The sequence below is a fragment of the Agelaius phoeniceus genome, chromosome 18 (genome assembly GCF_051311805.1).
Source record: "Agelaius phoeniceus isolate bAgePho1 chromosome 18, bAgePho1.hap1, whole genome shotgun sequence".
Taxonomy (NCBI): domain Eukaryota; kingdom Metazoa; phylum Chordata; class Aves; order Passeriformes; family Icteridae; genus Agelaius; species Agelaius phoeniceus.
In genome coordinates, this window is record NC_135282.1 from 10,303,735 (window position 1) to 10,367,439 (window position 63,705).

General features: G+C 40.9%; 2 protein-coding genes across 11 annotated transcripts in view; both read right to left on the reverse strand.

Annotated features, from left to right (window-relative positions):
* Positions 1 to 1,669: 1,669 nt before the first annotated feature.
* CIT (citron rho-interacting serine/threonine kinase) lies at positions 1,670 to 55,482 on the reverse strand. Of its 10 annotated transcripts, none has more exons than XM_077187622.1 (39): positions 55,166 to 55,481; positions 48,075 to 48,180; positions 47,057 to 47,200; positions 45,612 to 45,731; positions 41,934 to 42,104; positions 41,630 to 41,683; positions 41,029 to 41,082; positions 39,739 to 39,879; positions 39,253 to 39,378; positions 36,258 to 36,353; positions 34,425 to 34,541; positions 33,876 to 33,985; positions 31,171 to 31,345; positions 29,723 to 29,920; positions 27,505 to 27,558; positions 19,977 to 20,174; positions 19,329 to 19,522; positions 18,693 to 18,828; positions 18,188 to 18,292; positions 16,843 to 16,983; positions 16,553 to 16,660; positions 15,698 to 15,860; positions 15,289 to 15,453; positions 15,053 to 15,190; positions 14,011 to 14,191; positions 13,683 to 13,774; positions 13,287 to 13,391; positions 12,254 to 12,423; positions 11,209 to 11,289; positions 10,876 to 11,011; positions 9,549 to 9,688; positions 8,590 to 8,682; positions 7,231 to 7,339; positions 6,980 to 7,108; positions 6,239 to 6,319; positions 5,544 to 5,622; positions 5,234 to 5,428; positions 4,079 to 4,412; positions 1,670 to 3,625 (listed from the first exon to the last, which is right to left on the reverse strand). In XM_077187622.1, the coding sequence occupies exons 2-39, from the start codon at positions 48,135 to 48,137 to the stop codon at positions 3,602 to 3,604; spliced, it is 4,920 nt and encodes a 1,639-aa protein (XP_077043737.1). In that variant the 5' UTR covers positions 48,138 to 48,180; positions 55,166 to 55,481; the 3' UTR covers positions 1,670 to 3,601. The 10 variants fall into 10 exon arrangements, with proteins under 10 accessions (XP_077043737.1, XP_077043745.1, XP_077043740.1 ...); XM_077187630.1 differs by having other exon boundaries at positions 4,079 to 4,379; positions 12,209 to 12,423; XM_077187625.1 differs by having other exon boundaries at positions 15,698 to 15,815; positions 41,630 to 41,689.
* Positions 55,483 to 62,680: 7,198 nt separating this feature from the next.
* Positions 62,681 to 63,705, reverse strand: part of LOC143695466 (citron Rho-interacting kinase-like) — a 4,910-nt gene continuing 3,885 nt past the window's right edge. The window contains exons 5-6 of the mRNA XM_077187944.1: positions 63,377 to 63,580; positions 62,681 to 62,842 (exon numbers count right to left, since the gene is read on the reverse strand). Of these exons, the coding sequence (XP_077044059.1) occupies positions 62,681 to 62,842; positions 63,377 to 63,580 (366 nt within the window). The remainder of the gene's footprint in view (positions 62,843 to 63,376; positions 63,581 to 63,705) is intronic.

A 63,705-nucleotide genomic window follows, 5' to 3' on the forward strand; every position in this document is an offset into this window, starting at 1 on the left:
GGACCCTCTCTGCTCCACCCTTCCTGCCCCACTGCCAGCAGCAGCAGTGATGGAGGTGAGCTGGTCCCTGGGAGCCACAGATTTCCTCAGGTAAGGCACTGGCACCCTCAGCCCCCCCCCAAAGCCCTTTCTCTCCAGCAGCATGAAGAAGAGGAAAGCTGGTTGTTTTGGTTTTTGCCTGGGGGTGGGTTTTGGGGTGTTCCATTGGGTTTTTTGCTGGGTCATTTTCTGCTTGACAGGTGAATGAATTAATCACTCTGTGTTCTCTTATTGCAAGGGGATGAATCAAATCCCTCCAAAGGCAAAAGCTGGATCAAGAGTTGGATTTATTAGCTCACTTACATTCCCCACCCACAGCTCACAGTCTGTGCTGTTATGTTTATTCTTGGCTGTTGCTAGGAGAGCACATTTTTTTTAAAGGTAGATGCAGACGCTTTTGTTACAGTCACTTTTGGGGACCCTGGAGTAAACCAGTACAGGAATAACAAGAGCTCCCTGCCCTCCCCAACCCCCTGAATTTCAGCACAGCATGTGGGGGTCAAGCTGACATGGATTTGTGTAGGGTTCTTGGGAATCAGAAAGCTCAATAAATAATTAATTTTTTTTTTTTACTCCATCAGTTTCTGGATTAATTTAGTTTTGTTACAATTCGGATCATGCATCATAGGACTGCAACAATGAGCTTTAAATAAGTATTGTTTGTGCACAGTAAAAGAAAGAAAGGAACATTGAACAAGTCAGCATTTCATCATATACATCATAGTAGGCACAATAGATAAATCAAGCAGCTCAGGGTTGATGGAGAGCACTTTCATGGAGAATGTCATGTAGACCAAATTGTAAGAGGAGCCATTGGTTACCCATCCCCAGAGCCTCCAACAAGCCCTTTCTCAGGGCTGAGGGGGTGGGTATGTGCACAGAACCAAAAACACTGAACAGTAGGAGGACAAATTAAGTTACTGTAGGCAGCAGTGTGAATATTAAAAACCTCTTCCTGTGAAAGAATACTTCAGACCCTGTAAAAACTAGTTCAGTTAAAAATAGATGTATTTACATTTAAGTCTGATCTAGCAAGTTTTCCCAGCAGGTGTAAGTTGAGCTGTACAGTAACTGCAGGTTGTACTCAATCTGACTGGATTTGTGAATGGTCTTTTTTTAAAGTTGCAGCTATTAGGCCTTAAAGCACCAGCATTTTACAGCAGTGGGATGAGGAACTGCCTCCCTCCACTTTGCTCCCAGTACATTGCTGGGATAAGTCCCAAACCTGTCATTAGAGCACACTCTTGTAAATTAAGATGCCTTTTCTCCAGCTCAAGGTGTGTAGGGTCATTTACCAGGGCAAGACTGTTTTCCCAGACACTCACAGGTGCTTCACCTCTGCCCCTCTCACAGGTGAGGCAGGACTGAGCTGTGGGTGCTTGCAGTGACTGCTGCTCTAGTGAAGCACCTGGATAAATGCACCTGGGTTAGTGCACGTGAACATGCCTGGGGTTTGTGAAGCCACTTATGCTACTGTTCAGGGAATGAAAAGTATTAAATGCTGAATATTGCCAGGGTTTGCTCTGGGGTCAGCTGTGACACCAAGGATTCCCCAGCCCCAGAGCCAGGTAAGGGGCAGGAGGGGCAGGGGCACTCCAGAGAGAAGGAAGCCGTCATTTCACCATGCCAGTCAAGATAGTTATTTGTTTTATTTGGTTATTGTTCAACAACAAAGTTCAATACTTTCCCGGTGGAGCTTTGAACTGTCCCTCTGGTTCCCTCCCTTGTCAATAATAAAAAGGTAATGAAGAAAAATCCTGTACTTTTAGAGACCTAAAACCTCATTTATGCTAACAAGCTTCAATTGCAATTTAATGTTACAATATTTCTTCATGGGAGCGAGGAGGACTGAGGCGAGGCCCCTCCAGTGTCTGAGGATGGCTGTCCACAACCACCAGTAAAACAAAAAGCCAGTGTTGAAAAACGCACAGTTTACAATAAAAAAGTAGAAACCAATTCAATTCCCTTTTGTTACGAATATAAAGTTTCTTGTAAATATGTACAGTCCTTTGAGCTATTTCTATAGCAGGAAGCATTTCACGAACAAGACACAAGATATACACTTTCAGGACTCAACAAGCCCATTTCTGAGGTCTTGAAGATCTTCCATGAGATGCAAAGATTTAAAGACTGATCTCAGTGACCTTTCAAAATATTCAGACCAGGAGACAAAAACTTTCAGCAAATTTCCTGCCAAATCATCTGACTGAAAATAACCCAACAGACAAGAGAACAGAATACAATATTCATGAAACTCGCCAAAGGACACTGACAAGGCATTGGAATTTTGATGGGTTTCTAGAACAGGTTAGCACAGGCTTGCAAGGGACTAGCAGAAGTTTAAGTGTGGCGCCAAGGGAAGAAGATTGGATGCAGTTTTGCTCTTTCCAGTTGTAAAGAACATGGTTGTTCACTTAGAATGTTGCTATTGCAGAGTGAATGGTCAAAACCTGCTTTGAAAATCATTTGCTCTCTGCTTCATGTTCACAGCAAAAGAGAATAGGAAGCAATAAAAGGCTCGAGGTCAGACACGGGGAAGCGAAGGTGTGTCAGCAACTGCCAAAGCTGCTCCCTGGGGGTGTCCTGTGCCAAGACACCGGATCTGATTGCACCACGAGCTACAGCTCACGGGAGGAGCCAGCCCGGGCTGCTCCCCCTGGGGAGCTGAGGCTGGCAGGACTCATTGCTGAAGAGACCACGTCCAGTGCTGAGAGGAGAACACAAGTGTGACTGTGATTCTTGTCATAGAATAAGGCTTGGTAACGCTTCGGTGCCAAATTTCCAGAGTAATTAACGGCTATTTTGCAGCGTAATCTAAAGGTTTCAGTTAATTTACAAGTGAGGTACAATACACTACTCAGCAAAGCAACCTAAAAGGAGAGAGCCAGTGATGGTGCAGCAGCATGCAGTGAACTGTCATGCAGAAGACCTGGATAAAGTCTTACAACCCAGTAGCTTATAGGTAATGCACTTTGTCTCAGGGCCGGGCAGGGGGCTTGGTTAAAGCAGGGTTCTTCCCTCCCCATCAGAGCTGCTCTAAAGCGATTTTAGTGAGAACAAAATAACTTTCAGAAGTGGCAGGTGAACAGGCTAATCAGAAGAAATTTTTCATGTGTTCTGTGGAGAACATCCAACCACAGCTCCTATTGAAAGACTCACTCACCTTGGCCCTTCTGTTTCCAGGCCATCAGGGGCTCCCAGCACATCTCAGAACTTTGACCAACTCTCTGTTAAGGGGTGCTAACCACAGTGATGACCTGGGGTAGGACACGAGTCCCATTTCCTGGATGAACTACTAGGGACTAAAGTGGATACAAAAAGTTCATGAACTGCTTGAAAGAGTAACAGTAGTACAAAGTGCAAAAACAGGAGTGCAGGAAAGTGCAGAGAAATTAACTGAGCTGCGAACGGTCTTGGAAAGCGTCACGGCTCCCGCTGCGGAGCGAGCTTTGGCCCAGGAATGCTGTTTGGGAACTGGGCTGCAGACAGATGGAGTGCATATACTCAGTAGATTTCCTTTTTTTCCTGCAGGTCAAGACGAGTAACTTTGTCTAGCTGAGACTTACACTGAAGACTGGTCCCAGACCTGGCAGGGAAATAAAAGGACAAGTTAGAAGTCACAGGTGCTTCTCTTCCAGGCACGAGGTGGTGGGAGCAGTACATCCATCACCTGCTGCTGCCACAAAGCCAGGGCTCCTGTCATCCACAAACACTGACAAGGGCAGGCACTGCCAGCACCACTCTGAGCACAGCAGGCTCCCACGCTCCCTGCTCCAGACATTATTCCCCTTCAAGTCCTCCATCGCTTGCTACTAAATGCACCTTTGCTTTCAGCCCATTCTAGTGTCAAGCAGCTTCTATAGTGCCACAACCAGCCCAGGGCCAGTGCATGACACCACGTGGACTCTGCCCCAACAGACTTTGCGGAGCAGGGGGCTGAGCTTTGATCTGCTCTTGTGCTTTCCAGTGCCCCCAGCCCTTCTGCAGTACCTACAAGCCTTTCCCTGAGGACAGACATTCCTGCAGGCCCCTGCCTTACCTTATTGACTTGGGCAAGAGGAGTTCTGGCCCCGCTCACAGGCACCCTGCCTCGGCCGCTGTCCTCGAAGAGCCGTCCCGGGGAGCGCTCCCTGCGGGTGCTCAGCAGCCGCCCCGGGGACTTCTCCCTCTCCAGGGGCCTCCCTGGGGACTTGTCCCTGCGCAGCTCCGTGCGGCCCTCGCGGTACCGGTGCGGGGTGCTGGGCTCCCGGGGGTGGCTGGGCCCTTCGGGGGGCCCTGGGCTGGAGGCCACCCTCTTGGTGATGTGCTCGTTGTACGTGGGAGGGCCTCTCTTGTTGGGGCTGCTGTCATTCAAAAATAATTGATGCGAACCGCTGAGTGACAAAAACCTCCCGTTACATTTTCTTTTAGCAAAAATGTAACTTTTCCCCCAGCACCCTTCGGGTGAGGAGCATCAGCCCCTCCCTGAGGCAAGATGGAAAATGCAGAGGTATTTTGGCAGCTGGAGTATCCATCACGTGAGCCACACTGGCAAAGTGCCTTAATGAATTGCCAGTGTAAGTCATGTTCTCTGGCCTGTTCTGTACACAACACCTTCTCATACACTCCAGCCATATGCTTTTCCACATAAAAATACACTAAAATTTGATATATGTGTTTTCACACAATTTTCTGTAGCTCAGGGATGTTCAGGCCAGGCTGGGATGAACTACAAGCCTCAATTTCTGTTTCCTGTGCACACAGTGGCACCATCAGCCCGAGTATTTAATTACCTGTATATCACATCACAACTTCCCAGCACTAATCTCCCTTAGGCAGACCCATTATTTGATAGAAAGGGGCTCTTGCTTTACATCTTGTTACAGCCAAGCTGTGTTTAGTGTCATATCAACAGTATCTGAGCTCAAAAAGCTTTGAAGCCAGAGCTCTATCACAACATCAAAGCAAACCAGCACAAGGTCACAAAGCATTTGTGGAGATTATCCCCATCTAGAGCTGATGTTTGTTTCCTTGTGGATGTTAAGCCATTAGCAACTCTATGCCAGTATTACAGTAACTGTCACCAGGCTCTAAGAACAGAACAAGGGCACCCCACCACACCAGAGGGAAAGCATCAGGAGGGAAGTTTGCTCCTGAGGCACGCAGGGACTGTAACACCCCGACACCGTCACCGTGACACACGATGTCCCCGCACCTGCGCGTGGCAGAGGAGCCTCTGTGGTGCTGCGGCTGCTGCTGCTCATTGTTGGTCTCCTTCACCAGGTTGCCCTTACAGCAGATCACCCTTAGCTTGTCCTGGTAGGAGGAGGCCAAGTAGATCGCCCCCGAGGAGATGGCAGGCCCCAGGTACCGCGGGTTCGGGATCTCCAAGTGGGCTCGTGCCGGAGTTCTGGGGAAAATTGCAGGAAAAAGTTTTTACAGAGGCAGCACAGTACCTTTTCCTGGCAAGTCCATATATTCCTGCAAAACAGGCTGTTCAAAGAGATTAAAAGAGAGCCACTTACCCTATAGAAGCTCGTGCCTGAATCTCGATCACTTCAAGGGAATTGAAGTGGGTCACGAACAGATAGGGCTCCCTGTAGGCTGGAGGAGCAATGCAAAGGCAGGAAAAAACACAAAATACATTCTCTATTAAAAACTTCTAAAACACAACAGCAAGCACAAGAGAGGCTGACAGCCCTGTGGGAAAACTAAGGAATACATTTTATGTAATGACACAGACACCATCAGTATAGGGGGAGATGCAAGTTTAAAGAATTGTTGCTTTGAAACTGTATCTCAAGGACTTTACTAACCAAAGTATCATGAAAAAGGCATTAAAGTCAGGCTATTAACTGAACAAAATCCCATTAAGCAGTGCAAAAGGCCTGAGGGAGCCATGCTGCCCTCATATATTCTTCACTATTTCAGAAACTTAGAGCATTGTTAAAAATTCCACTAGCCAGTTCAACCAGTGTCAGACCAGGAACAAAAAGGAAATGGAACTTCGGTTTAGTTTTCCTTAAATTGCTTATATTTCAGAGGGTTTGCCATCTGGATTTAGAATAAGCTTAAATCGTAGGAAAAAGCTCCATAGTTTCTGGAAGAATTGGGAAGGGAAAAGGAGACAGAAGGGCTGAGTGCAGAGCAGCCATTCCACAGGGATGTTTCCTGGTTTCAGTAATCTCCACAATGCAAGGGGTTGTCTCTCAACACCTACCAAAAGCTAAGGGCAAGCGGTTCCATTTCAGGTCGTCTGTCCTACTGCGTCTTCCATAGGAATCCACAAAGACACCAAACTCTGCCAAGAGAAGCCACATCAGGTCATGAGCATCTGCCTGAGTTTTATTCATTTATTTCTGAAGGGACAAAGGCAGTTGTTCCCATGCTTTTTATCAGAGACATCTTACAAATCCCAGATTGCCATGAGTTACTCTAAATGCCATGGAACTGGTTGGATGTAGGAATACTGCCAGGCCAAAAGGTGCTGTGATTCCATGTCTCTTTGTTCCAGCTAAACTAAGGTCATTATTTAATCTACAGTTGGGCAGGTGATGACCATTACTCACCCAAAATTACTGCTAGAGGGCTTCAGAAGGTTTGTGCATTCCCATGACAGTATACAAGAGGGCAACAGAAACAGCTGTACAAAAAAATAACACCCTCTCTTATTTAATCACCAGAAGGTTAAAAAGTCTTATCTGTCAGCACAGAAACCAGACAAAACCCAAGTCTGAGAGCCCCTGAACATCTTATCAGGGTAATCAAGAACCTGTTTGCACTTAGCACACTGCCTGCAGTCCTTCCCTCAGGCACAGAAATCTTGTGCAAAAACTGATCCTCCAGGCATGGAGAATTTTACAGCCAAAGCAGGTTGTCCAAAATTCAACAGCATTTGGGTACCTACTGCAGCTCAGAGAACAGAATAAGTGCAACACCTGCACAAGCATCCACCACTTACCATGGAAACAGAGCAGATACTCCTCCCTCTGCCCTGCTGGGTTCACTTGGATGATACTGACTGGGAAACTGTTGGTGGAAGCAGCAAACACAGCAGAGGCCAAAGTGTGGTCATTTTTATCCAAAAACTCTGCAAAGGGAATGGAGAAAGACACTTTGATTTGCACCAACCTTTTTCAAAACTGCTTTTGAAAAGCCCTACAAAAGAACCTGTGGAGCCACTTGGAGCATTTCTCAGGAATTATCTCCTACCCTCCAGTGTGTACTGCTTCATCTCAATTTCATAGAACTTGTTGGTTCCAATGATGATGCTGTAAGTGGTCAAATGGATGCAGCTGCAAGGCTCAGAGGTTTCAATCTCCTGGAAAAAAGGAGAGCACGGACAGATATTAGTCCCCTGTACCAGCTTACAGATAACACTGAGTCTGGAAAGTTGGATATTGCTACATTTATCTTTACAAAGGGAGAGGTGGCAACCTCAAAGACCCTAGCAGTCTCTCAAAAGCATGTGAACAAAAACTCTTGCTAGAAGAAAGTTTTGTTTTGTTGGAAGTGATGCTTGAATGTAGACTCACATACCAAATCTCCTCTGGAGAGATTCTCTTCCTTTTGGAAGAATACACTGTTCTGGAAGGTATTCTTCTGCTCTGCAGCTCAGATTTCTGGAGCAGCAATGAGCAGCTGCCTTGTAGGTTCACAGCCAATTTTCCTTCCTTCCTTCTTTTTACATGACAGAGAAATGTTGTCCACCAGGACCTGCCTTGTGGCTGAAGAGCTGGGATACTCTGCAGGTTAGCCTGACACAATGCTCAGATTCCCAGATCTTCTGAGGACAAGATTCCTTACATAAATCCTACTTTATCTGGAAATTTTGTTGGCAGAAAAGAAAAGCATATTCTGGGCTTGCTGCCATCTTGTTAGGATCTAAATTCAGTTGTCTGGATTAGTGGAGATAAGGAAAACCTGCCCTCTAAAATATGCCTTTGCATGTTGTGCATGTAAGCCCTTGTCAGAGGAAGGGCTGCAGACCCTCAGTGTTCCCTGCTGTGAGCAGAGTTGGTATCAGCTGCAGGGCTGTAGACATTCAGGTGTGCCCAGATCTCTGTCAGTCATGCCCTTCCTCCTGAGGAGGCCAGATCTGCTTGGCTGTGCCCACTGCTTCCTCCAGCAGCCTCAGTCACACTGGAAAATGATCTGGTGCCTGCAAAGTCACCTGCAGGGACTTTCACCCAGGGAGGTGTAGTTTGGCTGAACATCCTTTAATTTGTGCATAGGAGAGAACATGAGTTTCTGGGTGCCAGATGTTTTAAGGCAGCTGGTGTTTAAACTCTTTGTCCTGAGGAGAGATCTCTGAGGGTATGATTACAGCTCAGCCCAATATCTCAAAAAATCACAGTTCTGTTCTGCATCTCTCCAAAAATGCCAACTCTTATTAAAGGAAATTGCTGCCTACTCCACTTTGAGTCAGTGCACAGTGCAATTTGTTATCATTTTAGCTGGAAAACAAAATTTCTCATGCTAACAGAAAGGTTTTAGATGTTTGCTCCAAAGCAAAGGCTTAGAGCACTATGTGAATTAACCTCAAGTACAGCAGGGAGTTACTAAACTCACCTTTCTGATACAGAACTTGCTCAAGCTCTCGTTGTATCGCAGAACCACCACTTTATTGGGCATGGCTGCACAGATACAAAGACTGTTCTCAACCTGTAAGGAAGATAAAAAGCATAGTTCAGGACAGCAATAAAATAAATTCTATTGCTGAGCGTGTGAAACGGATCTGAGAACCTCTTGCCACAAAAAGAACTTTGCAGAGATAAGCAAGTACATTTTATTAATAGGGTAATTATTGTGAATTCATGAAATAATGAAAAGCCTCTTCACATTCTCAAAAAAGAACGTGAATTTAAATGGCTTCTATAATTTCTTTTATGCTTGAAAGACGTTAATAAAATATGAGAAGGTTTTGCACAGAAAAGGGATTGACAAATTGAAATAGGTTAGGTCTACATTTTAACCCCTGAAACTTATCTTAAGCATCACTTTGAAATGAGTGGTGCTCAGTTTGTTACCAATGTAGTCCACAGAAGTTATTGTTAATGAGAATTTTTGCTGTGGTTAAATGCTCCATACTAAAACCAGTAGTCTGTGTAAATATTTAAAATTAAAGTGACACAAACACCTAAGGAAATTTTCTAGCCTGGAAGCATGACATTCAAGAACAAAGACTGGACAGAATTTACTAATTAAAAACCTCAAAAGTTCTCAAAACTGTAGTCAATAGTGAAGAGGCAGTAGTACCATGCTGTGCTGGATTTCTTACTGTCTAGCAGTTTAAGCTATAGCACCATGGCATCCTGACTGAATTGATCCACATTAGCAGCAAATCCCCCATTCTGTCTCCAGCTCAGCCTCTCTTCAGCCCATAAATTCCTCTTATTTGAAGAAAAATATTCAGAGCAAGAATACAGACCTTGGATGTGTTGCCAGTGGAGTAAAGATGCTGATTTGCTAATATTAAACTCAGAGCAGTCTCAGGGGTGGTCTGGGGGCACGAGGGAGCTGTGACTTACTTTGCCAGCAGCAAAAAGGTGACATCCTTTGACAGCCTCAAAGACATTTGGTGAGACATCAGGCTGGGCTGGGAGGTGAGACTGGGCTAGGGACTGCTTCACTTTCTTTACATCAACAAGACACAGAGCCCTTTCTTCTCCTGGAAACAAAAAAAGGGTGCATGTCATCAAGGGAGAACTCCCTATTCACTACAAAAGTCTTACCTAAGCAGCAGCTCATTGTTACAGGCTGTTACTGTGGAAACAGTCACAAGGTACAGGCAGAATTCATTCCATATTATTCCTATTCAAACTGAAACAGAAAACTTCTAAAATCCCAACCCTACAACAGGCAGTAAATCCACCAGGAGAACAACCATTCCCTGTGTGGATTATTAGTGTTGCTGAAGTCTAGCAGAACACAGTAATTGTGGCCTCATTAAGACATTATTCAAAATTAGCCAGGAAGTTTTATTTTGCCCTTCAGAACTTCTTCAAGTACAAGATGTTTTAATCACTCTGTGCCAACAGAACTGGCAAGGGATTTCTAAGAACTGCCCTAATGAATTGCATTACAGCCCAAGGCCAGTTCCTCTCAGAAGCCCAGTGACAGACTAACACAGCTTTCTCATTATGTGTGAGATTTGCTTTGGTCTCTACTACCCTGGCACAAACAAACCATGGACATCTTAAACCCTTACCAGGAAAAAAACACAAAACTAGCAGAACAGGAAAGAATTTGTTTTTCGTTCCCTGCAAATGTCATATAGACACTTGATAATTTGGGCTTTCAGATGAAGATACAGCCTAATGTTCAGCATGCCTACATCCGTGTGGGAAGGATTATCTCTGGAAAACCACAGATGGAGAGATTAAAGCTGGTGTTCCTTTCATAAAGAAATCTTAAATCATGACAGGAGTCCCAGCTTTGTTACAGGGCAAGAGAGGGTAAGAGTTGGCCCTATGCCCCAGTGATCCCATAGTGGTCCTCAAATGGTTAATTACATTAAAAAGGTTATGCAATAATTAGGAAGAGATGTTCACTGATTAGCTCAACACTTTTTAAACTGAACTTAAAATGACAACTGACCTCTAACCTGGAAATGTTTTGTCTCTGGTTGTTCCCTCCCCCAGCTCTGAAATCAGTTTCTTGTGAAGGTTTAACTGAGTGCTCATTCACATCATCCCTTACCAGCCAGCCTCAGGCAGGACTGTGTTAACCACAGCAAGGCATTCCTGCCAATTTGCTGATAAAAAACCAGACCAAAGCCTGGAACAAACCCAAAGGCAAGCAGGACCTGGCAGCACAGAACCACTGCAGGGCCAGTGGGGACGCACAGCCCTGTACCTGCTATCATGAGTAGCTTCTCCAGGTCCTTGATGAGGTGAATTTGGAAGACAGCTCCCATTCCTGGGATGTGCGTTAAGGAATTCTTCAGTACATTCAGGGCATAGAGACCTTCTTCTGCACCCACCAGCACTACCTACAATAGGGGAAAAATAGCTCTACATGAGGAGAACAAGGAATGCTCCAACAGCAGCTTGGGTGATACTCTTCAGCAATGAAGAGAAAAAATCAAACCCACAAACAAGTGCATAATTATACATATTGCAATCAAGATACCATTTCCCTGAATCAATTATCCACTTCTGAGAAAAACCAAGTGCACAGGACCATTACCTGGTCACTGAAGGGCATTGTGCAATTGATATCCAAACGGTCTTCACCCTCCAGCTTCAGCAGGGAGTTCCCCAGCAGTTTCTGTAAATGACAAAAATAATTTTTTTCTTGTTGAGTTAATCTTCATCTCTTTATCTGTGAGTATTTTAACAATGTAAGGTCATCATTCAGACAGGCAAAGAGATTGGCATAGATTTCTTTTTCTCAGAAAGCTAAAAGTTGCAGGGATGCCTCCTACAAAAGAATTAGTAAACTTTCATCTACCTTAGACACAGTAAGGCAAACTGATCAGAATTATCCTAACTTCAGGCAGAACCTATTGTTGTCTCTATCCTTTCCATTTTCCCCAACCTCCTACAACAGAGCAGCGGAATTTTCCAAGGGGAAGGATTAAAGAAAAGTATAAATGTTGGTGGGAGCATGTTTTTTTCTCAGATACAAAAGAAATGTGAGCCTGAGGAAAAAAGAGTATTTCCTGCAGTCAGATATTCCCTACCTCCAGAGCTAATTCTCTTATGCAATGCCACAGAATCCAACCTCCCTTTGCCAGAAAATAGAATTATCAGGGTAACAGTGTGAGAAAGGCTATCCAAAACCTAAACAAATCTGTATAACCTCTTATTAGGGATAAAACTTAAACTAAAAAGTACACACCCACACACACCTCCCCCCAGCAAGAAACATAAAACCTCTGGCTCTCTAAGAATGGGAGGGGAGGGAGCTTTTGCTTCTTTTAAGGTTTGCTTGTTCTATGTGGTACCTTATGAGACTGGATTTAAACAATGTCCTAACTGCTCTTCCTTCCTCTGCTGGAATTACAGAGATATTTTGGGATTCTCTTACTACACTCCCCAAGTCTAAAGAAGAGTATTTTAATACACAGCAGCATTCTCACAGTGAACTGGCTCCTGGTGCTCAAATCATAAGGCAGAAGCAATAACTTACCTTCAGTTAAACCTCAGTATGTCAAATACCGAAAAAATATTTTTCAAAACTCTGCTCCCTCCCAGAATATTTTATTATTAAATGAAACTTTTATACTCACAGCATCAGCCTCAGCTTTTTCTCTGGAAACTCTCCCACCTGCCACTATTGATTCCAGTGCTGTGACCCAGCGCTGTTTGTCAGGGAAGCTGGGTGCTAACAGGTAGAGTGTTCTACCAGGCCAGCAAGTGGTGTGTGGATGAGACTCCAATTTTAGGATATATGGCACATCTGAGATGTTATATAGATAGAATAAGACTTAGATTAGTTTTTGGAATATTGTCAGTGGACTTAAAATCAACACCTTTCAGCCTCATTGGAGAGAAGTTGTATTTATCATGACGTACCATGGCAATTTACACATTGGTTTCTCCTTTACAGGTTCTGCACAGGCTAGCTACTTACACCTAAATATTAGCTGGATGTATGCAATCCATACATACAAGGCTGTCTTTAACTCAACAAAAATAATTTCTTGCCTTTTATTCAAAAGAGAAAGAAATTCCATTGTGGGGAAAAAAAAAAACCAAAACCAAACCAAAACCAGCCACTTGACTAAAGTTTTCCCTGTACTGATTAAGAAAAATCTGTAAAAACTGGTTATGGAAACCTTTGTTTTTAACAGTCTGTATCCTTTAATGTAACAGTCAAGACATACAGAATCTTATCCATCAGTTCTCTTCAGTACATACAAATCAACACATCAACATTTTTCCATAATAAGAGACTGTATACACCCCACAGCATTTCTAAGTTAATGGCTTTGTGGTCAGAGCACAATGGTGGCAGAAGTTATGATACATCACAGTTAATAGAGAAGAAATTTAAATAAAGCGAGTGTTTATGCTACAAATCTCTTAAGATTTACTTCCATTTGGCTTGATGACTATATTAACCACAGTTCTACCACAACAGAAGCAACAGCCTGGGTGTAACTAGGTCTGGAGTGCTGAGCTACTCCCCTAATTCAGATGGAGGTAAATTACAGCATTACACAATGAAAGCTCGAGGGAGAAAATTCTGTTCAGCCAAACAAGGCTAACTGATGCAAGCCAGATGAAATCCATTTGACCTCATCTATGTAAGATTCTCACCTGTCTTTGCTGTATTGGTAAGCTCAGTAGCTCCTACAGCTCCATGAACAGTTACATCACCATCAGGAAGGCAGAGCTCAAATTCCTCCAGAGGCCTCTGTCCAGCTGCAGGAGAATGGGGAGACAGATTAGGAACAGACAAACAGGTAGCAAGAAAATAACTGTGACAGCAAAAGGAAGTGGATGCACACAGGATGTTTTCACAGTTCGATTATTATGACATGCCGGCCAATAAAATGGCTAAGAGTCTAGAAAAAAAATAATGTTGCCTTATCACTGAAGATTTAGTTAAATTTGGTACAGCTATAGGAAACAATAATAATCTTTAAGCCTCTCAACACACCAAACAATAGCTGAAGATTAAAATATATGTTCTTGCTAGAAATTCTAAGTTACCTTCTCTTGCTTCTGCATCATAAATGAGCACTTTGGTTCCTTCCAGGACAATATACTTCCTGTCCCAGCCCTGTTGCCCACGTTTATTATTCCTGAAGAAAATAAGCACAAAGCCATGTTGGACTTTCTGCTTGGATTCTATATAAAGCAAGCATGCAACTCCTATAAAAGAGACATTTCAGCAGTAGCAATTGTAATTATAGTGGTGTAATTGCAATACCCCAGTAACAGGCCTTTACCAATTATCTCATTGTAAGAGCCAGGGTAATAGGTAATATCAGGCCAAATATTTCAGCAGCTGACATGGCACCAAGAGTCCAGTTTATACCTTGGCACTTTCATCCACCCTTCCAGACGCAGACTGGTGCTTGGCTCCTTCAGCTGCAGGCCAGGGGAATTCATCTTATCCCGGCAGAACGCTTCCGAGAAGTGTGTGGCATATTCTGCTGGCAGCCCACAAGTAGCTGGCAAGCAAGTTGAGCATTTTGGGTGACACATCACCTGGCATTCTGACAAGAGGACAGGGAAAAACTTCTGTTAAATGACAAAAAAAAAAAAACAATCATGACACAGCTGCCTCAACTTCTAACACACAAATCCCAGCTTCTCCAAGGTTCCCCTTCCACTCCAAACCATGATGTTTTCTCAATGTTTGCACCAAGTAGTTTCAGAGTCTTCACGCTGTCATTTCTTTCCCTGCTCTAGATAGGTGAGTGTCAGAACTCAGGACATCCCTCTGGGAGTACAGAGTTGCTGGGACCCCTGCCAGGGGGCTCAGAGACCCTGGCACACAGCCCAGAACACCTGTGGGTTTGATTATGACCCGTGGAGCAAATTACCAGCTTTGTATGAAGACCTGAAAGCCACAGAAGTTAAAGTAGTGTAATAGTAAAATTATCACTAGGTGAAAAAGTAGATTTTGGGGTTTTTAGAATAGAGGATTTGGGGACAAAATGGAGGAACTTGGGCATGTCCAGCCTTTCTTCTTCTCTACCTCCATCTTCTGCTTTGATGTTGGCACTTTTGGATTGGTTTAGAGTAGAAGCTCACTGTCTAACACAGGTGATAGGTATTGGAAAGGAATTGTAAACATTGTATAGGTAGTTTTTAGTATAAAGACATAACACCACCCTGGGGGCAGGCAGCGTGCCTGGAACTGTCCTGATGGACGGACCTCGGCTGGGCAGGAGAAAATTTTTTATAGATAAGATACAATAAACAACCTTGAGACCAAGAAATGAAGAGCCCTGACTCATTCTTCGAACGTGCGGGCCGAAACAGAGACTTTTCACGTGAATAGGGGCTGCAATAAACCGCAACCTTCCGAGATGATGCCTTCCCCCCCGAGCTGTGCTGAGCTTTGTCCTTACCCAGACACTTGGAGGCCTGCCTGCCGAAGTGCACGGTGTCCAGGCACACGGCGCACTTGGTGGCCCTCATGTTGAGCCCCACGTTGAAGCGATGGGGGATGTTGTGGTGCATCCGCTCCTTCAGGCGCCGGCTGTACTCTGCAAGGGACAGAGAGCATCAGCAGGGTGAAAACAAAATCAATATAAAGAGATGGCACTGGCAGAGGGAGAAGAAGAGGAGCTGAGCAGGAGCCTACCCTCAGGTGTGGAGGATTCCTTCCGGCGGCTGGAGGGTGGGGCCAGCAGGCTGATGGGCGTGGGCTGGTGCTCTGGGGAGCGCACTATGGCAGACATGATGATCTGCTGCCTGGCCGTGGCCGGCGTGGAGGGGTGAGGGTGGTCGGATATTTTCCGATGAGCAGCTACAGACAAGACAAATGTCCCTGGTTAATGTGACCAACGTGGCACTCTGGTTCCTAGCAGGGCTCTGTGTGACCAGTCTGCAGTTACAGCCCACAGAATCAAGTGTACCTTTATTGTAACATCACAGCAGTGGTAATAACATTTGTTGTTTAATTATTGCTAGAGTGGCACACAATTAAAGGCACATTTTCAGACCAAGAATGTGTGCCTCCTTCCAGATTCACCTTTTCTGTTAACCCCTACCTTCTTCACGAGCAGATCTGAGTTCAATGCGTGTTTTCTGTAGAGCCTCCTCCAGCTCAGCAGAACGAGCCTTCTCCTTCTCCAGTGCCACTTTCAGCTCATTGTATTGCAGGGGAACCTGTGTGGGTAAAGAAGGGTCCTCTTTCCGCCGACTAAACAGGCCCTAGCAACAGAAACACACAGACAACTCCTAACTCCTAGCAAGAGATGGCTTAACCTAGGCAAAGTGACACTAGCTAGTGGCAGTCCGGCCAGAGGGCCTAATGGCAACTCTGTTATGTGTAAGGATGGATTTTTAGTTCATATTGGCACTGGAGAGAAAAATGTCAAGATATGGATTAATTTAAAGAGGGACATACGTTACCTGTTAGTACTCACACCTGGAGTCTCTGAAAGCATCTAAACAGAGGATCTCAAAATATGTGGTTAAAAATTAAATTACTTCATTCAAAATGACAGAGCAGCTTATGACAAAGATGTGACACGAGTCACATTGCCTGACTCCTCTGTCCTATGCTGTGACTAAAGGACAACCACTCTTGATACACAATAAATTTGTACACATATACATACTTAGCATTAAAAAAACATGCTTAAAATTCTGTATTCCTACAACTTCACTGAGGTGTAGCTACTGGGTTGTAACCTAAGTGTTGTAGGAATAACAAAATACCAGAAAAACCACAAAGAACACATTCTACCTAGTAAAGTTTGTGTTCACCAACTCAGAATGGTTTTAAATGAGGACAACATTTTGTTACACAAAGAAAGATAAAACAGAATATTAAGAATACACAGCACATAACTAACTACAAAACCATTTAATTCCATGCCTCTCAAACCTTCTTCACCCACCTTTTTCTTTTTTGCTGGTTGGTCCATCTTTGCCTGCAGGAAATCAATGAGTTTAGTTTGCTGAGAAATAGTGCCCTCCATTTTCACTTTTTCATGGGAATAGAGAACCTGTGAATCACACACAGATGCAAGAAATTTCATCTTAACAGAACAAACAAACAAACAAACAACTCGATAGCAAAACAGAGCTAAAAAATACCCTAAAGAAAGTGTCACAGACAAACTGTAAATCACATCCCAAAGGCTCACAGGGAATGAGGCAGAGCACTGCCCTGCTTCCTCACCCTCACCTGAATGTTTTCCAGCTGATATTCCAGGTCACTTCTCTCAGTCTTCAGAAGATCTGCTCGGTCCAGAGCCTCTTGCAGACCTTGAGTCAGGCGGAAGATGTGGTTCTTCTGCAGATCCATTTGTTGCTGCAGCTTTGCCTGCTGTTGAAAGGAAAACAAAGACCAGGGTTTTGGGCTTGTTGTCTTCTTGTTTGTAAGTAAAAGCTATTAAATGTTGTCACTCTTGTAAAATAATCATCACTGCAGAACTCATTTATAAACACACAATTCTTCAAAAGCTGGAAAATTACAATACTCTAGAAGATTCCTTTTCTTTCAGAATGCATGGTGACTAAACAAGCATTTCTGTGTATTTATATTAATCTGTAGCAAGCTTATTTTCTCAAGATCTCTGTACAACCACCAGAAGCTACCCAGGACTTTGTAAAAATAAATTAAAACTATAATCTTTACTATAAACCAGGACAGTCATAGTCACATGAGATACAAAATAATGGCCAGCTGTTTGCATCTTTGTCTCCAATTAACACCAAAAGAGGACACATGATAAAATACTCCTACTTCCTTTAGCATTTACACTTTCTTGACAAGAAGGTCCCTGACTAGGAAAACCATGAAGGTAACCTATGTTACAAAGTAAGAGTCAGAAATCTTTCCTGGTGGTGCACAAAGGAGTGGGCAACCTGTCAGTACCCCAAGAATACCAGAAGGCTCTAATTGTCCATAACCACCCCTGAAATCCTCCTCTGGAGCTTCTTCCCCCACCACCACCAACTGGTTGCCTGCATTCAATTACTCTCTGATGTGGTGCAGGTGTGTGACCCTGGATTAAAATCCTGTGACCCAAATCAATGATGACAAGAGCTGGGAGAGAAGCCTCACCTGTGGCCTCCAGGTGTGCACCCTCAGCATGTTGGCTCCAGAGCTGGTTTTAAGCTATGGCCCTTGGCCTGGTCAGAGCTGTGCCTGGGCACAGACCTGGCCTTGCAGGTCAGACCTAGGACATGCCTTGTGACCAGAGCCTTCTATAATGATGACTGGTACCTTCACTGCTCCTCTTGTTCAGGTGCTGTGGGTGTGAGCCTGCAGGCTGCAAGGTCCTGTCCTTACCTGGCACACTGTTCCCCTTGGCTGCCAGCTCCCTGCCCCTGAGGAGCAGCTCACTTTTACTGCTCCCTGACATGGCCACACACTCTGCAAACTTGTAAGTGAAAACAACTCCCCCAACTTGATTAATCTCCCTAGTTATAGAGAAGAAGGATGGATGTGTAACTCTTATTCACACAACCTCCCCATCTCAAGATGTGGAACCTTCTGAAGTTCTAACATGAATCTCCAAGGTTACCTCCTCCAGAAGCCTCTGCTTCAGCTCCCTTTCTGTCTCAAGCTTCTGCTGTAAACTGCGGGCGTTCATCTCCAGCATGGCGTGCTTCTTCTCCAGGTCATTGAGCTGGGAAAGAGGGTCAGAATAACATTGAACACTAATAAATATAGTTCCACAGTCTTAAATCCAACTTCACCAAGCACATGCTCAAGAAAAATGATACAATTAGCCTTTGGTTGCTGGGGAAAAACCAGGCAAAAGACATTTTGGCTTGTTCAAATGCAGATACCAAGTCATTGAAGGACTTCATTCCTGGCATCATAGGCTGCTGTCTGCGTTAGTCTTTTTCAAAGAAAATTTGAGGTCTTTGGTTTGAAGACAGAATTCTATTCTATGCCCTCCAGTCTTTTTAATTTGTCTCTATAACATCTTGAAAAAAAGCTGCTCAAGGCCACGTTTCTAAAAGTAATATCAGTGGAAAAGTATTTCATCTAATTATGAAAGTCTAGGATTGAAAGTTACTTACCTTATCAGAAAGGCTCTCTGCTTTGAGTTTTTGTTCCTTGAGTGCTTGCTGCAGGGCCAGAATCTCTGCCTTGTGTTCCTTGACAGCAAGTTCTACCACCTGGCGAGACTCAGTAATACGTTGATCTGCTCTCACTCTGCATTAAAATGGAAAATAATGTTACCTAACTCCTTGACCTCTCCCTAGCAGGCAGTGGCATCAATAACTCTTTCAGAGGTTGCCTCAAATTCAAGATGTTACATTAGAAAGCCAGACTGTTTGCTGCAACACTTTTCTATTATATAATCCTGTTCCTGCCCCTGCTAGGACTACAGCCTTAAAAATTTCAAGACCCCATAGGAACAGTCAGGAGCAAAGACTATTTTTTCCATAAAATAAAATAGAAGATAATAAATCAAGACATTTTATAAATTACAATGATAAATACCACTCCCCTTGAATCTTTCACTTGCAAAGAAACAAAAGGAACAATATCAGTGATGACTATTAACTAATAAACCATTTTTAGAACTACCTCACAAGATTTTATATTTAGCTCCAACTCCCATATCCTATGCTAAATATAATTTTTGTACTAGCTTCTATAGAGAATTTTCATAAAAGTTCATAAAAGGGAAGGAAGAGAGAGAGAGAGACCTGCTCTGTTTCTCAGTATCCAGCATCCTCTGCAGCTCTCTAACTCGACATTCAAACTGGGACTTCTCATCCCCTAGAACATTTCTCCACGCTTCCCACTGGCGCTCTTTCTCCAGGAGTTCATCATTCAGGGCCTCCAAGTCCATTACTTGCTCTTCCAGCATCGTACATGTTGTCTTCAAGGCCTCCATAGTCTAAAAATAAATCCTCCTATCAATTCTCACATCCCACATCAAGCGTGCACTCTCAGCTTCAGCCGTAGCATTTCGATTACAGTACATGCAAATCAGCAGCCAGCAGGAGCTGGGAAATCACAGCCCATTTATTTCAAGGCTCCTGTACATTCACTTGTGATCCCTGATAATGTCAGGTCGAGCTCATTATGAACATTTTGAGATTTCCAGAGCCACAAAATTAAAATGAGTAATTCTAAATGACAATGCCTTCAGATTGCAGGATCGCTAAATAAAATGTTGTAAAAACACGATGGGAAATGCCAAAACTTTCCATTCACTCAGCTGCCCTGGGAAGGAAGGCTTAAATGCCATTGCCCCCAGAAGCATCATCACTTCTTATGGGTTTCCAGATGTAAAAGGAATTTTTGCCAGCTCCCACCAAGGGCTCCTGATCAGACCTAGAGAGCCTTACTTGTTTCTGGCTGGTCAGCTGCATCTCCCTCTCGGTGATCTCCCGGCGGAGATGATCGACCTCACTCCGCAGCTGCACAACCTCGTCGTTGGCCCCCGAGGCCTCGTCCAGTTGTTTGGACAGGAAGAAATTCTGGTTGTTCAGCTCTGCATTGTCTTCAGTGAGCTGGTTCAGCTGCTCTTCCAAATCTGAAATCACCTAGAAAGAAAAGTAAATTACATGTGAGTAAGCACAGGTTTTTGAAATCATCCATCCTTCTTCTATATAACTGGGGAGATTAATCAATTCACACAATTATTGATTGCCAAGCTTTTACATTTTTTCTAATTCAAAAAAGGGGCAGCATTATAGTGGTAGATATTTTTACATAGTAATGTACTTGGATTAGGAGTTTTAGAAAATAGTTTGTTTTTTTTTTTTAAATCTGGTTCAGAGCATAAATATGCTGCAATGTAATTTATTATTTGAGAGACCTGTCATAGTTAAAGCACTGGATTGGGAGCCAGGAGTTCTGGCTGGATTCTCAGCTCTGCTGCTGACTTACAGTGACCTTTTTTGCCTCAATCTCCCCCAAGTGCAATGAGGCTAATCACTCTCAGAAAGGCTTTCAAAGTGTGGTACTGAAGAAAACAGATCAAGAGGTGCAGTGGAGGCAGTGCAACCTGATGGATATCCCTGGGAATTGCTTATATTATTATTTGTAGCAGTGGGTATAACCAGGAAAGGCAGAAAAATGTTAAGAAATACATTCTATCAAAGTAACAGCATTATGGATGGCAGCTGGGTACACAGGAGGGAAGAAACCAGTGTGGTAACACAATATGGAAAATCAGTGAAAAGCCAAAACTCAACAAGGCCTTTGCCAAAGTGGGAGCATCCATTTGTTCAGTCAGCACTAACTAAAAGCTTTCAACCACAGTCCCCTCCAATTGAAAGACAAATATAAACAACAGTGGGCCATTTTCACAGTTGGTTTTATGAATGAAAGGCCTGAACACTGGGTGGATGAATTTGTACCTCCTCCTAATTCAAAACCAACATCATCACAACAGAAGAGAAAGAAACCTCAGTAATCTTGAAATCAGCTTAATAAAAAGAATTTCAGAAACGGGTAAACTCTATACAATTCACATTCAGCTCTTCAAAATATGTTCTAGAGGCTCTTTTGCCTGGATGTCAAAGAAAAGTGAATAAGATACTTCATTAAATGGGGAAAAATAAAATCTCAGAGCACAGTTGGCCACACATTCAAATGTAAATGTTCCAATTTCCTACAGAAACCAAGGACTTAAATATCTAAAGCAGTAGAGGATAGAGCACACAGCTCTTCTCAGCTCTCTGGAAAGATGACAACCACTTCTTTCTGAAGAATCTGTAATGCATATTTTGGCAGCCTTTTACCATGCCTCTCCTAGACCTAAATTAACAGTATTTGGTTTTTAAACTGTGAGCAGGAAAAGTCCAACAGCCATTACTCCCTGCTGGGTGAAGGGGGGTTCCTGCCACCCATATGTTCAGGGTCAAATCAAGATGATTCACACTTCCAAACACAACATTTCTGAAGAAATCTGATCATGTGCTTCTTTCTGAGCACTCTCGCTGCCCTATTCAAAATACACATTTTCCCCTGCATTGTTTGCAGCAAGCTTTCAGAGGGGGCAGCCTGGGTTGTAAGGACATGTTAGTGCCTATGCTGCTACAGAAATAAGGACTTAGATTTGTTTATACAAACAAAAAGGAGCAAAAGAACATTTGTTTTCACAGTGCTTTACCTACTGCTCTTACGACAGCTGATATCTCTACCAGATCAGAAACTCACTTTTTCTTCCATTTCTTTTAATTTTATGTTTAACCACACCATGTATCAAGGCAGTTTCAAGAAATATTTTATACATTCATGGTTTCTTCCACATCTATTTTATATACTAGTACAAGTAAATTTCTATTAAAAAAATATTAAGCTAGTTTTGAAATACAAGAAAATTGAGATGAGGGAAACACAAAATGGATAAAGTAATAGGCAGAGTTAATATGTCCAACTACATAATTAATTATTAAAACTGGCTGTATTTCAAGTTGATTTTATTCCTTAAGGGCTGGAAGCTGAGCTCCTATTTTCTTTTATTCTAGGTTCTGAGATTTTGACTTCTTTCCCTGAATACAACTAAAATTAAACCAGATCATATTATATTTCACTGCTATATTTTATCTAGTAGGATATTTCTGGAAAACTTCAGACAAATAACAAAGCAGTTAACAAAGAAGGATTCCAGAAGATGTGACATGATTTCTTTCCTTCTTCTAACAGTGTATTTACTGACTATTCCAAAATACCTTGGCTTAAATTCCAACTATATTAAAACCTAGATAATGTAATCTAGATAGATTTTTTTTTTTACGAGAGAAAATTTATTCCTCTTGGTACAATTTGCCATTTTTCATGGGGAAGGGGGGATGTTTTTTAACACATCCAATAGCTATCTAGAGCTATGTATAACCCAACAGGATTAGAGAGTTTATTAACACTGAAAGCCTAAAGAGTAATGGGTAATGCTGACACAGGAAAATGGGATGTAGTGTGATATACATGCCTGTCCTGGGGATCAACAACAGCAACAAAAAGAAAAAAAAAAAAAGAAAAAAAAAAAAAAGAAACAAGAAGAAAAAAGAAAAACCCACCAAAAACAGATTAAAAAAACCCCACATACCTGGAAAGATTTAATAGCTTTAGATATTTTTCTTTTCAGTTAAGGAAATCCCCAGGCAAAAAAAGAAAAGCCCCAAAAAACCCCAAACAAGACAACCAATTCTGAGCTATTCTCAGGTAAACGTGAAGTGTATTAAAGAGAAGTCAGTAAGAAAATGCTATTATGTCCTTTAGAAACCCATAATATAATTAGAAAAATTTTCACATTTTAAGTTTATAAATTAACCAAACACTTGAAACCTTGGAAAAGCAATTCTAGACAATCTAGACAGCCACTGTATCTGTGCCACTGCATCACCACTCAGAGCAACTGGAATTTTCTCCTCTATTTATGCACATCTTCATCACAACTAATCCATAAACCAGAGATATCATCTAACTACACAGATTGTTCACTGCACACCACATCTAAGGACACAGCTTATCTTTATCCTGATGCAGAGGACTGTATCTCATTTTTAAATATTGCAGAGCAACCCAAGCACAGCAGCTCCTCAGCAGAAGGGGCCATATCCAGCATAATTCCCTCCCCACTGAATAATCTGAGGAAAGCAAAGTATTCCCCTGGTGAGGCTGAGCAGATTCACAGCTGTTACCTCTGGTCCTACAAACCTCTCCAGCCATGGATTAAATCAAATATCAGAGCAACAAACAGTCAGAGCCATGATGATTTGGTTTGCACACCAGATAAAATGTACTGACTTTAATCCATATGCTCCACATACCAAAACCACAGGCACAATAATGAGGAAAATGAGAAAAATCAGGAGTTTTATTTATATACTAGTAACTGCAGCTTGTAAACTTCCCCACACTCTATTCCTTCATAAAGGTGTCTCAGTTCTCAGTTGCCATCAGCAAACATGCAGAAAAATGTTAGGACACAGCAAGGAAAACTATTTTGGGATGCTATCAGCAGTGTCTTATTTGGAGTTTAATGTAATTCCAGACTAATAGTGTTGCTCTATCCATTTCCACTCCTCCCCATCCCCACTAATCTTTACCAGAAAGCCACCTGTCAGAAGTAAATAGGAAACAAGAAAAAGCTGTCTCTCAGCCCCAAATTATTGTGAGAAGGAAGTGAGAGCAGAGATCAGACTCCTTTTGTCTTCACCTACTGCCTGAGACAAAGCTTTTCAGGCAGAGAAATCCCAACACTGGGAGGCCCAGGCTCTCCAACAGGGCTCCAGACAGATTGTATCTCTCCCTGTTCCATCAATACCTGACAATGAATCCCTCACTTTCCTCCCCTCTCCATTGTCAGACAATATCTGTGCCTTGAAACACACCTTAAACATGGATCTCAGTCTCCAACAACTCTCCATGGTTTATCCTGAGGGACATCACCCACTGGACACTGCCCAGACTGCACTCCTCTCCTCCCCTGTGCTCCTGTCCTAGGTCCCAGAAGATGAGCTGCCTCTCCCAAGCAGGAGCCTCTTCCTCAAATGATGATGATTTTATCCACAGTGAAGGTCTCATTAACCTCTCACAACAATGCCTTAGAAGTCTCTGATTTTTTGTCAGGCTACAAAAACTACAAAACTCCATTTCTGCCTGTAACTGGTATCTGCCATCATATTTTCTGTGAAATGGGAATCAAGGATAACCCCTTCCACTCAACAGGAATTTTACTTTTTAAAAAAATTTTTTTAAGCCATATAAAAGTTTTTGCCTGGGTATTAGCCTTGTCACAGTGGGCAAGATTCCTTTACTCTGAAACACAATTTAGCATCAAAGTAAAATCTCTGAGTATTATTTTGGAAGCTCATAAGAACACAACTTATGTCAACTCATTGAGCCAATGTGGAATCAGGATCTTAGACTGAATTTAGCAGGAATTCACACATAACTAAAATTATACCTGTCTGATGGGCTCACAGATTTAATGCCTCAGTATCCAATCTCTTGCACAAGTGCAGAGCAAGCCTGATAATGTTTAAGACTGGAACACAAGATGATGACAAAAGAAACTCAAGAAGGGAAGATAAACCTTGTTTTATTGGGGAAGACTTGAATAAATGGAAATGCAATGTCCAATTAGGAATAAGAAATTCCACTCATTGCTAGAGTAAAAGCAACAGCCTGTACCTGAAAAACCCAGGTGGTTCACATGGTGGTTCTCTGGTATTTTCCTAAGCTGAGGGCAAGGCTTTTATAGGACTATTTCCTGCTAAATATTTAAAGACTTTAATTCATGTTTAATGGAAGTTTCCTTTTGGAAACAGTTCTATTATTATTTAGATAATTTAGTTGTATTTTTAAGTTTAAACATGCTGGTGATCTCAGAACAAGCTACATTTTGGAGGTATGTGGAAACAACTGACAAATGTGTAAACTTTCCTATTTAAGAATGCCTTTTATTTCTAGATCTTGCTTTGATTGCCTGGAAAATAGTTTTAACACTCAAATGGGCCATTTATTTCATAGAATAAATGTAGGGAACTAGTTCTCCCTCAGCAGATTTGCTGGATGAGCTATCATTGTGAGAAGGTTGTGATAAGAATGACTCTGTGTGTTCCCATGAGCACGTGTGTGTTCAGCAGGTACCACAAGCCATAATTTTTGCTGTAATTATGTATCCTATTATTTCTTGCTCAACTGAGTGACAGAAAGCATGAAAAAGGAGAACCTGAAAATGCTTCCTAGGTCAGAGACCTCAGCAAAAGGAAGACCAAGTGTGCAATGAGGATACAAGGAAAGCAGACACAGCCTTCTCTACAATCAGAAGCTGTGACCTTTGTGAAGCTAGAGAAACAGGAACAATACCAAAGAAAGTAGATTAAGTATTTTTATTTATCTTTTGAAGACCGCAAAAGTACTGAAGTAATTCAATTTTTTAATATTTTTTCCTGTCTAATCTTATTTTTGTAATTCTTATGCTGTTTGGGGGTTCTCAATAAGATCAAATAAAAAGTAATTCCCTACCAAAGTTTGCCAGACTAGCTCAAGGAGTTTGTGTCAGCTTAAAAAGGATCTCTCTTGAGAACCTCCTGAAAGAATAAATCCATCCTTTATCAGGCTGTATAAGTAGCAGCATATTACAATTATTCCCTTGAAGTGTTGTTGGGTTTTAAAAGGAGTATAAATTCTAATCACCTTCAAGTGGAGTCACATGGTCACCAAAAAGCACAGCCTGCATCATACTGGTACCATCAGATAAAAATGAATTTGGAACATCTGGTTAAAGCAGTGCAATTAGCATTTCTTGACCCTCACTGGCAACAGAATATTGCCCTGATTTCCTCATTCCTCAGGCAGGATGGACAGCCAGGAGCAGTCATAGCACACAACATGAAATTATCTGTCTGGTCAATTAAATTATACATGCATTCTCCTGGGCTGCAAAGAGAATGTACCATGGGCATGCATTATTCATTTAGGAACTATTTAATTAATTTCTTATTGATGAGGATGTCTGATTCCACTTATCCCACTGGAGGGCCTTACAATGCACAACACTTTTACAAGTCCTTTGAAGCTCTTGACATTCTGGAAATGTTATGGGTCATTCTTACTGCTGGAGCTTGTTCCCCACACTCAGAGCTGAAGTGTCACTGGATAATGAGTTACAGCTCTGCAAGGCTGCTGACCCTGCAGTGAACAGAAGCCACAGAGTTTCCACACCTGGCTTTTCCCTGCATGGAGATCACAAAAGTGTTTTCAGAGAAAGCTGTCACTCTGAATGAAAGGCAAGATCCAGAGCAACAGGAGATAGCTCTGGATGTAAGATCTATGATGACACATGGGGAGCTGGACAGTCAATCTAAGAAAATGAGGAAGGGAATAGAAAGTGAAGTTTCTTGTGTAGGATTTCTTTTAGACAGAGGTTAAAGCACTTTGGAAAGCTGTACTTCCTCACTTCTTCCTATCTAGATATTCCATGGCCAGAATAACCCCCTTGCTTAGTGCTAAAGAGCAAGTGAGGAAAACAGAATGATTCTCATGCTGAAAAGATATTTTAAAATAAGATGAAAACTGACACATTAGAGACTTACTCCTACAGCATGAAAAATTACATTTGAGGAAATCACTGGCAGCAGGGAAACAATCAAGATAAAAAGTCCCAGCAATTAAGCCCTGCTCACAGTGTGGGGTAGAGAGAAAAAGCCCAGAATAATTTACAATCACAGCTGACCAGAGGACTGTGGTCCTTATCCAACACCTGTGTAATTCATGTCACTGGAAGGCAGAGACTCTCCCTCACTTCCATGAACAAGTGTGAAGATAGTGTCAAACTGCAAGAATCCCTGTGGATAGACAAAGGCCTTTTACATCTCTCCTGGACTGATGAAATGAATCTGAAAACATGTCAAAGATATCAAGCAACAGAAGGTGAAAATTCAGATCCTGGAGTTCTCTCTGCTGTATGTCAATGTATTATTTGGAACCTTAACACTTCTTGTTTCTTCAAACAGTGTTAAAATCCTCCTTAAAACCCACTCAGGCCTAGATCTACAATGCAGCTCAGAATTTGGACAGGTAGATCTTTTCTTCTTGTGAGCAGAAAAGACCTTCATGTACAGTAATTTTTTGCAGCTGCTGCACCATTCTTATTAGCTGCACTGCAATGAGATATTTTAATTTACTTTCTTCTCCAAAAAGAAGAACAGTGACAATTTCATGATCAGACTAAAACCTCCAAATTGAGGTTTACCTGAAACCTAAAAGAAATCCAATCCAATCCATCCAGCTCCTACTAGCACCTTGAAGCCAGAAGTCCACATTATGAACTAGTGTCATCAAGGATTGAATGAGGAAATTGTTTGTTTCATTATCCTTAATTTCAAAATAATTCAATGATCTGTATTTAATACTCACTGTGCAGCTATTACGAAGGGCTTCAAATTTACGCTGGATTTCATCTCTATGTGCCTAAAGGAGGTAAGAAGTTCATCATCAATTTTTCATACATTAGAATTCAAGAATGCTGTTGCTAAACAAACTGCAGAACAACCTACCAGCAAGCAAAGTTTGGAAGGCAGATGCTGCAGGCTATGAAAGCACTTTGCAGTGGCAAAGAACTGATTAGCAAAAGTCCCATCCTACTTATCAAAATACACTTCTGCTCCCAACTCTGAAGTGCTTTAGGAAAATGTACAAGCTCAAGAATGGAATTATGCAACAGGTTCCATCTGAAATGGGCACCAGAAGACTTGTTGATCCCATGTTAAGTTTTTACATTCTTGACATTTTAATTTGAGTTGGTTTTATTTCCATATTTGGTGTTTCATAGAAAATAAACACTGCACACAATTTAATGCTTGCAAAGAAAAACTATAGTGATGTATAATGCAAGCTACCCCAAACAGCTCTGCCAATCTACCTGAATCCTACCATAAAGTCACATTAAAGCCTGAGCCTCTCTAAAAAGCAGCAATAAAACATAAGAATCAATTCTTTGGAGGACAGCATCTAAAGTACAGAAAAGTTCAAACACTCATATTAAAGAATGCAGTATTGCATGCACCATTTTTATCCCCTAATTTACAAGCAAAGCATGACAAAGCAAAAAGTTCTTGTTTCAGCCTCGTGGCCTCTCAAAATTCAAAGTGATTTAACAAGTGTCTAATGTCATATGCTATCTGAAAACTTAACAAAGGAAAGGTTACTGCTGAAGCACATCCAGCCACCTTTCTTCATTCAGAACATTTTCCTTAGAGCCAAGAGACTAAACAGGAAAAAAACCATTCAGCAGATGTCAAATATGAGTGCTTAAAAGCTATCTTACCACAACAGGCAATGTGAGAAATAAAAGTATGTAAAAAACTCCATGGCAGGAATAGTCCCAAGCCTGCTTGGCTGGAGTGTCTGACAGCAGCTGGTCCAGCACTACCAGTTTGCCCCATTAACTGGAGCAATAACTGAGTGAACACAGGTCATGAATATTCATCTGTTTCACTGCTGGGTAAGGATCCCAAGTGCATTGCCAGCCCCCTGGCAGTGATAGTGGCTGTTATGCAAAGCTTTCAGCTGGGAAGGGACTGCCTCAGTTCTCAGCCATAAGAACCCAATGCCATTTCTATTCAGTTATTCTTAGGCCTCGATGCTGTTGCTGCACTTGCCCAGCCTGTGCCCCCTTTAGAACTGAGAGAATGGTTCTGCCATTCATCTGCCCAAAGCATCAGCATAATACCAGTGCCCATGCCAGCTGAGGCCCCTCCCCTCCCAAAAACCAGCAATGGCAGCAATGTTCAGAACAGTTCTTTGATTAAATGCCACTGGAGCACATTTTCAACACTTCCAAATCACAGGATTTGAAGGTCATTTCAGGCTGCTGCTCAAGGGGGGGTTAGCTGGTAGCAGGTCAAACTCTCTACCCACAACTCCGGGAATCTTTTTGTGGAGGAAATATTTCTTAGAATCAAACAGTTTGAAAGCATCCTTTTGTGCTCAAGAGACAGCAACCAGCAGCATATAATCTAGAACTCCATTTACAGGGATTGGGGTGAAAGAGGGTGGCAGGACTTGAACTTGGTTTTCCTTTCTATCACTCACACACCTCACCAGACACACGTGACAATTTTTAATGAAACTAGCATTGGAATAAAATTATGTGTTAGAAGACTCTCCCTAGGAATTTGGTGGGAGAATTTGGTATATATACCCCTGAATTTGGTATATATACTCCTGAATAAGTATCCTCAAAGCAGGGTAACTGATAGGAAGAAAAAAATCATCAAAACATTTATGACCATCAAGTACTTCCAAACTCATGAGCTATTATTTCAATAAGTAAATCACAGAGTTAACCTCCTAACAATACCAATTTCAGATGCAACTTTCACCTCAAAACAAAAGTAATGATGCTCCTACAAGCCATCTGTCAGTTTAGGCAGCAATGAACCATTACTAGGAACTCTTCAAATGGTTAAAGGCAAAATTTGACATTTTAGCCTATCAACACAAGGCACAATTCATACCCATTTCTGAAAATTAAAAATTGGATCATATGAATTCCTTTTATCCTCTTTATGAAACATGCACCTACGTGACTCTAGTGTGCATCTGCAGCTCACAGACAAGTGCCAGGGCTCACCGTGAGGGCTTGGATCTCCTCCTCTGCCTCGGCCGTGGTCTCCTCCAGCTCGGTCTTGGCCTCTCGGAGTTGGTTCTCCAGGGCTGTCCTTGCAGCCTGCAGCCCAGTGATCTGGGATTCCCTCTCCTGCAGGGTCAGCTGCAGCTCTGTCAGCTGCCTCTTCAGCTCCAGCTTTTGTTCTTCGTGCTCTAGGCTAACCTGAAGGAAGTCACAGTAGTACCCAAGTGTGAGTTACTAACGAAGGCATGACAGGCAATGGGGTCTTGTTTCAGAAACCACTTTAAGATGCCATTGCCATGTCTGTTCCCAAAATCACATCCTGGCACACTGCTTAAATCAAGGACACAGTTTTGTCTACTCCCTAAAATCTACTGATTTTTTGGAAAAAACAACCTGGCATTTTGAAGCAACAAGGGCACAAGAATAGTTCCAGCTGAAACTCAAACGTATCAAACACTGATAAGAAATGTTGAAGTAGTTTGTGATGAACTTTCTTCACTGAAGCTAAGAGTCTCTAAGGATCTTTATTTGGGAATCTCTGGGCATACATTACATACATTTTGCAATTGACTTCCATGTTTCATCTTCCCTTCAGATTCCTTTTAAAGAAACCCACCAGCTCATCTGGCTCTGGATGGCTTCTGATGAAGGCTTTCTTGCAGCACACAAAGGGATAAACATGTCACTCCAGGGAGAAGAAATAAACAACTAAACCACATCTCAGTTTTCAGAATCAATTCCAAACCTTAGCATCTTCTTCAGGCTCCCTGCTATCCCAAGGGAATCTGTCTGTTGTGCTGGAGATGTGTGACAAGGCTGTCAGAAACCTTATATGGTCTCAGTCAGCTTCTGGCCAAAGTAGGACAGGTTGGTTGTTCAACAGCCTCAGCTGAAGGCAAGATTTCAGCCTTAGCTGAAAATTAGTGGACTGAGACTGGAGAAGAATTTGTAGAACCAAACTAGTTAATACAACATTAAAACTGAAGCACAGCTCAGAGATCTTTAAAAGAGTATATTTCCATATCACTGTTAGGTTTTCTTTCCAGAAAACTCTGAAAATGGTGCATGAAGCAGCAGGTTCCTTTTTTCTTACAGCAATTCTGCTGTATCCTTTGCTTTCTAAGCTCTAGACTCTAAGGCTACAGGTTATCTGTCTGGTCATTGCACATTGCTGAGCTATTATACTCTATCCAGACACTATTATAAGGGTATTGTACAAACAAACACAGAAATAGAATTCTGAAAAAGCAAGATGATCTAAAAGCTTAGATTCAGCATGACAAGTCCTTAATACTTACATTTACCTCCTTTTTAATGAGCTTTTTTTTTTAAATTACTAATACACCTTCAAATCCCACTACAAGAAGTTAATTCTAGTTCTCATTGCATTCACAAAATGGGGTGCATTTAGGAAAGTTTGTTGAGAGGGATCAGAGCCATGTTTTCACCTCTCTCAGCCGTGTCTCCAACTCCAGCAGGCGGTTCTTGTCAGTGTGATCTTGGTGACTCATCTTTTCCAATTGTTCTTCTAATTTTCGATTCTGGGCTTCCAACTTTCCAGCTTGTGTTTCCAAGTAGAACTTCTGTTGCCTGAGCTCTGAAATCATCTCCTCTTGGGCTTTCCTGATAGGAGAAATGCACAAGTGACAAACCCAAAATGACCTTAACATGTGTCCTTCCACTGGGGTCAAGTAAGGAATACAAAAGTTTCCTGTGAAGTTAAATTCATGGCTTAAATTCCACATCCCAGCTAAAAATAAAAAAAAAATAGTGTATTCATCAGCATATGCCCAGAGCACTAAAATTCCATATTTGCCAGTTGCACAGACAAATGAATCTTGTAGAGGGTAATCTATAATTTAAGGTACAATTAATTCTACGCGTTTCATCAGTTCCTTGTCACATTTTTTTCTATAGGGGAAATATAAATTCTGAGAGTTGCTTTCTTAGAGTTTATTTCCATGAGACAAGAGGAACTCCGTGCTTTAGGATTGGGGGTAGTGTGTGTGGGTTGTTTTGTTAGGGGCTTTTGAAAGTTGTAATGCACATAAGAATTGACCTACACTGAAGTGAAGCTTTTGCTGTGCCTGATCAAAGTCTTAATCCACAAACTGAACAAAAATAATTACTTGTTCTCATAAGAATTTTGAGAGCTGGCAATTATTAATTATTATTATTTGAAATAGACACTCAAAAAAAAAAAAAAAGTCTTTCTGCATTATTTACAGTTCCTGGAATTGTGTTATCATGCATTGGAAAATTCTGCCTCATAGAGTGCTTTCTACTTAGAAACCTCACAAAGCCCTACATATATTAATGAATTAATATTTTAAGAAGTTCACTGTGAGATAAGCTGTTATTAATCCTATCCCAGAGAAATTATGTGGGTTGCCCAAGATCAAATAGGAAGACTTAACAAAACTAAAAATAGGACTTAAGTCTTCTGACTCACATTTCTGTGCATTCCAAGCAAAGCACCCTTTTACCCTCTGTTTTTTTTAATTTACCTCTACAGATTATTGTCAGCCAGAACTGTCAAATGGTGTTATTTCATTTCCTGCTGTTTACTGGGCTATCTTCTCAGGAACCTGATAATCATTGGTTTCCTCAGATACTGCTGGAACAAAGCTTGCAGAGCTCCCCTCTCCTCTGAAGAGTTTAATCACTAGCTCTCCTCTTGATGCATGCTCAGATTAGCTGCAGCTTTTGTGGGTTCAAAATGCAGTCCAACAACAATTTATACATTTTCAACAGCCCAATTCACAAAATAAGCACAAATTCATTAACTAACTGCATGCATAATTAAGCAATTTTCTCTCAAAATGTTGCTAATTCTGTACTGTCTCCTACCAATCCTGCAAAGTTCATCATTTGACAAAATGTCTCTCAATAATCTATTTTAAATGGTATGTTAAAACATTATTATATGTTTTTCTTGTTTTCTGTGGCTCTCCAGTCAAGGATATGGCTCCCAGAGGTTGCTTTAAGTCCTTAAACTCAGTTCAGCACCCATGACTGAGACATTCAACCTTCCATACACTGAACAGCTCCACCTCAAGACATTTCTGTTTATTTTAGATTGAAGGTGAGTTATGGCTTTTGCTGCCTCAACAAACTCCCTGGGTGATTAACAGGAGGTCATCTGGAGCATTAAGCAGCACAATTAAGTTCCTCAGTTATTTCTGTGAATATTTTTGGCTGCTAAGGTTAAAATAAATTGCAAGATATTTGAAATGCAATGAAAATTGGAGCCATTACATATCTGAAGGCATAATGACCACAAAAAAAAGGAATGAAACCAAAGCAAGTCTTTGCCAAAATTCATCCTTGTCTGATTCTATTCAATATTAGAGATGAATCTATTCAAGTGCTTCCCACAAAGGCACTGCCTGATGTTGGATCCAGCAGCTGATGGACACTGTAACCTTTGTGCAAACCAAGCTGGTGAATCTCTGAACTCAGTAAGGGCAAATTCTGTTTTAGCCCTGCCCTGCAGGAGGTATCAAACAACCCATGCTTTTCCTACACTTGAAGTAGAACACCTCTCAGTCATTTATAAAGGAAAAACAGCATTGGAAGCATAAGGAATCTCAGCTAAAATCCAAAGAAAAATAAAGTTCAGGCAGACAAAAGGATCTGAAACGGAAGAATTCAAAAACATGCAGAGAAATTCTTGGCTTAAAAATCTAGTGTTCTTCCTTGTCTCCTCACCCATCAAGGCATGATGAAATGTTTGTGAGTGAAGAGTGTTTAATGTTTTCAATTTCAAAATCATGTGTCAGGGGAACTGAGTAAAATATAAATCTATTAGCAATGTTTATGTTTAAAGAAGGAATGTATGCTTCTCCAGGGGTATTTTAGACATCAAATTATTATTTCATTTAACATATCTGGCAAACCTACACAAATCACCTGCCTTAGGAAATGCTCCAAAGTAAACACTGTAATACAAACCAATTTTCCCAGTCATGTTTGAGAAAACACAAAATCCACAGCGAGCCCCAACTATTTGAAGAAGGGAGCATATTTTTGAAAGGTTATCAGTGAAAAACAAGCAGGGAGCAGAGCAGGCCTGCAAAAAAGAGCCCCTTTTACACGGTGAATCAGAGAATCACTTCAATTGGAAAAGGAGTGACAGAGCTGCCACACTTACATGTTCCTCTGGGTAAAGAGGCTGCTATTTGCTGCCAGTTTGTTGGCCTCAGACAATTCCACAATTCTCTGCTCCAGTGACCTGATCTTGGAATCCATTGCATTGATCATCTGAAACACAGCAGTGAGCCTTTGAGACTGCACAACGCGAGCAGTTACAAAAATAAAGTTTATTAAAAAGTCTGAACTTTTTCCAGAAGCAAAAAAGAACTAAAAGAGAACTGATCAAATGGCCAAAATGAGCAACACAAATGCAATTACTGGAGCTATTTGCAGCTGCTTGCTACTGCTTTAATGTTAGGAAAAAGCAACCATTATCAAGACCCAAAATGAGGGGTACACAGCAAGCTGCATGGCTTTTAAAAAGGAAATATTCTTGAAGACACTCTGAATTTAAAAAAAAAATCTCTTAAAATTCATATTAATCAATGAATTTTTTTCAAAGCAGCTCAGCAGCACTACAGAACCTCAAACAAGATTATCTTGCTTGAAATCAGCTTTAGAAAGCTGCTCTTCAAACAGCTTTGATTTCCAGCTCAACACCACATACCGCCTTCTGTTCAGCCAGAACTTTGCATTTCTCACGTGCTTCTTCTTCATGTCTTCTGAGCATATTCTCAAGTGCTTCCTTATCTGCAAGATCCTTCTTCATCTGATTTTCCAACACCTAAATGAAGACATTTCTTTTGTCTAAATTATATCTGTTTCACTGGGCAAAGGGCAAGCAGAAAGAAAATCATCAATATAGATTTTTTTTTAGTAAGCAATTGGTCATATCTCAAGCAAAATTAAATCCATGATGCAATTGCATGAAATCCATGGAAGAGCAAACTCCAAAAAGAGCACTCTCTCAGTTATCTCTGAAGACTGAATTTAACAATACAATTTTATAGAGATATGGAGATATTGTAGGTATTTTATTTATTATTTTGAGTCATATAAACTGTGTTCAATAACTGTTTCAGCCTAATGCAACAGAAACAGAGAAAAGACTCTCTAACCCAACATGTACAGCTGAAGAAATAGTAAAGTGCCCAACCTTTGGCTGTCCTACCAACATGGCTCACAAATAATTTATAAGTTCCATAGGTATGGATGAGAAGGCAACTGAGACCATACAAATTCTTCCAGTCAGAGACAAAAAATCTAACAGCAAAGTAAAAAACTTCTTTTTGTGGCACAAACAGCTGACATTGGGAACAGGACTAAAGTAATGAATTGCTACATTTTTCTAGAAATGCATGTTGTGTATGTATGACCAGAGTTATAAATCAGTTGTTAAACTGAAGGTCTCTTCCTTTAAAGAAAAGTTTATCAAAGGCACAAATTCTGGACACCACAGGACGGGTTTTACTTTTCCAGTTACAAAAACTCCATGTCTTGTTTTATTCCTTTGAACCTCTTTCACCTGGCTTCCTGATTTCTCCTATTAAACCCTACATCATAGGGTCCCATAATACACCAGGTTCTCTTTTTATTTTTTCCAATGCTTATCCTCTTTTCCAGTTTTTATATCACCACTTATTTCTCAACATCTACATCTGATCTTCCTGCTTTCTATCACTCTCCTCTCATTACTGATAACCACATGCTCTGATCTGCCAGCATATCTTACTTGTTTTTTCCTTTAGATTTCTCTCACAGAAATTTCTTTTCTCCTCTTAAATACTACATCCTCTCACATTTCAGCAAAAACGTAGAATTAAAGTATTAGATAAATGTACAAGATGAAGACTGTTCCTACTGAGAATAATTTGTTCTTATGAAAGATTCTTACAAAATACATTTAGTGGCTGTTACATTGCAAGCTCTTTAGAAAAATCCTTAGCCAGTGCACATACTCCTATTTGCCAGCTTGTTTTTACTAATTTTAGATGGTGCCTATTTCTAACTGTTTGTTAATGCTACCCTGGAAAAGACAAAAACAAAGTGGGTGGTTTCTGTGGCTTCTTGGCAGATGTTCCAGCTCCAAGATGGAATTTCAGAAATGGTCTACTATTTGCTGCATTTAAAACTTGCAGGTAGGCTGAGTGAACACTCACAGAAAATCAGTGGGAACTGAAAGCTTCTTCAGGGTGTGAGATCCAACAGCATTAACTAAGTATTATTTAGTCATCAAAAGTCAAATTACAACCAACAAATGCCTTCCTGTAGTTCTGGCTTCAAATGCTACCTCTCCTAATCCAGTGCCACAGACAGATAAGGTACAATGGCAGGAAAAACAGGAGAAAACTGATTTAGATTCCACTAAGCTCCCTCAACATTGCAGCAATGGCAACAAGAAGGCAACTCATAAGACAAAGCAATCAGAGCCTAAAGGCAACTGTTTTTCCCTGAACTCATTCTACCCACAAAAGCTTGTAGGAAGAGAAGATATTTTTACTTTGAGTTTCTCCTCATAGAATTGTTCCTTCTGTTTCAGCTGCAACTCCAGATGTTGTGCTGCAATCTGAGCCTCACGGTGCTTCTCCTCCAGCTCCTAAAAGCAGCAAAAATTCATATTCAGACACAAGGAAATGGTAGGTGCTGTGAGTATGTGTTACACAGGTACCAAACATTCATTCTCTTTTTTTAAGGCTTCACACTATAAAAATTCCAAGTCCAAGGCTGTCATGGTAAAAAAAAAAAAAAGGCATTATGAGACCTGAACATTATCAACTTTTAGTTTGCATATTGCTGCTGACCCATCTACTGCAGAGTGGGAACGCTGCTTAGGACAAGGATTTCTACTTCCATGGTAAGAATCTCCATCTCCCAGTAAAATATCCCCAAAGATAGGCCAAGGACATTTGGTGAAAACATAGTTATAAACATTTTATAGCTGCAGTGGCATCACAGGAAGTTCAGATCTATTTTTAACAAAGTCTCACTTGTTTTCTTACAGCAGACCTCAATAACGGGGTACTGCTGTCTGTGCTTTTCATTCTGCATTCAGAGGGGGAATAGCATTTACTTAGCTGTATTCCTTGGACAAATGTTGTCAGAAATGCTATTTATAAATGGCTTCAAAAATGAAAAGTGCAGGATGCAATATATGTGATGGAACATACCAGAATCTTTCTAGCCTCTTTATTTCACATCAAATAGTTTCAGCCATGCACAATAAGGACTTAAAATAATTTGTATTTCAGAAATCAGCTATTTCTGCAGTCTGACTATATTATTTGGGGGTCTATCTATAATAATCTTCCAACAGGACACTTCTCAAGAGCCAAGCTTACAACTTTATGCTCATTTATTGCCATATTTGTCATTCCAACAATTTCCTTAGAACAGGAGCAGGTCCAGGTCTGTCATTCACCACCACTGGGCTGACTCTTGCATAGACAAATTTGGTTGCTGAGGTGCCTCTGAATCTCCTGTCTGCCCTCATAACTGCACAGAACAGGAAAATTTCCTGATATTTGTGTGTGCTGTAGTACTTTACATAGTATTTTGATATGCTTTTTCCTGATCTTCCTCATCTTGTAGGCTTTTTTGCTCCAGTAATTGCAATAGACCTCCTTTTCCAGAAGTGAGAATCAAAGAGGAGGTTCACCAAAAGTAGGTCATCAACAGTGCCTAGTCCCTGACACTCCTGCATGGAATGGAGATTGCTGCTTTTTGCAATTGAAATATGTCTCCCAGCAACAAGAGGGACAACTCACCTCCCCCAGAAACCCACACGTTTCAGGTCCTGGCAGAGAATCAGACAACCAGATCAGCAGCAGCTTCAAAGCTCCCAGCATCAGACTGCTCATATTGTAGCAGGAGCTTCACCAGTTCCTGCAGTGGCACTTAACAGCCAGTGTGGGCTTAAAAAGGTAATCTCCTACCACTGCTGCCCTCACTCAGTATTCTCTGTGTAGCACTGACTTGGTTATTGGTATCACAGCAATGATCTGCACTTTCAGGCAGGCACAAGTATCTTCTCTAACTTGTTTCTTACTTCTTCATCAGTTCCTTACAGACAGATGAGCAGGTACTCTCAGGTACTGCTCCATGAGTGTACATGAAAACCATGCCTTTATTCAACAACTTCCACCTTATTCTATGCAATTCTGTACCTTCAACTCCCCTCTTACCTCTCTATACCAGGAAAAGTCAAAAATGTTTGAAGAGACAGCTTGAGGGAAGGTACAGAGTAGGAGTGGAGGAAAAGAATACCAGTACCCTGTGCTCCCAGATCAGTTGCAAGGGACCAGGAAAGACTCTATAGGATTACTTCTTCAATGCCTGTTTGACTTTTTCTATAAAATACCCCTCCAACATTCTGTCAGGACTCCATGGAAACTATCTATAAGAAGAGCTAAGCATATCCCATGGTGTAAAACAATTAGTTGATATTTCTGCCTTCCCTTCCACTTTCTCCTCCACAGAGAACATAATCAAAACCAAGGAACAATCCCCAAATATACACAAGAGGCTTATGAAACAATTCAAAGTTTTACACTATTTCTAAACATAAAGTTGGCTCTCTGCCCAGCACAACCATAGTCTCCCACTTACCATGCACTCCTGCTATCAAAACAATTTGAAAGGAACAGCACTACTAAAGAACTTATTCTACCTTTTCTTGATAGTGCTCAGCATACTGATGCTAAAGTCTATGCACCCAGAACAAACCTGGGTCATCTGTTGACTCCAAATATGTTCAATTTTACATTTTCATTTGGCCTTCCTCAGGTGTGTCTCAGCTTGGGATTACTACCAGTAAAATGTAATCCTTTTTTTCCTTGTCATATTGGCAAGACACAGAGAAAATTCATGAGGAAGGCAAAATAAATTTAATTATTCCAATATTAAATTATGCTTTCTGTCCCAGGGAAGCAAAATTATTAGAAACACCCTCTGCTCGATTCACTAGAGACTGACATGCTAACTTGCCTTAATAGTTTAGGAAAGAAACAAGAAATTGCCAACAGAGAAGTTATGTGGGTGCAAATGGTTTCCTAACAAATATCTTTGGAGATGAACAGTTTGGATGACAAATTTCTCTCTGCTTCAAAATGTAAGCATTTCTAATAGATCTGACCTCTAAATTCCTCTGCAATTTACTTAAAAAGAGAGATGTTTTTGTTGTTGCCCGCCCTCAGAATGTTTTACCTCTGAAACAATCATAAGGTAAATAATTTAAATATTACTGTGTTGGTGGAAAAGCTTTCCCACTGAGATGACTCCAGCTTTGAAGTGCTATTAAGACTAAAGGCACAGGAGAGAGTTTGTAACTAGGGGTACAAATGGTATTTGAATACTTAAGCTTTCTGCTGGTACAGGAAACAAATCCTTTTATCCAACAATTTCCACCTCATTCAATGCAATTCTACATCTTCTCATTCTTCCCTACCCCTTCCTTACAAACTCTTACCCTCTAGGTTTCATTTATCACCTCTGCTCACCAGAATTTTTTCTGCCATCTGTTGAATCTGTTGAGATTTAGTTTGAATATCTTCTTTTAGGCGGTTTTCTCTTCGTTCCACAGTCTCTAATCTCTTCACCTGATTCTCCAGAGAATGGCGCCGTTCCTGCACAGCAATTATGAGCTGCTGGTTAGGCCACTCTGCATTAGCACAAGGCAAGGAGTAGTTTCTAGAGAAAGCAGGCTGAAGCAGTCAATATAAGGCTGCCTTTCATATTTTGAATCTTCATCACACCCTAAATCCCCCAGGCTGACTGCATGTCCTTATCCACTCCTCACTGAAAATAAAACCCCTCAGTTTTCCTCAAAGAAATATGCTTCTTAATTAAAAATGGCTTAATGTCCAACAGCACTGTCCCCTGAAGAATTACTACAGGAATGCTCTTCAGAGCTACCCAGGTGAGGGTTCCTAAAGTAAGACACATCTCAATAACTGATGTACTCTGAACAGACACTCTGCACTCACTTCTGCTTCAAGCAATTTTTTCTTCATGCTTTCATTGGAATCTTCCCGGTTCTGCAGTTTCTCCAGCTCCTTCTCAGCTCTCTCCTTTGCCTGACGGATATTCTGCAGGAGCTCAGTTGCCTCTGAGCTGGCTTTCACAGCCTGAAGGTCAAGAGAGAAGAATAAAAGGTAATAGATGAGAAACACACACAAAAATTTGGTGTATGAAAGTTTCAGAACTTCAAGATGGTCAACATTCTCAGTAAAACCACTACAGAACTTTGGTTTAACAGTTTAAATTAACATGTGCATGAGTCCAAATTTTAACTTCCAAAACATAATTTTGACTTCTATTTCACAAAAAAAATTAAAATCTAGGATACACATGTTTGTCTTGCTATATTGCAAGTTAACTTTCAGTATATAGAGTCAAGTCTATCCCAAATTCAGCCCAAGTTCTTTAAAAGAACTCAGAAAATACTCTTACTGAAGGACAAGGAGAATAACCTGTTGGCCTATAGATAATTCCTTGGCATTAATGCAGGTAGAAAATGAAACAGGGGATTAAAACATGATTGTTTTGAAATATTAGAAGTACTATTTCTATGTAGTTTTGGCCTCCATATTCATGATCATTAACCCTTGAAATAGCCCTCTCTCAGCAGGTGCCAAGTTTGAAAAGCTCAATCAGGGAATTACTGTGACAACCCCTTTCTTTCCTGCTGAAGGACTCCAATAAGAGAAGTTCCCTGACTGCTCTTACAGTGAGACCTGAAGTGCCAGACTGACCATGACAGCAAATCTTAGATATTCTGCCTTACTTTCAGCAGACATTGATAAGGTGTTTCAATTCTGTTGTGAATCCTTATAATTCAACATTTTTGCTGTGAAGATCCTGTGAAGAACTGAACTGTCAAGTGATTAAAGCAGATTATACTGGGAGACTAAAGCAAGTCCAGCATGTGTTTTACTAGTGAGCTAAAAGCAGCTGAACCCTTCCTCAGAAGCAAGGGACCAGTGCAGTGTCCAGAGCATACCCAAACAGGCCTCTAAATGAGAATTTCTCTACACTACTCCACTTCTGACTCAGCTTCATTTGTAAAAATAAACACTGTTGACATGTCTCAAGAGCCAAAAGCATATTGAGAGCACCAGTGATTTCAGATACCAGTTCCCACCCCCTTTTCCTTATCATCCCCCATGCTATGACTAATTCTATTTTTGAGGGTAAAACAAAGTGCATCCCTCCTCTTCATTAAGGTTTCACTGGGAAATCTTGTGAAAAATCCACTTTCACCACCCAGTCGTTACCTTTGTCAGCTTTTCCTGCAGCTCCTGGATTTTGGCTTGCTGCTCTGTATTGATCTATAGTTAGACAAAAAGATGGAGGGAAAGAGTCAAAACCAAAGAGGAGAAAATACTCTTTGCTTATGATACCATATTTGTTTCAATTCACTTCCCAAAAATCTTGTTTTCCCCTGTAATCCCAACACACCAAAACACCCCTCGGCAAATCCATTCCCATTTTGCTAACTTGCAGTTGATTTAATATTTTAGTTACCAAGAAGATTGTTCAGTGTGAGAACACAGAATTCTTTTTGTTTTTCACTTTGCTGTTCTTTCTGAGTAAAGCAAACCCTGATGTAGCCCCAGCCTGACTCCAAACTTGGATGACACATAACAGCCTGTCTTTGCCTGGCTTCTCAACACAATCCATTAGGAACAGGTTATCCAGAGACAGCTTTAGATCAAATAACAGAGAGCAGTGAATCACACCAAGATGTCTTAAAACATAAAATCAAAAGAGGTGGGGGCTGTGAGGCCATGCATGCCACTGAGTAGCCACAGTTTGGTTTCTGTGCAAAACATGAAAGACCCGAGAAGCAAAATCTAGAACACTGAAGTAACATACCTTTTCCAGTTTGGAATACAACTCTCCTGCCTCATTTTTTCCTTGATCTTTAACCTGTAACTTAAATATAATATACATGAAAATCTCAGGAAAAGCTAGGCTTCTACCCAGTCACCACCTCATGCAATTTAAACACCAGCAGTACACAAAGTAGAAATCATATAATGGAAAAAACCATGTTGTGTTAGTTGTAGGAACCACGCTAATCTTTGAAGGGCACACCCACAACTTGTGTGTGCATGTGTCAAGCAGCACTAGAAATTCCAGCAAGCCTCAGCCCCCTCTCCCATGGAGCCTAAACTACCTTTTGCAGTTTGTTGTGGCACTCGGCAGCTTTACGTTTGAATTCCTCGGCTGCCAGGCGGGACTCCCTCAACTCCGACTCGTAGAGATCGCTGCGCCTGCGAGCTGAGATCAGATCCTCCTCCAGCTGATTCATCATCAGCCTCATCTCTTCCACTTGAGCTTGGTATTCCTGTGGTTGGGGTGCAAGGGAAGGAGAAGGGGTTACAGTTTAGAGGCAACAGGGGAAATGCTTGGAGCAGCAGATTCCAGAATACTGACTGCAGGCAAGAGATGCACTTAAGAGCATGTAGAAGAAAGGTAAAGTACAAAATAAAAAGATAAAAACTAAATAAAATAACATCCATGGTGTTCTGGATTGAGTCTTGCCACTTTCAACTTAATACCTCCAAATCAAAACATTGACTTTTTGAGAGTGCAGGAACACATAAATACATCTACATACAAATGATAAAAATTACTTACATTTCTAATTTCTGAAACAGAAATGTGCCTTTGAGTTGATGTCTCTACTAAATGCCCAGATGCTCCCTCAAGATCTATTTTCTCAGGCTGATAACATGACAGTTATCACAGATCTGCACAGCTTGGGTAAAAGGAAAGAAGGAGAAGCAGAGGGGTATCACACTGTGGCTTGCAGCCATCGGATTTCTCTTGAGAGAGTTAAAAAGGATCACATTGCTCAGTATGGGAGACAACCTAAAATCAAATATTATCTTAGAAAAACTACCTAAAACTCGCATTGCTCATAGAAGATATTTGCCTGTACAGGCAGAAATAAAGATTCCCCATGTAGGAGACTACAAGACAGGGCATTTGGAAGGGGAAGGTGGGAGAAGAAAAGAACATTTGAATTGACTATCTGAATGAGACTGGGAACTCAAACTGAGACTAGCTTGAGAGATTGCTTCACATATTTTCACTGGAAGAAAAGAATTTAATTATGTTTAGCATTTATTAAGTCCTGCAAGTATGCATTTCATAAAATTATTCTAAAGCAAAAAAATAAAACAAAAACAACACAAAAGCCCTCTCGAAAATTGAAGTATTTTTTACAAAGCTGAGAACAAGTAGAAAACATGCACATCAAGAGTTAGGAACAAAGATTGTGAAGGACTGACAGTGGGGGAGTCTATCTTTCTTTCCATTTTAATATCTTACAGTATGCCTGACTACCCCCATATTCAGAAGAGTAACTGTCTCGTGACAGAATCAGGTTTGTCATCGCTCCCTCCAGACAGGCAGCGCCTTCAGCTCCATGGGAGAGTGCTGAGCACTGGCCCTGATGGCAGCCCCTCATCCCCCAGCATGGAGAGCTTAGGCAGGTACTGAAAGAAGCCAGGCCTTTTCCAGATTGCTTTACTGTCCCTTACAGGGAGCAAAGAATGGCTCTTTGGCTTGTAATCCCAAAACTGGTTCTCCACTTTGTAAGCCAGACAGGGACCTACTCTTTCCAGTTCGTCTCCTATGCAAGGATAATCTTATTTTCTTGCTGGAAAAAAAAATAGATCTTTTTTCCTAATAACTAAGCATGTATTAACTTAAGTATTCTTTTTATACAAATACATCTGTGAACAAAAAGGCAGAATGGCTTGAAGGAATAAATGTTCTGCTCAGAAATCATAATTTGTTTAGACTTCCTAAAATACTGGGCTTTTTATCAGTGAACACTTGACCAAAGAATTAAAGGTATGACAATAGTTGCCACTGTTACAATGAGCATTTGGGAAGGGAGGAAAATGGGGAGGGAGAAAAGAAGAAAGAAGAGGAGATAATTAGTAATATTTCAGGTTTTCTTGTTTCATCACATTTGCAAGATTGTCTTTGAATAAGTCCCAAAATAGATCAGAGGAAGTCAGGCCACACCACTCAAGGCAACACAGAACAAACCTCTGGGGTATGCATTGCTCAGAGTTCTAAGATACCAAGAGAGATTTAAGCACAGATTACTAGACAAGTTCAGGGCATGTATCTGAAGCAAATCACATCAGAGAACTACACAGACATGAGTGGGGCTTTCAAGAAAATACAGATTCTGATTTGTTGCAAGTTTGTCTGTTAGTACAGTTCTTCATCAAATAACAACCAGAGCACAGGTTTAGTTAAAACAAAAAAGCAAAACAAAACAAAAACCAAACACACACCCCAAGCAAACAAAAAATCCCACAAACCCACCATGTTCTTCTATCCAAGTACCTGAGGTTAAGTTGAACCTACAGCCTCACCCTGTAAATATCAAATGCCTAATTATTGGGTTTTGAAGATTCTGCTTTGCTGTTGATTTGACTCATTCTCTCTCAAGCCTCAGGTTTCCAACAGCAAAATTCTAAGGGGCTCTTCCAACTCCCAGTTCCCTCTGACTTAAAAGTCATGGTCCAAGACTTTAATGGCCAAGATCCACCTGCTGACATGAGTCAGCACAAATCTCTCAGCATTTTTGGTTGTGAGGTTCTTGCACACGTATTTCAGGGAGCTCAGAAGGCCACCACAGACATGAAAGTCTGCAGGACTCATTTGTTGAACTAAGCAGCCTCTTTATGTCATTGTGAATCTTCACAAGCCAAATTAAGAGATTCTGGGACAAAGTGTTTGATTAAAAATTAGTTGGATTATGTTTCCTCTGTTACATTTGCCTGTACTGCCTAAGAATCTGTGGATATTTAAAATCATCAAAAATGTTCCCCATTTCAGCATTTAAAGCAACTTTGCTAGCAAAGCACCAGAAGAGAGAGCAGGGAGCTTTAGATTCCTTGTATTACATAAAACAACCACCCAGAAGAATGCTGGGGAAGTCTGTGGAGGCCAGCTACATCCAGAGGGTTGGGTTTGCATTTCATTACTTTTTACATAAGAGCTACTCATGTCTGGAGAATTATTACCAAGGTTTCAGGGCTTCCTTGTCTCAGAGACTTTGAAATGAGTCAGTTAATGTTTGTAAAATGCTTTGAAGATGAAAACCAAGATAATTACAAAGAATTGTTTGAATGCTATAGCAAATTTCAGTTTCTTTTTCTCAATGCAGCATGTTGCTGTTAATTCATAAAACTGAATGGCTTCTCCCTTGCAATGACCACATTTGTCACAATGTTTTCATTTAATTTTGACCTTTTTTTTTCTTATGAGCAACTATGTGAATTAGTGATCTTTCACCATTCTTTGGGTGGAAAAGAAAATTATTTATTGCTACTTCACAAACAGGTCAAATCAGGAAAAGAACAGTTAGGCACCACATATTCTATTTTGAAATGCTATTAAGCATTTTAAATAGTAAGATAAAGAAGAAAAATAAAAAAAAAAAACCAAAAACCACAAAATTCAGGTTAGCTCAGCTCTCTCCCAGGTGAAGATTCATTAACTTGTGACATTTAAAATGGATAGGTCATTTCTAGTGCAGCACGTCACTAAAGCATTGGAACTTTCTCCTAAACTGATTGTATAGATGAAGTACTTTCAGGACTAGGAAAAGAAAAAGGTGAAGTCTGGAGTTTGTGCTTACTTGCAAAATACACAAGTGGAATTTTGTAGCTTGCTGTATTGCTCAGGAACCCCTGTGAAATCACACAGCTTGGGAGTTATCACAGCCTATCAACACCGAGCACAATCCTGGCACCAGAGCCAGAAAGTGCCAAGAATGCCTATTTGTGGGCAGCCACTCTGCTCCCCAAAGAAGCAGGAATACCTGTTCTTTGATCTCTTGCAGTTTTCGGCTTTGCTCTCTGATATCATGAAGTAGCTGCAGTGCCTTATCATCTTCCTGAGACACCTCCATCCGTGCCTGCTCCAGGCTGCGCTTTAAGCTCTGCAGAAAGCAAAATGTTCAATACATAGGCTTTGGTTTCTCAAATGGTTGTATAATGAAGATCTTTAGTTACACAAATGCCTCCTTGACTGCAGTGAGGCATCAGAGAAATGGAGGCACCAATGATGGAATCCTAATGAAATTCATGGCCAGTGCTGCTCCTATCTGAACAGAAGCAGCCCATTTTACAAACACTGTTTACTCAACTTAAATCTTCGTTCAAATCTCCACTTCCTCACATCAGGTGTAGAGACAAAAACCAAACACAGATCACAAAAGGCATCCATTATTGACAGCATTTATCTATATTTTATCCAGCACTATTAATTCACAACCTAGATACAATCCTTCAACTTCATGTTACTTACATTTTTCTTGTTGCTGTTAAGTGAGTCAAATGCTTTAATCATTGTTAAATTTCTGTAAGGAACAGAAGAGCTGAGTGTATCTCACCACATGCCTTACCTCCAAATTTGGAGTCACCAGTGGAGTGGTGCTCCTATTAACTAAGTGTTATTCATCAACAGGAAGATATAAACTGAATTTTCTTCCTTTGCCTAGCAGCATTCAGTATAGGAAAATCACTTGGCCCCATTTTAAGATGTCCTTCCCAACAAACCAAGACATCAGAAATGGTTTAAATTCTCTGGAACAGAGTATTAGCTGCATTTTTACTCTTGGTACAAGAGAGGAAACATAATTGTGTATCTAACTGAAAATACAGAGACTATCAACTAGAATGAAAATAGCCTCTCTGGAATATTGCCAGTGACAACTGGGCAGACATTCCAGCTCTCATGAAAAATGATCTTTGAAGACATGGCTTTACAGCCTCATTTTTATATTCTACCTGAAAAACAGCACCTGCCCTAGATCTTCCCTGACACTGTGCTGGGGAACAGGATGGTCTGAACTCAGGACACCACAGATGGAGGCAACACCACTGCTTCCTAATCCTATTTGTTCTTGAAGATTTCTGTCTAGGCACTGATCAGGCCCCATCCTCTTCCAGCTTAGAAACCTTCAAGAAGCACAAACCAGGCATGTTCTAGCACAGCCAGTAAGACAAACATCACAAAGAGTTTCAGCAAGACCAGGACAGTAGTCACTCCTGCGTGATCTAAGCACATGACCATGAAACAACATCTGAATAAAACTACCAATCAAGCTTATGCAAACACTTCAGGGCTCCATGTTCAACAGATATCCTCTCACATAGTATTTTCTCTCCATCAAGTACCCCACTGAAAGCATGATGGAAGAGAAAGACAAAGACCACCAGATTTCAGGCCTTCAGAGCTGAAAGGACTGGTGTAAGGGCTCACACTGCATTCTGTGATATAGGTGGCCAGGTCCTGCTCCAGGAGGGATCGCTGGGTCTCAGAGGCTTTCAGTTCCACCTCCTTTTGGCTAAGTACAGCCTCCACCTCTGACACTCTCCGGTGCAACCGCGTCATTTCCTGCTCCATCTGCAATAAATATCAAGAGGTTATAAAAGGGGGGCTTCAAAAGCTTTGTTAACTGCTACTTTCAGAGCTCTCTTTGTAAGGAGTTTGTCTCCAAGAGACTTCTAGCTATGTTTCTCCAAATGGTGTTTAAATTCCGATACCATTGTCTCTGCTCCAGGAATGCACAGTTCTTCTTAAGGACAAAGTAGTAAGTCTAAGTCACCCCATTCATTCAAGCTGCTTGTTCATATTCAGTCATTCTTCGAACCCCAGTTAGCAAAGAAGACACAATCATTTTTCACCTGACTTGCAGAGATGGGTCACTTTAACCTTATCCCAAATCCATGCTGGACCAGAAGATGGTTTCCCCCCATCTCCTTGTCAGGAACAAATGGTCAAATCCAGAACCGAGCAGGGAGAAAAGTAATGGAACTCTCATAAAAGTCTCAAAACAAGCAGTAAGTGTTAAAAGACTCCACCAGGTTCCCTTTATTGGAGCACAGCAACTGTTACAAGACGTTCACCATAAAGCAGTGACGTGACAACAGTTATATAAGCAGGAGCTGATGAGTGAGGAAGAGCCCTCAGAACAGTACTGCTGTAATGTGTGTCTGATGAAGAGGCAGGGCCTGCAGGAAGCAGCAGTCGTCTGTGGCACGCTGACAAAAGCACTGTTTAAAATCCAGAGCCGCTTCTTGTTAAGTTAAAAGTATCTACAGCAACAGCATGGCCTAAATTCATCTCCCTTTGTACTGGACAGGAAGCCACCTCTCTGAAGGAAAAGCACTTTGCCCACCACGAGTCTGGATGATCAGCAGCATCTGACAGATCCCTGGACATACAGTGGTTGCAGATTCCTGGAGCAATGGGTGTGGCCAATCGCATGAATAAATACCTTGTGACACTTGTCCTGGGCGTCTTGGAGCTCTTTGCTCTTGAGAAGAAGTGTCTTTTCCATGGAGCTGACCTTGGCTGGGGAATCCACACTTGAAAAAACAGATCTAAAAGAGCAAAGCCAAACAGCACATGAATATGGGCAAAAGGTACAGAAATCTGATTTATGCAGCCTCTGTAAAGTCATTGGGTACTTACTTATTCCAGGATAAAAGAAATGTGATTGTGCAGCAATCACAGCCTAACAGCCATCATTGCAGATCAAAGGTACCATAAAAGCTAATGACAACACACCATTATTAAATAATCCACGTGCACTTCTAGTTACAATATTAATATTTTCCATCAGTGGTTGTGTCAGAGTGCAAAACAATAAATCACAGCAGCAGTTTTGCATGATTTGTAGGGATTTATAGGTGCAACAAAAACAGAGCATAAAGTCAACATAACCATTTGGAAAGATAACAAATTTTCAGAGAAATGCTTTTTATTTGGTACTTTATTTTTAAACAGGTTTTTAAATTATCATCAAAGTATAAAAGCCCTACAAACTTCAACATGTCATAATCTGCACCACAGGAAGAAGAATTTAATATCCTTAGTTACATTTTGTGAATCAAAATTGAAACTTCCCTAACCCAATTCATATGATCCCTACAAACCCAATCAATATCAATATGATTAGTCACACTGCAGAACTTCAGAGTTCCACTTAGAAGTAATTTTTTTTTTCCTGAGACACAACTGTACTGTTCAAAACAATTTGACTCCAGAAGCCAGGGGAAAATATTTACTTGTTCTTAAGCTTTCTGTCTAATTGAGACTCAGCATTTAAGAAGTTTACCATTCCTGTTAGTCTAAATTTATTTTAGAAGAGGATAGGAAGCCACCTGATGTTTAGGAGCATATTTTTAGTGCTTTGCAAAGTCTTAAATATGCAATCTGCGACCAAAAAATTAAGTACACACATCAAAACACAATTTTAAAAATCACATTCTCCCTTGCATAAAATGATTCAGACTAGAGACTGGAGCAGTTAATGATGGAAGCAGTGTTAACTGATAGATGAAAAAGCAGCAGTACAATGAAGGTGCTAATAAAAGATCACACAGGCTGCCCACACGTTGCTTTCTGCTTCTCCTGGCCACAGTTTGGTGTGCAGCCAGTTATCCCCACGGAGAGAAAGGAGCTTTGAGCAGCTCTCTGCATAGAGCCAGACACCCACACACAGCAGCACAGGCTCCTCTCAACACCAAGGAAAGTTTCATTCCATCACCACCATTTTCTGAGAAAAATCTACTCCTTAATCCAACTGGATATGCAGCAGAGGCACAGAAAGATATACGTGGATTTTTACAAAAATGCAGCAACATTCCTGGATCAAACAGATCTTCAGCACCACCACCTCGAGCAGTGATTAGGAAAGACTGTTTTAATATCAGCAAACAAACACAGCAAAATCCACCAATGCTGCCTTGAAAGGTCAGGTATTAATATATCTCTTCAGAAACCTGATATGGAAAAACTTAGAAGAAAGAATCCTGCATGTCAATGATAGAGATATGATCAGGACTTACTAAAAAAAAAAAAGTTTAAAATGAATGCTTTTATAGAGCATTCCTTTAGCCCTGGTCCAATCAATCTGATCCGTCAAATTACCATATTTAAAAATCAATTTATAAAGCGTGTCTATACTCCTACAGAGAAAAAGCAACCATCTGAGAAAGATGCATATTAAATCCCATAACAGCTGGGTGTACAAACAAGGCTAAAAATGAATAGTTGAGAAAAGCAGTCTAAAAATACAAATTAAAGCTCACATTAGCTAAAAAAGACACTAAGGAATCTGCTTTCAAATGTTAATCAAATATATGTAAATAGCTGCAAATATGTACTGAGACAAATCTGAAAATCTTCTTTTAATAAAAATTTAGTTTTACAGGTCTGAACTGTATTGGCTAAAGCAATCTCTTTTTTAAATTACAGTTTCAACCTTAATCATCACTTTTTTACTTCCATTCTTTTCAGATCTGAGGCATTACCTAAGAAAACTCTAGCCAGTTCTGACAGGGCTGGTTTTATTTGTGTCTTCCATTCCACCTCCCCAAAGGAGCTAATTTTATTTGCCATTTTTGTTTGTTTATTTTATTTGCTATTAAAAGAATCAGAGCCTAATATTACAGGCACCATTTTGCATTTCAAAAACTTCTCATGGTGAACCAGCTGAAAGCATCCCCAGGCACTGCAAGGCAGGCAGGAACAGGAGGGATGCAGGGAAGGAAAGTGGAGTTCTGCAAAAGGCAGGAGGTTCAGTCAGCTGGGATGGGATGGGACAGGGCACAGGAGACTGCCCAAGTTTGGATTTCATGAGGTGACTGCAGAGGGAGCTGCTCCTCAGGGCTGGTGTTGGCTTTGTAAGAGGAGACAAGGCTGCAGACACAACTCCAATCTTTCTTCCCCATCCCTGTCCAAAGTGAGGAAGAAATTCCTTAAAAATATACGTGCTGGTGACACGGTGATTTTCCTGCCATGGAAACAGTACATCTTATCCCCAAGGGAAGCTGATCTCAGCTAGCACTGGACACACAGTTTTTAGGAGACATGCTCTCCCAGTAATTCTTTCCTGTGTACAAATTGTATTAGAACAACTTCCTGAACATCCGTACAACCTTCAAAGTATCAGAAAGGGGCAGACAGAGGAAATCAAGAGAAATGGAATTCTGGCTAATCTAATAAGCCTTGTCATGGTGATAGAAGCTCTCAACAGAGCATGACAAGGTGGAAAATACCCACATTTCTGGGGCACTTATATTCTTCCTCAGTCAGCATCATTGCAGAAATTAAACACATACAATCCAACATCAAAAGCCATGATGCAAAGCTATCATTCAGGATGGGACCATCTCAGAGTATTTCATTTAATTAACTGCTACATCTGGATCAATTCTCTTAGTACAACAGAGCAGTTTCTGCTGTTTCCTCTCAAGCGTGAAAAAAATTATTAACAAAACGTAACAAGCTCCATCAACAAAAAAATTGCAGTAAAAGATTAAAAAAACCCCAAATCCAAGTTTGGAGTACCAAGCTCTCATAGCTCTGGCTGTGCCAATTGACTTTCCAGAGAAGCAGAGCCTGCATGACTAAAAGCCAAGTTAACTTAGAGCTGACTAGTGATTTCACAGCTAGATCAGCAGCAGCCTCAACCAGCAGGATGAGCAGAAATGGGGCTGCTTGTGTAAAAGCTCCTCCAGTCCTAACGTGGCTGAGATGAAGAAGAAAAAAGCATTGCCATGGGAAAAGCTCCAAGCTGATTCTTGGTGTCCAACTTGTACCTTGCACATCCCATCACACCTTTGTAACTTCCTGTGTCCTTTTCTGCCACTGTCCTAAACCCCCAACTCACCTGTGCTTCCTTCTCACAAGGATTGGCACCATCTGTCCTAATCCTGGCCCCCACACAACATGCTGATAATCTCATCCCCCATCCCTCATGCTCTATTCTTTTTAGCATTATACTCATCTGTACCTTCCACCCCCTCGTAAATGCTTGCTCAGGCCTAAAAAAAACCAACCAAAAACAAACAGTGATACCATCAATCTGTGAATAGAGCTTGCTGAAGCAAAGCATATTTTTGGTATGCTCATCCTGTGCTTCCTCTTTCATCTATCTTTGGTGAAAGAGCTTACCAGAACCCAACAAACTGTTGGAAGAAATCAGTAGAAATCCTTCTTTTTGGAGGAATGGCCCATTTTAAGTCAGTATTTTATAATGACTGTCATGAATCCATACCAAATTTTTAAATTAAAAAAACCTCAACCCCAGTAACCCAAAAAAACCCCAGAAAACAAAACCCCAGAAATCCTGAGAAACACCATTTCTTAGGACCTCAGAGAGAGAGCACGGGCAGGCAAAATTTTGAATGGCAAACTATTTTTTAATTAGGCACTTATTTTTTATTAGGTATTTTGATATATTTCATTTGGTATTTATTTTTATCACGCACTAATTTTATTAGCTATTTATTTTTATTAGGCAGTTTGGTATATTTGGATTTATAACATATTTATCTTATGTTTTCTGCTAGTCACCTGCAAAAGACAAGAACAATTTTCTTCCACCACTTGATGCATATTTTTGGCAGCTAAGGGTTTCTGTCACTTGTTCTAAGCACTGGAGATCAGCCATGGTTAGGGACAGGAAGTAAGGTGGGGCTGGCTTTTAATGGAATTAAACTCTTGGTTGCCTCTTATCTTGTCACAGTCACACGCTTGCAGCCAAACCAGCAGCCAGATTTGCAGCCAGACAGGCTTTTCTCCCCCACATCCAGAATTCAGAGGCCATGATGAGAGAAGGAGTTAGCTGGTCCTTCTCTGCAGCCTCAGCCCAGCTCTCCTTAGAGCAGATTTCACTGAAACATTCTGCTAGTACAGGAGCCCACAACTTAAACAATGTCCTTGATTTCTCCTGATTGCTTCCTATGACACATTATTGCTGTGTCTTTTGCATTTTTGATTAATCTCACATTTGTCAGAGGGACAAATTCTTCTCAAATCTCATGGTATGGGGCAGTAGACAGAGCACTGTAATCCAATGGACCCTTCTAAAACACACACCAACCATGTCATTTCTGGCAACAGGTCTAAGTGACTTAAAGAAGGAAAACCTTTCTAGCCCAAAGTCATTGGGAGAGTGGAAAAGAGAACTTCTGTTATCCTTCTTCTGTCCTTCTTTAGCTGCCTTTTCTCTGAAGTGTTTGAAATACCCAAATACCCAGCTTCTTACAGTCCAGTGGACAAGGGCAAGAGCATCACCCTGACCTTCAGAGTCTGACAGCCCCCAGGTTCAAAGTGCTGAAAGTTTCAAGGATCTCGTCACCAGCGCTCTGCAGTTGCCTGGCCTTACAGTAAGCAGCACTAGAGGGTTCGTGCTGCAGACAGGAAAATAGATCTGCATCACTTAGCAACCACAAGGATAGACTTTCACAGGAAAAGGTTTTTTTAAAAAATTCTGGACTGATAAACTTCATGACTTAGGACCTTCCAGAGAAGGCATCCCAAGATTCACAGCAGATAAACCCTCTCCACACTTTATTGTTCATCATCTAAGAATTTGATTTTCAAGGCAGTGCAGACAAACAGTACTCTATTTCCTCAAGTAAAACACACACCAGACAATATTTTATAAGTAAGAAGTTATCTTTGTGACCCATTTGCAGTGGTATTGAGAATAAACTAATCACTGCATTATTTAAATACAGGTATTTTAAAGTCTCCATAAGGGCTTTTCCATACTTAAATCACCTTCTTAGAACACAAGGCAAGAATTTACTGCTAAAAATAAGTGCATTTTTCGAGATCTCACTCAAGAAAAAGAAACCATTATTATTTGGGAGAAAATTAAATATAAGACGACTTTCTGTTCCAGTTTAAGAAAAAACAGGCCACACCAAACAGAAATTTTATTTCAGTCAAAATTTCTGCAGAGGACGTTAATCTCAATATTCATTTGCTATACCTCTTCTCACCTATTCCCAAAATTCAGATGTAACTTCCATACGCATTTTTGGTAGCAGCTCCACAGAGAAAGCCCCTCAGTCCATCTGCTACAGCTCTCTCAGCCTCCAGCACAGTTTCACCACTGTTTTGAGACTTCACCCCACGCTCCTCTTCAGTTCTAGTCCTGGGCCCAATGACATACATGTTTTTACCACACATATATGGTCACTGTTGAGGCTTTCCTGACTGTAACCTGAATGGCCACACAGACCTGGTACAAGGATTGCAGCTCTCCAGGCAGACAAGAGAACAGCCTAAGTTATCTCACTCATAAATTAAGATAGATTTTTAACCTCAGGTATCTACAGATCTAACATTCCATCCTGCTGACAATATTAGATCATTTCACCAAAAGAATACTTTCTGAGGTTTTATATCCTCTCCCCTCCTTCCTCTTTTGCCATAAAAGCAACTCTGCTGAGGAGGGGAAGGCAAAGAATCCCTTTTTATTTCTGGCATAACCATCATATAACCTTGATTCACGGTGTGAGCAAGATCAAAGATGTCAACAGTATCACCAAATTCGGTGACAAGCTTACTGCAGAGCAACTATCACCAATATGACATAAAATGAAACTCAATCAAGACAGATTGACAATGAAGTCCCAGAAGGGAGCAAACCAGCAGCAGGGAATGAGGGTTGACATGATAACACAGGGCATTGAGTCACTAACCCAGCCAAAGCCACTGCGTTCCTGAGAGGCCTCCTGGTCCTGAGCTAAGGACTTCCCAACTTAACACACTGCACTAATACTTTTTCAATAGCTCTGTCACCAAAAACCAGCCAGCCACCACATAAAATGGTTTATATCACACTACTTAGATTCTTCTTTTCCTCTGACTCCATTCTCTTGGAAATAATGTTTTCTTTCCATTGAAAATCATTTCTCTGAGGTCTTTACATCCCTCCACACACATGGCCACTGCATATTTGATCTGAATCTCCGGTGTCTGAGCACAGACCACAGCAATGTCCAGTCCTCCTATTTAACTTGACCCAGCAGCACAGAGCCTGCTGCCATGCAGCTCCTTCCCTTGCTCACTGACCCATCACTGCACATTCCCAGGTTAGTGGAGCTCCTTTTCCATGGATCACTGATTCAGCCTTACACATTCCCAGCACTTGGTGCCCACTCTGCGACCCAATAAAATAACACCATCCCCTTTTTCCATCTCTGAACTCCTCAGTATTCTCCTCCTTGCAGGGATCTGCAGTACCAGAAATGCAATCACCTACTGCTCCCTGCTTAACAGCAACAACTAATTCAAACTATTTGAACTACAATTTTAATAATAACTGGTTTAGAATGAATCTTTCTATCCCATTTCCTCCCCCTCATCCCAGAAATAATCAGAGAACAGTAGGACATGCACAAGACACACCAGCAACAGATAAAGCCCGAATCTGGTAGCTTCCCTACAGCAGAGTACAGGTCAGTTAAAACAGCTTTTCCTCTCACACACACCATCCTCACTGCAACAAACCTACCCATTTTTCCAGCAGTCCTATCCACCTGAGCAATAATTTCTACTTACTCTGGTCTGAGTATCCCCAAAGCCTTGATGAATGAAAACCCCACAAACGGCAAATCTTCCCCCGAGAATCCTGCTGGGTTCAACTGGCGCGTAGAGGATAAAACCCGCGAATTCTTCTCTGGTTCATCAAAATTTGAGGTGTCATCATCAGACTTGAGAGTAGGAACGAAGGGGGGAGGAGCTGGTGGAAAAAAAGCAAGAAGAAAAGATAAAATTCAGCTACAGTTCACTCTGCAACAGTCCCACTCATTCAGTGCTTGCAATGGCACTGCAGCTCCTGCTTTTAATCTTGCTAACACAAGCAGACTGAGCTGCTGCTCTCAAAGCGTATTACAGCAACAAGAGATTAACCCCTGAGCTGCCAACATGGCTACCACTCTGCAGGCACAGCATCTCCCACACTGTTCAAACTGAGATTTAGCTTGGGCATTGGAGATTCTGGGGTTTGGGCTTTTTTCAGGTGAAGATGTTGGGGTTTTTAACACATAAATAATAAAATCAAAGCACCAGGCTAAGGAAATCATTGCTGTAATATAGCCAGAAGCCTGTCAATTCTGATTCATCTTGAAAAGGAAAATGTCTCCAACCTGTCCAATTAGTGACACTACCTGAGAAAGAAGCCTGATCCTGTGCTAGTCAGCTAAGGGATATATCTTACCCTTTAACACTAACAAGAATCTTCCCAGCATGGGTTTCTAATCAACAGCAAACTGGTCTTTCTCCTGGAAGGTTCTAATAAACTATAGCTACTAAAAGCTCGGTGGTCTTTAGGAAAAGAAGATTGATTTTATTTCTCTAAAAGAGCTTGCTTAAGATCTGGAACTCTTGCCGGGACACCACTGCAGTCTGGCTCTGATACAATCAGCTCTGAAGAGAGGTATAAATAGCAGGAATTACAATGTATTTCTTACTATAATTTCTAAATTGGTACCACTTAACTTGCTAAGCAGTTGTTTAATTTCAGATGATTTTCTCGTGCTTGCTTCAGTTTAATTAACCTGAGGAACAAAAGGACAAGTTCTTCTCGGTGCTGTGCAGCACCCGAGCTACCTGCTGGCTTGGCTACGTGTGGGAAAGGAATGAATGCAGAAGCCCTGCTGTGCAATCCCTACCTCATTAAATCACATTTCCTAACATTTATTTATTTAATTTCATCACTCGGGTCCCCACTCACTGCAACTCTGAGCTCAGCAAAGGGGAGACAGCTCCTCAGCCAGCAGCTAGAACAGCCCATTGTCACCAGCTGATGGAAGTGGAGTGTGCTAAAACCGTTACCATGGATCCAGTACGGATCTCCCGTAGCTGAAGGGCTGATGAGGATTGAAGGACTGGGAACAAACATTCCAACCCCTGCAGTGCAGGCTCCCTGCTCCCGAGTCGGCGTTAACCCTACCTGCCTGCGGCGTGACAGCCGCTGCTGCCCGTGAGTGGCAGGGGCACAGCGAGTCACGGCTGGAGGCTCTGGCTCCCTCTAGGCTGCCAAAGCCCTCCACTGCCCGCCTTTAACTCTCCATTCTCTCGCTGGAACTACCCACCAGACCAGCATTAAGAGACAGAAAAAATAAAAAATTAAAAATAATGGATCTGTCTCCGTCAACTGCCAAATCCCAAGTACAGGCGCAGGCTTTGGTAGCAGCTCCCTGAAGAGCCATCCTGACGCTGCTCCCAAGCAGGGAAGTGAGAAGAAATTCCATGAAGCAGATGCTGCTCGTGTACTGTAGCTCCAAGTGCATTAGAATGAGATAAATGGGGAAAATACACTAATTAAATAGGTTCTGTAGTAAGCAGTTTCAGCCTACTGGAACTTACGAGCTCCAGAACATTTAAAATGTATGTCAGTATCACAGATTTATTAATTTCTTCTCTTTAATTGGTTATAATAAAATATATAACATAATGCTGATACTTATGCAACATAATTTTGAAATATAGATTGTTGATTGGAATACGTATTTCCTTTTAAAAAAATCACTTAATATCAGGATAATGTCCAACTACTCTTACAAATGTTCTTAATGATTAAAAACAGAGAAGTAACAGAAAAAAATTTGTAACCATATAATCTTAAATGCAAATATAAGCTCAAAGTTGTAGTTAATTCACAGCAGAGGAGAATCAGTTCAGGATTAGTATTTTTTAGTTTCAGGACCTTTGCTGAAAGAACTCTGCACTTTCTCTCACAGAAAGGGGTTGCTGTGGGATTTTTAACACTGTTTTGGAAGGCAGACACTGTCTATGAGGTAAAGTAAAAGAGAAAACAGCAAACTCTTCACTTCATCTGCAAAAGTTTAGAATGTTTTTAAAGAGGCAGCAAAAAGCAACTTAGGTGCCTTTTTATACTGGTACAAGCACCCTGTTCTGTCCTCCCCAGAGCCTGACAGATACAACTTCATCTCTGAAAGAGACATCTAAAGCCTTACTTCCCACCAGAAATTAGCAAAGAAGATCTTAAGAGTCATCTTCAAGGCCTTGCAATTAAAAAGAAAGTTGTTCCTCCTACCAACAATAAGAATTGCTACTCAAACCACATGCATAAAAGAAAATATAATTTAACTATGCATGCACACAAAAAGATGAAAAAGCACTCAGTGGGGGAACAATGGATGCACAAAGATAAAACTGAATGTGAGACAGAGCAAACCTTTGGGGCTGGTGGAAACTAGTTTAAAGAGCACAATGTTTTACACTACAGCTTCATCTGATGTTCAATAAAATATGAGAACAAAGAAGAGAAATTGTGAATACTAGATTAAAAAATAATGAAAAAACCCTTTGCCCTCTATTTTGCATTCACTAAAATCCATGACTAACAGTCCAAAATCTCTGCAACTCTGCAGCATAACTTTGTTACAATATTTGTATCAAGAAGTAGTAGCAACTAAAGAGAAAACTTGAAACAGTCATTTAACAAAAACACCTCTAGATGTTAAGTAGTTCTGAACCTGTCAACAGTGGCTGAAAATGAGAAGCAGAACTTCTGAAGAAGTTTCAGCTGTTGGAGAAAAATATCACTTAGGGCTAAGAGGGAATAACTTTCAAAAAAAAAGAAGCTAGATCCACTCTGTGTGATGTTGCTAATTATTTGGTAGCTTCCTCAAGGATTTTTATTCCTCAGACTAAGGAATCCTTTACCTGATGCCCAAAATACCCAAAATACCCACAGAATAAACTGAGTAGTCTTGTAAAACCAAGCTAAAACACACAAGCAATTTTGTTCTCAAGTATGGGTCACACCATGGCACAATGTCTAGTGAAGTTATTATTTCTTGTTTAAAATCAGAAAGCTGTCACACAACCATAGCATTTTCAGAACAAGATGAAGACTGGTGAATGCAAATCCATTGATGTGCTTATCAGTTGCTTCTTTAAAAGGAAGGATCCTTCAGCAGAGGTCAAGATAAGCCTCTGAGAAATAAATGTGAGCACCATGCCATCACATCTGACAAGGTGACAAATTTGCACTTTTGTCAGGCTCACCCAAAAGTATTACTCAAGAAGACAGCAAACCCAGTGCTTCTACTCACACAAACTGGTTGGGTACAAAGAGCTCCTTTTGTCCCCGACACGTTACAACAATGTACATGTTCTGTTTACCATTTAAAGTATCTTGTGGAGAACTGCATGTTTTAAAAAAGCCAATTCCTTGCCTAGATACATCCCCACTTGTGGAAGGATGTAACCCTCTTCCATCTGTTCCAAAGAATGACTTTCAGAGGAAAAGGGGGTGTTGTAGGTTGCTAAGTTTAAGGGAAAGAGAGAAAAAAAAAAAAAAAAGAAAAAGAAAAAAGGAAAAAAGGAAAAAGAAAAAAGGAAAAATCCAAAACCACCACACATACTCCAGTATTTTAATCAGTTTATAATTAAGATTAGATAAAGTGTCTTTTATGGAAAAAAGCCTTTTTTTTTAAACTCTGCCTCAGTATGTGTATTTATGATTGGTACAAACAACATTGCCTTAACCAGGTCTTTCCATCCTTTCAAAATATTTTCATGCAAATTCAGAAAAGAGAGACTGCATTTCCCCTGGGACAGTGAAAGACTCAACTGAAACAGGAAACTTAAATGCAATACAGAATGTTTCTTAAGGATAAAAATGTGTCTCTTCTTGATCTACAAGGTGATCTATAAATGCTTTCTGAGGAAAAGCATCCACACAGCCTTTTTAAATAGGTTAGGCATTCCTCTTCCTCAGGCTCTAACAGACCTACTTGAGAAAGTGTTATGAAAGAAAAATAGACAATCCCAGTGATGAAACTAAAAGGAAATTTTTCCTAAGACCACTTATAAAGAATGCACTGTGCTAGTTCTAACCCATCATTACAATATTATCTTAACACCTTTAGTGTTTTGTCAAGGCAATGATCCAACACATACATTCCTATTAATAAGTGATTTCCAACCTGCAGTGCAAGTGATCTCCACTTCAAGAAACAAGTCAACACATTTTTCTGAAGACAAGAATTTAAATTAAACACTACAATGTGTAGCTGTTAACATGCTGAATGACAACATGGTGTTCATAAGGAAAAGTGTCTTGGACTTATGAATAATGAGATTTGGGTCCTGCCTCTTTAACAGCAGAAAAGAGTTTAAAAATCAGTCTTTAATACTTTCTCAAGTTCTTCTGTTTGCATGAGACATTAACTCTTGTCTTTTCATATATATAGTTTGTGCAAGTCCAAATATGCCATTCTATTTTCAAGACCTCTTGGACTGTAATTACAAAGCAATTCTTAAAATGAAAGGCTCTTTATGCTGTACACAGATGAAAGTTTTCTGACCATGTCCCATCTAGACTTCAGCAAGCAGATTTTTGATTCCAAATTAAAAAGCTGATGCAGTTTATGGATGTCAACTAACAAAAGACAACCAACAAAATCTTGAAATTATACAGAATGCAGCCTTGTTGCTGGTAACTCAAGTATGTCATTCTCCCCTTCTCTACCTCTGATTTTAGATACTTCTTAGGTACTCAAATGGTTCTGTTATCAACTTTCCAGTGAAATACCTGATCGTTTAGCTGAAACACAGACAGAAATATGCTTATTTCAGGTAAATAAATTCCAAAATACTTTCAGAAAATTCTTCAGTAAGTGAACACAAACTTTTGAAAGTTTTAGTTTATTTTATTTTTGGGGAGGAAGTGCAGTGGTATCTGTTTTCAGGTGGGTTTTTTTAATAAGCTTTAGAAGTCGTTAAATAGCAGAAAAAAGAGACCAACAGAGAGCAGAATCTATAAGTGTGTTTCAGTACAATACTCCAACAAAGAGGAAAAATCACCTGTTGAGACAAATTCAGATAAACCTGACTTTAATTGTTTGATTCTGTTTCTGTAACTTAAGAGCTGCTACTGTAGACACATTCCTTGGACCCAGGGAAGTTGGGAGCTTTTTTTAGAGGCAATGATCTTTTGGAAAGGGGTTTGCTAAAAAGTCAAGTGTTTCATAGGTTACCATAACAACAAAGTGTAACACTGAAAAGCCCCTTAATGACACATTCTTAACCAAAATCAGTGTATTAAGAATGGCTATCCTGGAGCTCTCAGCATGATAATTAAATACCTGCAAGGCAAAGGTACCAATTTTTTTCCCTACCTTGCTCAGCCTGAAATAGAAATTACATCACTGCCCTTATAGACTAAAGTCTGACTATACTGACACAGAATTTGTCTAACAGTTGTGGATCAGAGTCACTTCAGTTGGCTTTAGGATCACCCAGTCCCAACACTCCATGACCTTAAAGTCTTTGACCAGATTAACTTGGGGTAGTGAGATTCTTTAATGTAAGTCTAAATCCTATGACCTCTTCCATCACCCATCTTCTCAAGCTGCCATTTCTCCAGCTAAACACCACTATCAGCAGAGGTCAAGATTAGAAAGAAGCCTTTAGCTTTTAGATAGCCCAGGTCAAACCTGACCCAGGTTTTGAACAGAATGACAGAAAAACTGCTCAAAAAAATCAGCACAGGGAGAACCACTACTGAGAGCAAAGCAATAGGTGATACATTGAATCTGCTGCTTGAAGCACAGACACTGCTGTGTTTTGTGCTAGTTACAGTGGGGGTTTATCAAGTATGAGGAATAACAACAAAATGAGGGGTCAAAACTGCATGAAACCTCCCAGTAGGTAGGTGTGGATATTACAGGCAATGATGATGCAATCTGCTGGCCAGTTGCAGACAGAAATGGGAGTTTTTTAAATCCCAAATGATTATTCCAACATTATAACCACACCAGGGCTGCCTAGTGGCTTGTCCATCAGCATCACTGCTGTCACACAAATTGGCAAAACGCTCCATTAACTCCTGCAGCTGGGTGAATACCAGACAGGCAATTGCCAAGGAAACACCAGAACATATGCTCACATGTCACTCTTCTCTCTATATCTGAGGTAACATGATATCAATGCAACACTAAATTCAGGAACAGAAACTGGTGGCTTAGGCAGGGCTCTAGGGAGAGAAGGCAGAGAGCACTGGGAAATGGATGCTAAAGTGATGAAAAGGGCTCGAGGCTCAATGGCTCTCAAAGGGCAGAAACAATGGAATTGAACAGAACAGCAGCTCCACAAGTTCAAAATTAATGAATCGACAGAAAAGTGAGCAAACAGTCTGTGGAGCTGACAGCTGAAGTGCTGAGATAGTCATCAAAAGTAGAAGCACTGGCTTAGCAATTTATCATGGAAAATGGAGCAGAATCATTCCCTTACAGCATATTTGACAAAAAACATAAGGCAGACATGTTGCTTGCCCAGATAATCTTACAGTCCAAATAATTTAAAATACTCTCCAACACAATCAGATCCCCATACAGAGATCACTGATGAACTGTGAAGTATTTGCTTTTGCCATGGAGCTGGTGCCTCAGTACTTCCAAATACCAAATTCCATTGCTTGCATAGTGTTATAAACAGTTTTCTGCATAGAGAATTATCTGGTTCACTGGTTTTGTTCTATTCCTGGTTGAATGAACAGATTTTTCACCCAAAAAAAAGCAGTAATACATTATCCCCATTGACTTTGACAAAAAGCTCCAATGGCCCTTATGGCCACAGACATTTCATCACCTGCTGGGACTACAAAAAATAAACCAACCTTAAGTAAAGTTGGTCCACAAGTAGCAAAAGAGAAACCTGAAGATACAACAAGAAAAGATGAAGCCAAAATTTAGCAAACTGAAGTGGGAAAGGCCTGAAAAAACATAGTGATGCCTTTTAATCTGAAGGACATGGAAAGGACCATTTTGATTTTCCAGTCTAGTGCCTGCAGTAATATGGCAATTCTATCAGGAATTCATGTGGAGTTTAATAAAACATCCTCCTACCTTACAATTTTTACCTGAGATGTTAACATAGCCTTTGCAAAAACCAAAATGAGCTGTTTTGTTAAAAACACCTGCTCCAGGAACCAGTCCTGTTTCATTAGGAATAATTCAGATCAAACACACTTTAATACTCATTGTATAACTTTTCCCAGTACCAAAAAACCCCGAAATTGTTTATAAATACAATTTTATTCTACTTACAATTACGGATATTGTTCCAGTCAATTTTAGAAAAAAATGGATGGCAGCAGAGATCCTCATAACCCAGCCTTTCCTTCTGCCCACAGAGCAGGCTCTGGATCAGGTCAAGAAAGTCACTGCTAACTTTGACATCCTCTGGGAACTTCAGAAATCTCTGCATTAGAAAGAAATGGATTTCTGCTCAGTAGGAAAACTGGCTCAGAACAGGAAGATTAAGTTTCATTATTCTGAGATATGTCAGGTACAAAGGATGAATATTTATAGCACACAAATAAAAGCATGGTGCATTTTATCCAAGTAGGCTTTTATATGCATTTACTGCAGTAAAGATAAGAACACAGGAACAACCATTCCCACCCAGGCAAATGGTATCCCAGGTCAGCATCTTATGCTGAACAATGGCCAATGGCACACACAAATGGAAGAGTAAAATAAGATATTTCCCCAGAAAATTCTCACAAACCTCCAAAGGGTGGGTCATAGAATTTTTTGAATTGGGAATGATGACACCTGTTACAAAAAAATAACTTGATACCTACAATACCTATATAAATACAACACAATGCATATATTCCAAATATTTGATGAACGTGACAAAGACACATCCATAAACTTTCATGTAAAGCTGAGAAAAACAGCCTTCAGTTGCAGCCTTTTTACTTGAGAACAGGGAAGGAGATCTCTCTACCTGGAAGTTCATGATGTTATTGAAAGTCTTTGCTGAAGTGCCTTCAGTGAAGGGAGACCTTCCATAGATCATTTCATAGGCAATGACTCCAAGGGACCACCAGTCACACTCAGGGCCATAGGAGGCTTTGCCATCCCCTCCCAACCCTGTCAGCATCTCTGGTGCCATGTAGTCAGGTGTGCCCACTGGGAGCCTGGCATTCACCTGGGAGCAAAGATAAACCAAGTGAAATTACAGCACTTTGTGTTCAATGGCATTAGTACCACCTTCTTGGTAATAAAACAAAGGTTTTATTTTCCCCCCCACCCTTTTTCTATTTTTTTTTTAAC

Bases quoted from the DNA above. Each gene is read 5' to 3' on its own strand.
- CIT (XM_077187630.1), bottom strand. From the start codon at position 48,137: ATGGAAAAGACACTTCTTCTCAAGAGCAAAGAGCTCCAAGACGCCCAG. The intron at 16,984-18,187 runs GTAACCTTGGAG...TCCTTTCAACAG, and splicing joins AGCAGAGGCTTCTGGAGGAG to CAGGCAAAGCTGCAGCAACA. The intron at 13,775-14,010 runs GTATAAACTGGA...TATTTTCTTCAG, and splicing joins GGGTGGATGAAAGTGCCAAG to GAATAATAAACGTGGGCAAC.